This window comes from Notolabrus celidotus, chromosome 2 (assembly GCF_009762535.1).
Source record: "Notolabrus celidotus isolate fNotCel1 chromosome 2, fNotCel1.pri, whole genome shotgun sequence".
Lineage (NCBI taxonomy): Eukaryota > Metazoa > Chordata > Actinopteri > Labriformes > Labridae > Notolabrus > Notolabrus celidotus.
Genome location: NC_048273.1, coordinates 15,310,935 through 15,371,882, shown reverse-complemented (window position 1 = coordinate 15,371,882; position 60,948 = coordinate 15,310,935). Strand labels below are relative to the sequence as shown.

Below are 60,948 nucleotides of genomic sequence, written 5' to 3'. Positions count from 1 at the left end.
GCATTTAAGACTGATTAAACAAATATATAGCCCTTTAAAAAAAAGAAATCAGTGGGACTTTTTTTTCAAACATGGATTAAAATCAACATAAAAAACAGTTTCCACCTCACATTAGTCTAAAAAACGTGTGTCCAGGAAACTGCCTGTAGTGTCAGAGATGTGCAGAAATGTGCACACATGCATTTCATCTTTACACAGGAAAAGTGCCAATGGCTAAAATTAAAACCAAATGTGGGAAATAAATTCTTTACCTTTTTTTTTTTTTTAAGTAGCTAGGTTAGGTTTTGGTTGCTTTATTCATTTCAGTTCATGAACCTTTTTTTTTTTCCAAAGGCACTACAACAAAGATAGCAAGGACTTCTTTTTAGAAACCACTTTGATCCAGACAGTCCTTGAACTCAGCCCTGAACTTGATACAAGCATAGAAATGTATTATATCACAGATGTAAACATATTAGACAAGGACTGAACTCAGGAGTGGGGGAAGTGTTGGACAAACACAGATAGTGAGAGGGGAAATGCAATAGTAACTGTTTGATAAAGATTCATGTTTGGTAACAAAAGTTCTCCAATTCCAGTCAAGAAGCCAACATTTATTTTTCCCTTGATGTTTTCCCTTTCAATCCAGGTCTGTCCCTCTCAATCCAGGTCTTTCCCTCATTCTGTACAGTGTATATTGGATCAGACTTCATCTGTGGTTAAATCCAGAACAAGGAACCAGCCTTGTTTAAAGAGATTATATTAAAAGGAAGAGGCTTTATGAATCGTTAGAAGGTCAGGAGAAGTTTCAAAGCAGGGATGAGTTTCACATTATCAGAGACTACAGGGCAGACAGACACAGCGGGACAGTTAGTGATGAGGAGATTGAGTCGCTGCCTGCAGCGTTATCTATTCAGGCACTGCATAATAACACGCGCCTAAAACCGGGTTTTAAAAAGAAAACCTACTCGTACAAACAGACCCAACACGTGATGTCAAATATGGCTGTGGTACGGAGTAGTTAGCAGGATAACAATCATGTCTCTATTGCATTTTATAAAGACTTTTTGGCTCTGTTTCCTACATTGAACAGACTAACGGACGACCACTAAAAAACGTATCATTCTGCATCTCTTGACAACAAACACGCCTGCTAAGGGACACGAAGGTGCAACGTCTGCATTTAACTTTGGGTCTGTGTGTAAAGGTGGAGTAAGTCTGCCAAACACATACATCAATCTCATTATAGGACCAAGGTGCAATTACGCTTTCTCACATATTCAGCAAGAACGTGTGAAACTACTGTAGTAGGCTGAGACTGACATACATCAAATACTGAAACAATAAAAGGAAACTGATGTATGAGGCCATTTGTTCTCTTAGGCTGTCGTACACAGTTTGGACACACATCTTTAAAAAGGGCATCAGAAAAGGCCAAACCTGAAAACTGTCATCATAAAACTAACACAAACTTTGTCTTGTTTGTCTCACAATAAAATGTGATTGCAGTGTTTTTCTTTTTCAGTACACGCGTCTAGTTGTGTGCAGTTCCATTTTAGAAATGTAATCATTACTTCTGCCAGCAGGAGGCACTAAGGATATGAGTTCAAGTCCTAACGGGGCAAAGAGAAATATTTTCAGTTTTGAAATGACATCTACGGAGGTGTGTGTGGACCTCTGCAGTCTGACTGTTGAACTAGTGACCAACCTGAGTTTGAAGACTTCAGTCACACAAAAAGACTGACATAAAAGTGTCATTCAGTCGTTCAAATCACCAGATTTAATACAAATCGTCTTCACTCTATCAGTGATTCATGGTTAAAGAAAATATTGCTCAGAAATGTATCAATAGTTAGCCCTCAAGAAATGTTTTTGACTGCCAGATAATGTCGTCTGGCATTCTGTGTCCATGAAACCCTTTAACCTCGGGGTGAACAGGTTAATACTCTGGTCTGGACTTTGAAATGTGACCAGAAATCCTGATGACAAAAAGTGCTCGTCTGTGAAAATGTTGTTGGAGCTGAAGGTGAAAATGAATATTCTGCGGACCATCCCTTGGCTTCACTTCCTCCCTCTCTATGAATCCTACTTGCTCTCTCCTCCTCCTCCTCCTCCCCTTCAGTCTCCTCTTTGCTCTCTTGCTCTCTGCATTAGTGTGGCAACGGGACAAGGACCTCCACGTAGTTAAGAGGGAAGAATCCGGACAGGCCGTTTAGCATTCCCTCGTACCAGTTCTCGTCGATCTGATTGGTCAGGGTAATGATGTCGCCCTCGCGGAAGCCCAGCTCTCCCTCGTTTTCTGGCTCAAAGTCGTACAGCGCCTTACAGCTTGGCTGCTCTGGGGCTGACAAGACACAAACAAGAGGAGGAAGAGTGAGGAACTTGGGGCAGAAAAAGAGGGAAACTTGTGGATGCTTTTAGACATGATGAAGGGCAAAGCAAGCTGTCACACTGCACACCGTATTAAACATTTAGAGAGGGTTACAACTTCAACACAATGCTGCAAAAAAGCTCAAGATTGCTGACAAGTTTAAAAATACCCACAAAATTCCATGACTTCAGGGTCCTGTATGTGAGTAGGGATGTTGGGATTAACCGGTTTCACTATTAACCGCGCTTGAAAGTGTCACAGTTACAAACTGCTGTTATTGGCTAGAAAATGTATTTTGATAAACTGGATTAAAGATAAACTGCCAACCGTTACGCTGTGGTACCAAGAGTTATTTAGGGTCCTTCCTCACGAAAGGATCAGTGCGGTTCTGAGGGGTAATGAGAGGCACTTTATTGACTCAACTTCTGATAAGGGGACAAAATGACATAAAATGGCCGAACCTGCAAAGAGCTGATCAATAAGCATCCTCCTTTTTCTTTTTCTTATCGAGTCTCTAATGTCGGTAAAGCTTAGCTAGCTTTGCCTTTTGTTATCAGGTATTATATCTGCTTGTACTTGGTATGTGAAAACGTATTATAATGGCAATATGCGTGACATCAACCTGTGGGGGGAGTGCTCTGGCGGCTGGGTTTTCCTTGTTTGGAATATATAGTATGATATGGTGGCAGTATGTTATTTTGTTTTATTAATTTATGTATTTTATTCTTTTTTTTTCTCTCTCTCTCTCTCTCTCTCTCTCTCTCTTCGTCCTTCTCTTCTCTTTCTAATGTAAATGTCTTTATATAATCCACTCTTAATATTTTATTTTAAATGTGTAATGTTGTTTAAAGGCAAGATGGATGACTGGATTTCATTCTCTTCTGTTTGTGGAAAAACAAAAAACATTAAAACTCTGTTTAAAAAAAAAAGAAAGTGTCACAGTTAATCTAATCATGAAGGCTCCGCTACACTGAGTTCTCTATTGTCTCTGTCAAAAAGGAGCCGGCTCTTTATGTTCGGCGCAACTTGCACATGAAAAATGAGTGACACCTTTGTGGAGTTTCTCCGTCATTTAAAAGTATGAGGCAGCGTCCTCCACCCATTTCCGTACCGCCCCAGTCCCCGTCAGAGTCAGATGTGTTTTCATGAAGAACACTGTTTTCATTTTTAACTGCTACATTACAACAAAAGGGGACAAAATAAACATTCAGCGGAGTGCGTCTCTTTTATTCTCTACAGACGAGGTCGTCCTGATGACACCTGTGTCCAAAAATAAAACACAACACGCTGATCTCTGAGTGCGCGTTCAACCTGTGGAGGGATCAATGATACGAGCCAGCTGTCACTGTCTGTGTCTGCTGACAGAGACTTCAGACTGAAATTTATTTCAAACACTGATGGTGTTAGTTATAAAGTTATACATAGTTTTACAGAGCAACACCTGACTCCGTGATCTACTGTCTTGTTTTCGTTTTACGTCTTCAATCCATATTCAGCATGTTATCAAAAAGCCCAGACACGCAGCAGTATTGTACAGAATTACATATTGATCATATAAGAATAAAAATACAATAATTTGCTATTACCCAAATATTGACTGAGGCAGAGACACAGAGGTGAGAGGTCATAATAACCTGACATGCTTCAGTCAGGTCATGTAAACAGCTTGTCATATTAATAACTGATTCAGAATTGTGAATGGTATTGAAATCGACAAATGTCTATGATGAATAAAATCACAAATCTTTCCAACTGGAATAGACTATTTTTTTATATATATTTTTTTTAAAGTTATATTTTTTGGCCTTTATTTATAGGACAGCTGAAGACAGACAGGAAATGTGGAGGAGTAGAGAGTGGGGGAAGACATGCAGGAAATGGTCGACCGGCTGTGAATCGAACTGGCGCCCCCTGCTACGAGGACTGTAGCCTCTGTATGTGGGGCGCTTAGACTGCTAGGCCACCAGCGCCCCTTAAATTGACTATTATGTTAAAATCTGATGATTCATCATTCTGTAAAATGAGAGAACAGTTTAGCTGAACATCAAGCTTCCCTTTGTCTTTATGAGTATCAGACTAACATGTGAATAATGACACTTAAAATCGACTAGAATATGAAATTTGACATTCATCCAGGAAGTAGCAGACAGTAAACTTTAAAATAAATAATTCCCACTTTAGACAGTTTCATGACAAACTGGTACATCAGAATACTCTAGAACACAAATAACGTGTTTGTCACTCTAAATGTTCTGAGGAAGGACCCTCAAAACCTGTTGGTGAATTAAACGCATAATAATAGGGATTATCGTGAAACTGGGATTATTTCTCTCACAATAATCGTACCACCAAAATCTTTAATCGTTGCATCCCTATATGTGAGTTCTCCTCCATTTCTTTGCCTGTTTCCTCATCTATCCTTTTCTGTGACCTCACACAGATCAGCAGCAGAGAGCAGGGCTTCACACACAGACAAACTAGGCTTTTTAGTCCCCAAACAATTTTCTCATTGTGTCAAGTTTACCCACAGACTGCAGGGCAGGCCGGAGATGAGGAAGGCTTTGGTCACTCATTCTGTGTTTTTACTCCATACTGTCTTGGCTTACAGGAGCAGGATCACCTATTCTAACACTTATTTGAATAGCACAAAATCTGAAGCAACTTCATGAGAATTACAAGCTGACACTTTCTTTTAGCTTATCTTTACAGTCAATATTTGCTCAACAGGATTAAGGACTCCCTTGAAAGAAGTCTGCAGAGCACTGGGACAAGCTAACACATACTAATAATGCTTATTAGCTTATTAGCTATTATTTGTTGTTTTGCTAAGCTAATCCGATGCTTATTTTGTTGGGATATGTTATGTTTTTTTGTCCTAATCGATTCTGCAAAAACAAGTAGTAATCTACGGTGGCTAGGAAGTGCAAGGCAAATTTACAAAGGATGAAACACTTTTAGAAAGTTGAAGGCAAATTAAAATTTTGGAAAACATTTTTACGTTTTCTAAAAAAGCTGAAATTAGCAACACTAACCAAGGCCAAAAATAATTTACAGTTAAGAAAACAAATGTACAAAACACTTTTACAAGCGCTGGACTCCAGCAGCAACAGCTACTATTACTACTACTACTCGTCTCAACACTATCATCTCTCTCTCTATTCTCCTCTATCCCTCTTTCTAACCTCAACTCGGTTGAAGCAGATGGCTGTCTAACACAAGTTTTGTTCTGCTCAAGGTTTCTGCCTGTTAAAAGAAGTTTTTCCTCACCGCTGTAACTAGCTAAATACTGCGAGGTGCAATGCCCATGGTGGATTAAGATGAGATAAGGCTGGATCATATCCTGTCTTGGAGGTGGGTCGTTGTTAATAATTGAACATAGAGTGGCCTAGACTTGCTATGTTGTAAAAGTGTCTTGAGATAATATTTTTCTTGATTTGGCGCTATACAAATTAAGACTGATTGATTGATTGAAGTGGTGAGACAATAGTGGACTAATGACTGATATTTTAAATTTACACATCAGATCAAGTATTATGAGGTTGTCTACTATTAGTCTGAACTAATATGATTTGGTGGAGATTTGTTCATTATCTCTGATTGAAAATATCCAGAATCATCACTATTTTTTTCAACTTTCTTTAGACTTTTATTTTAAAAGCACACACCAGAACGACCTGTGATTGACAGGACAGTCCGTTTCTCTCTGCTAAAAAGAAATTGCTCGCTCGATTACTTCCGGATCACTTTAGATATTCGGTAGATTCCTTTTCCTCCGTCAGAATCTGATGCTTGTAAAACTGTTTCTGATTTTGTACATTTATTTTCTTAAATATAAATTATTTTTGGCCTTGGTAAAAGTATTCTGCTAATGTAATTTTGTTTCACAAAATGTACAAATGTTTTCAAAAATCTAAATTTGCATTGCACTTCCCAGCCACTGTAGTAATCAATACTATAAGTAATAAGTAAACATTATTACCACCCTTTACACTGACATGGAAACAGCTGCTCATAACAGCAATGATATAAAGTCATTGCTTTGACCACCTGAAGCATGCAAGTAGCTTTTTGGCCGCTAACTGATCCACTGGTTGTATTTCGGCCAACTGATTGCTAACTGTGTCTGTCTGATGTTGAATGAGCAATCAAAATCTTCTTTTCTAAAAACAGAGAGTTGAGGACAAAGATACGGGAATGAAAGCAGAGAGAGAATCAAAGCAGTGAAGTTGGTGTTGGACAGCCGAACAATGAGCTGGAATTTGCTATAAATCTGTGTAAAACAAAGAGAGACAACAGATTCCAGTGATTACGCTGTAACTTTAGGTAAACACACGATTAATCAGTGTCATTTCAAGAAAGCTAGTTCCTATTTCATATGTGCAACATGGAGCTTGCTACTTCTGAGTCATGACAGTTTGATTCTCTATGGCTTCCAACTTTACGGCCCCAATTGTTTACACAGGAGCCAGTAAACAGAAATGATGTTCCCTGTAAAGTAGAACATGGAGGCGGCATCACAAGGGAAAATAACCCTGACGCAGGGCCGAGACTGATTCAAATGTTAAATCAATAATTTAGCTAAGAGCTATGCTGTTGTTTTCCTTGAAACAATAGCTCCTTATTTAATTTTGTTGTTGTTGTTGTGGTTGTTAATTCCCCCAATAGATCCTCATTATAAAACAAACTGATGAATACTGTTTAAGTCATTCAGGCCTTCACAACACTACACTTCGTAACAATTGGTAATAAAAGAAAGGAGAATGTCAACATGACTTTACAACATTAAAACAAATAAAAGGTTAATAAATTACTTTATTACCTGGCTTTCTTACTGATCTTCCAATTGTGTAATATGCTTGATTCTGATAGGTCATTGACAACCCCTTAACAACGGTTGTTAACTTTCACTAATGTGAGCAACACCTGAGGCAAACTGATCACACGTCATGTCAAATCAATCAGCGGTAAAGTGTTCTGACACATTTTGCTTCTGCTTGTTGACACCATATAAAGGTGAGGTGCAACTGTTAGTTTCCATTCGCATCAAAACAATGTGGCTAAAACGCTTCATGCTGATAGTTACATCTTGGATCCTGTCTAGCATTCCTAGCAACGAGCAGAGCAGGTGAGAGCAACTTTGGGTTACCAATCGCCACAAAGAAATTTAAATCATGAGTGGTGATGATAGCAGCAGGGTAAAAAGTTGAATTTTGCCTTTTTTAATTTTTTAAAAGGCGTGTGAAACGCAGAGCTCCGAGAAGGAGAGCTGAATGAGGACAGTTTCATGTTAAATCGACCGCAACAGAGGGATAAGAATCCATCACCATGGAACGCTAACCGCTGTGGAATCACTGGAACTATTTTTCAATCAATTTAAATATTTAAAAAATATCTTGTAATCAAGGATTTTTGCCAGCGTGTTTGTATTTGAAGTTAGTAACCGGGTAATAAGCCCTTACGGCAGGGGCGTCAAACTCATTTCAGTTCAGGGGCCACATACAGCCCAATTTGATCTGAAGTGTGCCGGACCAGTAAAATCATAACATAATAACCTATAAATAATGAAAACTCTGAATGTTTCCCTTTGTTTTAGTGCAAAAAAAGTAAAAGTACATTCTGAAAATGTTCACATTTCATTAACTATATTTTTACATAAACAGCTGTTGTATTTTTTTCATAGTGGGGCCGAATATTTTACTCTTTAAGCACTGAAACCTGTTGCGAACACACCGAGCACACAGGTTTCCCATTCACCTGACACACAGTGTAATGTTTACTGCAAAAGAACAGAGATTATAATAATGAAGAAGGTAAAGTTGACTATTATGGACCCCTCAGCTCCAGCATGAACAGTTTGCTTGCTGGACAGTGTTGTATGCAGGGGTGTAGTGCTACTGCTAGTGTTAGTAGTTAGTGGATCATCTTATAGTGCTCAAAAAAGTCTTTACGAATCCCAACCGGATTATGCAAACAGCAAGTCATCTATTTTCTCACTTTGAGAAAAAAAGTCAGTGAAAATAAGAGCCATTGCGGTGCGCTCCGTTAGCACTATGATTTTATTCGACCCCTCAAGGATCAATTTGAAATTGTAGTTACTTTTATTGAAAAATTGCAGTTAAAGTCTTCTCTGTCATTTTTTCACTTTGCAAAATCGTTCTGTGGGCCTGATTGGAACCTCTGGCGGGCCAGTTTTGGCCCACGGGCCACATGTTTGATTCTATTTCCAATAACTACCTGCTTACCATACATTATCTCTTACTTAATTTCTGCATTAAAAAACCCAGTTTTAAATTATATTTAGAGTCATTTTAAAAGACATACCATTTTTAATCAAGTATTTTGTAACAAAGATTGTAGTCTGGAAGTTTCTGTCCTTGTAAAATAGAGATGTTGATTGTTCTTTGAAGATGTGTGGAATGACCATGTGTTTAAACCATCTGGACTGAACCAGTAGCTTCAGAGGTGTTAAGATATCTAATGAGTAAAGCTGCACGACAAAATGTTGGTTACAAACAAAACCATGCTGTTACACTGTACATGCAACATAAGCTACGAGTAATGTAAGAAACCTGTGTGAGCACACGGCAGCATTCACACACCACAGTAAAATGTCACTTTGAAAAGCGGCCCACACAGTCTGTGACTCACACAATCTTGGTTTTCGAAAGGACAATCTGGCCGAGGGAAAAGACGGCTCTGATGATGACGTCAGAGGAGAGAGAGGGACAAGGTCAGTTGGAGAAAGGCCGGCCAGATGACAGGGCAGGACGCACACTTGCTCACACATTCACACACTCACTCTAACATGCGGAAACAGACGTCCATTTTCTCATGGCCAAACAGAATCTGCCACCATTAACAGAGCACAGAAAAAGATTTGTCTGACATGTTTTCTGCTCAGTGGTACTGATTAGCTGCAGGTCTTGAGCAATCATGTTGGCACTTTAGAGAGTTTGTTTGAAGGGATCTTTGCTTCTTGGCTTAGTGAGTCTTATGAGTGTGTAGAGACAGCTGGGTGTCTTGTTGTTGTTGGAATCTGTTCTGTAGCAGCTCTTCTCCACATATTTTATGCTGCCCTCTTGTGTGGCTTTGACAGTGATGTAATTGTAAGAAAGAATTCCAAACGCCACAGAGAGTGTTTGTTTTGCCTGTTCTACTTCCTCATTTTGACACCGTTAGTGAGTGGAAATTTATTTTAAGAGCTTGGGGGTAAGGTACAAAACCGTTGACCAGATATCAGACTGTTAACGGATACTCAATACTCCCTTGAGCTGTTTCTTACCTGAGTTGCGTGACGGTGGCATGGCCATCGAGGTTGGGTAACTGCCATTTGAATGGTTGTCATCTCCAAAGTCATAGATAGGTTTGGGTTTAGGTGTGTATTCGCGTCTTGGTCGATTCTGGGCCTCGTTCATCCTTTTCAAAGAAATAAAGCAATAAAGTTTTATATTTCTAAACCTCCACACTGATTAAAAAAGTGATGTATCATGATCCTACAACTAAACTAGAATCAGCAGAGCAGCTCAAAACAGAGAGCTGCACACTGTATGTTGGTGTTTGTGTGTGAGGGCTTTCATGCTGCACCTGTCTCGGAGTTTATCAGAAAGCTCTTCCAGCACCTGTACAGCCTGTCTGTGGTACTGCAGCTGGGACTCCACCAGAGAGGAGAGCTGGCTCACCTGCTCTATCTACAAAGAGACAAATAAAAACACAACTTAATACAACCCATGTACTAGACAGTCAGCGTAACTTTTACTTAAAAAGCTGAGTTTGATAAACAAATGCATATTCCACAAAATAAAGAAGAATTAATGGATGCCTTGGTCTTGCAAATATTTGATGACAAGATCCTACAACATTGTCCTTATCTGAAGCATGTAGATATTTTGTCAGTATCATTGTGTGCACCATGTTTAAAAAGGAAACGATTTGGACAGGATCTCTCACGCTCAAATTTACCAATAACTAGTATCCGTACAGTCATCGTGAACAAAATGAAATAAAGCTGACACAAAGGAACTTACAGGAAATATGAAACACACATACTTCCTCTACATAGCACCGTTCATAATCACATCATCAGCCCTCCACATATTAACCCCCCCCCCCCCCCCCCCCCCCCCCCCTCTAGACTGCTGAGTTTTAACATATCCATACACACTAATTATGGTAATGCTAAATGTCCTCACACTCAGTCCTTGTCTGTAAGCCATATTTTGTTTTTAACAGAGGAAACATTTGTTCTAATTACTGAACCCAAATAGTGATTAAATGTTATCTAACTGTTAAACTGTGTCTATTTTAAGACCTGTTTATCTTTTATTAGAGTGTTATTGTGATAGCTGGGTGTGTCTCATTACTCTTTAAAGGGTAACTATTGGAACTGTTTGTTCTATGGGTGTGTGTTTGAAAGTAGGACACAGTAGTGGCAATACATGTGCACAAACACAAACAGGCTGAAAGTGAGCGCCCTGACTGATGTGAGATTTGTAAGTTGGATTCCGATTAAGGTAAAAACAGTCAGCTGTTACTGTGTTAACGATATAGTGGCTTTTTAGAATGAGCTTAACTTTTCTAAGTAGACTGTGCTTGGATTTTTCACTTTTGTAAACATATAAAAAGATTTCTCCTGCATCCTCTGAGTCGCTGCCGGGGACGTCCTGCTGCTGTGGATGCTCCAGACTCCAGCAGATGCAGACGTGCTGGACTCCAGCAGCAACAGCTACTACTACTACTACTATCCGGCTCATCACTATCATCTCTCTCTCTCTTATTCTCCTTTATCCCTCTTTCCAACCCCAACTCATCGTAGCAGATGTCTGTCTAACATGAGTCTGGTTCTGCTCGAGGTTTCTGCCTGTTAAAGGAAGTTTTTCCTCGCCACTGTAACTAAGTACTGCGAGGTGCAATGCTCAAGATGATGATGAGATAAGATCAAGTCCTGTCAGTAAGAGGGGACTGGATCTTATCCTGTCTTAATGTTGGGTCTTTGTTAATAATTTAACATAGAGTACGGTCTAGACCTGCTAAGTTTGTAAAAACGTCTTGAGATAACGTTTGTTGTGATTTGGCACTATACAAACTAAGATTGATTGATTATATGTTCTTTCACAACCTTTTTTTCATTATTATGTCAGAGATGTGTTTCCTCTATTGGAATGTCATACTTGGTAAAGGACCTCTAAAACAGAATTTTTTGGGCTTTAAACTGTGTTCAAAGCAGGTTATACAACAAATACTGTCATGCTGCTGCATTAAACCAGCATCTGAAATTTGGTTTATATCTGAAGACAGGGGTGGCAGGGGGCAGAGGGCAGGGAAAGCCTTCCCTTTAGGATGCAATAACCTCCTAAACTCTAACTCTACACACTGAGTACAGCTAAACTGGTCCTTACATCAGTCTCCAGCAGGTTGTACATGCTCGTCTCAGCCACTTCCTTTGACTCATGAAACTTCTCCAGGGCCTGTCGAACCTCCTCGTCTGGGATCTTGCCCTGACGCTTTTTCTTGTAATCGTAGTCCAAGCGGCGGCCTTCCAGCTTTTTCAGATGGTGCTGAGGTAGTGATAGCCAAGGTGAACAGAGGAGAGAGTTAAGGAATAACTACTACCTTGCACTGAATGAAATCAGAAGATTTGAAGAATTGATGTCAGGCAGTTTTACTGATGGGTGTTATGCTGTAGCCGCGTACCTGTATCTCTCTAAGGTCCTTGTCACACAGCCCTTGCAATGGATCAATGAAGTTCTGTTTGACATCAATATCTAGAGAGTCTTTGACTTCTGCCATTCTCCTCATGGCTTCTCCTACATCTACTAATGCTCCACCTACGACACAGAGACAGAGATTTATAGCTTAGTGACACTGGTAAATGTATAGTGCAGCACTACAGAGTCAGATCACATTCAGTATCTTAAGTATCTAAAAACACCCTCCACACACAGACACTAATAGAGATACATTACTTCAAATAGTTTTTAAAAAGTCTCATAAGTGACTCAAACAGTTGGGTTCAATTCATCAACAAGTATTTTCAGCATACAACAGAAAACCTCAAAAGCACAACCATTCACACCCAAAAACCCATAATAACAAACCTCCACATTCCTTCTCCAGGAGTTTACTATGCAAAAATACCCCAACACACACAAACACACAAACATTTCTTACCAAAGTTAGTGTCCTCTCCGAGTTCCCGTCCATACTTGCCCATACACTCTCCCAGCAGCCCCTCGGCCTGAGGGTAGCCTGGGTTCTTCACCTGACCACGAATCTTGGACATGGTGTTCAACATGGACAGTTTGGCCCGCGATGCTGAGAGAGTAGAAACTGGTTTCATCCGAGTGTTCGGTGAAATTAGTTCATAAATACATCAAAACAGGGCTTTTTCTTACCTGGGTTGGGCTGAAGGTACTCTGATGTTTTAGAGATTACCTCCACTACGGCTTTACTGGTCACATCTACTTTCTAAAAATCATAGCAAACACATGGACGTCACAAGTGTACAGACACGCCACTATATTCACACAAGTATGTCACATTTAAGAAATGTGTCTTGGGACTCCATGCTTTACAGTGCTCTCAGCTTTTTCAATGACTTGTTGAGTTTTACATGTGCATTATGGGTAATAAGCAATATGTTGTTTGTGTTTTCTGATGGTATGTGCTTCTCTGTTTACATGTAAATTGTTTGTTTTTGTTTTTATTCAATAATGCCATTTTGGAGGCGGACAAATGTGCAGCACTGGAGTCAAAGGCACATTTTCCTAGGTAGACGATCAAGTGAATGGTATGGTATTTAAGGTTGATCATAGCATAGCATAGCATAGCATAGAATGTCATATACCTTTCTTTTAAAAAAAATCTTATTGCACTGTATCTAATCCTTTAGTGTGATCTGGTTTAGAATACTGTCATGTCATGTCATACTGTATCATATTGTATGGTATCTTTTGCTATTGTATTGTATCAAATCGTGTCATGGGGAATTGCATGGTACTGCCTTGCATCATATCATATGACAATGTAATGTGTGGTATGGTATTGGAGGAGATGGTAATAGCTGGCGAGGGGGGGGTGCACGTTTTTTTTAACCAATTAAATGCATGCTTGTTTGTACAGGAAGTTCTTACACATATTTATTTATTTTTTTTACCATTTTTCATATCCGTTGATATCTATAACTATTGGGATAAATATTAAATTATTATTTCATATGGATTTAAAGGGAGATTTTTGGTCCTGAGTAAAAGTTGAAGGAACCAGACAGATTGTTAGCTTGTATCTGGAATTTAGTACTCAGATAAGCTTCTTGAATTCCTCATTTTTGACAGTGCTAAGAAAAGAAGGTGTCTTGTGTAAAATGAGATTTTTGTGAAGTTTTAGTTTGTAGAGTGTAACTTTTCTCAGGTTGAGATAATCTACATAATCTGTTTTAAATTTACAAAAAATAAATATCAAATTGTATACTATGTATCAGTTTAGTAGAGTATTGTTTTGAGTAGTGCACCCCCCTTGGGATAAGTAGGAGTTACAGGTGGAGTGATATATTTTTTCCCACGGTGCATTGAAAGCATCACAGTTATTCAGTGTTCAGTTATACTACGGTCACTGTGGACATTAAATGTGTTCGAAATGCACAGCAGAAGTTGTCTTCTCGTCTTCCTGTACCCACATCAAGAAAGTATATTAAATTAAGTGTACTAAGTAAGAATGTCACCCTTACAGGTGGTTGGGGGTGTAATTACAGGTTTAAGTATATCAAATATTTATTGAACACTTGTTATATTTATATTGAGAAAAATTATATAACGATAATTATCGTTACTGCATCTACCTGCAGCAGATGACAAACAAATGCTATTGTGAATGTTTAGTCCATAATATGCCAAAAAAAGGAGACAATTGTGAAACCTTTTTAAAGCATGATGCAACGTTGCTTGTTTTGTTTCAAAGACATTTAACTCAGTATCATTTTAGACGACTATGAAACAAAGAAAATAAAGTTTTAATGTTGAAAAACATGACTTTTGGCTTTTTGGCTAACCATTAACATGGCAGCTAATTTTCAAACAGTGTCTAATTGAAGGAACCAAACCTTATCATTTAAGGTTGTGTAAAATGTCAGCAGCCTAATGATATTGACTTTTTGATCTCCTCCACACAGCTTTTAACTATTCTATCAACAGAGGATGAGGTAATGCTTTAAACGAGGTGTGAACATTAACAGCAGAAGACTCCCAGAGGGCGTTTGTGCATTGTGCACTGTGCTACACCAATAAGGCCTACACATTTGGCAAAAAGATGTTTCTTTTTTTAAGACCACTTAAAGACGCCTCTCTCTCTCACCCGTTCCAAGTCTCTGAAGTCATCGTCGAGTTTAGTTCCTTCAGCACCACCGACTTTCTCACTAACCATCTAGAGAGAGAAAGAGAAAGAGAAAGAGAGAGAGAGAAGAAAAAAAAGGCAGAGTGCAAATGAATTAATGCTGCTCATAAGGTTTTGATTTGAGTGGTGAGTCTTTACATTCTCACATGCCTGCTCTGCATAGTAAACACAATGAAGAACCTTTCTCTAAGAAAACGGACGTGTGGATTCTGATTTAGTTCAAATCCTAACTTTCACCTAATGCCTCAGGTGACATGATCATTGGAATGTAGAGTGATAGATAACAGGGGAGCGAAACAGCACTGACAGTGTTATGTAATCGCTCATGGTTACACTTAACAGGGTGAAAAAATGTTGAACAATCTAACTAAATGACTTTTACAACAATAAAGACGACCAGAAACAACTTCAGTAGATTAGAACATGTTGATTGAAAGCATGTGTGATTCTACGTAAGATCTCTCAGCATGTTTTTTAAGCCACACTAAAAAAAAAAAAAGTCCCAGAAAGGAAAAGAGATCAGTTCTCGTAAATTTACAGCAGAAAAAGTATTCTGGAACATCCTTTTTGGCTTATTAATTCAGTTGTGAGCAGAATTTGTGTTTTTTCAGAAGCAGACATTAAATTACTTTAACTGCCACGACTTCAAGATACTTAAAGTCTGAACCCAAGTGTCCGTGAATAACAAGGTTTTATGTCTTAGTGATTCCAACAGGAAGACTAGAAAACAGCTCACTTCTACCACCAGTAAAAGGTCACGCAACAGTCCTTTGATGCACAGTAACTTTGAGACCTATTATTCTGCAGAAACCGAGGCTAACCACAACAACCACTCTGTCTGTTTCTTTGTTTCAGGGCCATGATTCACCTGAAAATTACTCACAATTCTTTGGCAGTGATACAACTTGTGCAAAAGCAGGATGTAATGGATGTGTCTTTCCCTGGAGGTTGTAAGGGAAGTTTGTAACAGCACAGATTAATCTTTAATCTCTACGCAATGCTCTACAGTACACACAGAGCAAGCATTTCAAACTGTTACTGTTAGAGAGTTAATGCTAGAGACACTGCTGGAGAGTCCCTGAAAAGAAGGTGACATTTAAAAGTCAAATAAAGACCCATCTGTTCAGTCTTTTTGTAGGGTTTTTATAACTTATTGTAATTTATCATTCATATTTATTGTTATATTCTATTGTTTTTTTTTTTTTTTCAACTTTACTTTTTAACTCTTTTGTTGCTATTTGAGTGCTTTTATTTATATTCACCTTTTATCTTTGCTTATCTATGCTTTAACAAAAACAATTTTCAGAAGGGGGCCCAAATTCAACTGTAGGATCAGAACTGATATGAACATATGATATCTTAAAGCTACTGTTGGTAGGAAAGGTGTAAAAAACATTACTTTTTTCTGCTGGGTTTGGAGAAAAGGTCATAATGCCCATCAGTACTCATCAGTAAGTGGAGTAAAAGTGAGACTATTGGGAAATCTCTGCATTTTCCAATACCTTTGCATCAAGCAATGTTATTATTCCCCTCGTTCCCGTTATGACGGACCAATCATAGCTAATCTCCAATCCTCTGTCCTGATTTGTTAAACTGCAGCACCTACTACATCCTCTGATTGGTTATGAGTCCGGCACTATCATGACTGCGCACGCCGATCTGTGTTTGGGGGGCTAAGAGGAAATCTGGTTTGGAGGGGCAGTATTGACATTCGAAGTCTTTCTCTCTGAACAGATGTTTACTCTGTGACTACCAACAGCAGCTTTAATTGATCAGGGATCAGCATTTGAGCCGATTATCTCACCCGAATATTTCTTACATCAACTGTCACTGAGCACAATTTACGGCAAAGGCCTACACAGGACTTACTTGGTGCAACAAAGCAATCTGGGTTTGTCTAACTGTATACTCAATTAGAAAATAATTAACTGAGCATCCATGTGGGACTCCAGGCTAAAATGTACTGCACAATCACACGTGCACAGCCAGCCAGATAACGGCAGCAGCGACCGCTTTACAACAGCCTACGGTACCTCTCCAGTAGCATGTGGGTGGAAACATACGTATATCAAACACATGACAGTCTGTTACATAAGAATTAGCAACCCCATGGCTTAAATGTCAAGAGTTAAATGTCAGCGTGGACATACTTTACACTAGAAAGTGAAAAACGGTCCAACAGCCACTTTCAACATATTTAGCATGATTGTTTTTCATAAGTATGCAACATAGTAGTTTCGTGAGGTGGCAGCTGTAGAGCTACATTCAATACTACTAAATTGATATGAAATGTTAAAACTAAACATGCATCAGAATACACTAAGGCAACAGAGGAAAGGCTGCTTTGTCAAAGAAATTAACTCTGGACTAAAAGGAGGGATAAATATCAGGGGGGGGGGGGGGGGGGAGAGAGAGAGAGAGAGAGAGAGAGAGAAAGAGAGAGAGAGAAGAACAAAAAGATTACAGAGAAGTGAATTCATCAATTTTTTAAAACCAGCCAATCTCTTTGGGAGAGAATCATAGACTGTATAAATAGTGGACGTCGTATTCGTGACGTCACCCATCTGTTCCTGAGCGCTGTTTTGAAGCCAATCGACGGTGGCAGCCATATTGGAAATGCGGAACTCAACCAGGCATATTGTGATGTATAGAAGCGGATTTTGAGCCTCCTAGCCAACATCTATGTGTTCCCATCCGGGAGTCAGGTCAGTCATGTCCTATTTTGGGCAAAACTCGTAATCTTAATTTCTTCTGAACGGTCACGTTAGAAAAAAATTCACCCCCCGTACAGTGTGTGCCGATAAAGGAATTAGCTATGTAGAGCCATTTTTGAACCAGGCTGTAAACATGTTTATTAATGCTGCAAAGATCATCTTTTTTGAATTGGTGTCTATGTGGTTTCCAGTGTTTCTGCAGCCAGCCTCAAGTGGATTCTCGATGAATTGCAGTTTATAACACTTCCACATGGGCTTCATATTTTGAGACCGGAGGTTGCTGCTTGGTCGGCACACACAGGACAGGGTCAATTTTTTTTAGAACTGTGTATTTTTAAAGACATTAAACTTACGAGTTTTGACCAAAGAAGGGCATGGCTGACTTGATTGACGGGCATGAACTGTGTAGCTGTGCATAGCTGTAGCTTTACCTCACACTAGCTTGGATGAAGTTAGGTTGTGTTCAACATTTCCAATCTGGCTCCTGCTGACGATTGGCTTCAAAACAACGCTCAGGAATAGATGGGTGATGTCACGGATACTACGTTCGTTATATATCCAGTATGTGGGTGCTGCGCGCCAAAAAATCTGATCAGGATGGATGGACAAAAAAGCGGATTAGGACATCATTAGTTTTTGGACTAACTTTTTACAGATAGGCCAAATAATCCTTTAGCATGCTGTGATACTCTGAAATATATTATTGAACATAACAAATTATTTGTGTCCTAGATGTGGATTGTTTTCCTGAAGAAAATGTAGTGGACTGTGAAAGAGTAACAGATGTTTCACTCATTTACAACACAAATAAAATGAAAGACATTGGAGTAAATAAGTCTCTAAAGAACATGTACTTTTAATTCAGAGCTTTCAGAATGCAGATTTAGTAGGATCTTTCTCCTCAGCAGCAGCTCACAGATTCTGTCGCAGTGGGATCTTCAAGATGAACTGCAGATTCTTTGCAGTATGAGGAAAGCACATGACAGGGGGCCTTGGGGGAATCAGGTCACAAGTAAAGATACAGACTCAACTATGAGCCGATTCAGCATTTGACTCTTTGCCTCTGAGGAGTGACTGCAGTGTGCTGTATTACATTTTTGCTATCTTATCTTTTTCTGCAAGCTTGTCTGCCTCACTAGACTTTCTGGGAGGTGATTTGACTCTAACTCACTAAGACGACACACTTGAGATCTTAGTCTTATCAGATTTTGGAGGCAGGAAAGTCACTTGTTTGATTAATAAATTACATCAAGCTCTCGTGTCGGTGTATCATAACTGTTTACATGCACACAGGCTCAAAGAACTGGAGCCCAAAAACATCCACAAAAGGTTAGCATCTAGGAGTTTTGGTATAAACATGCAAAGAGCTACACTGAGGGATGAGTCAATACAAGGTATTCTTATCATCAGAATGACTGGGTATTAAAGCAACGGGTGGTTAGTTAAAAGCCAGTGCATTATAACAAAGCCTCAAGATCCTGATCTTGTTTGTCTTTGGATGACTGGAAGATTGTAAGGCCCTGAAAGTTGACTTATACAGAGGCCTTAACACCACAAATAGAGGCAGAGTAGAGAAAAGATACAGCCTAATATGGACTACTCTTGTGTACTAATGTGGCATGGGAAATGTAGCTAGAAAACATCCATATATGAAGAGAAAATTAACATTTTTTTTTTGGACTTCACTAGCCTACTAGCCACTAGGTACAACTATATAATTAATGGATGTAGTATCCGTGATGTCACCCACCTGTTTCTGAAGCGCTGTTTTGAAGCCAATCATCAACGGGAGCCATATTGGAAATGGTGTACTCAACCTAACATCTGTTGAGCTAGTGTGAGGTAAGGAGGCCTCTCATAATGGAAAACTTGTAATCTTAATATCTTCAGAATTGCTGCATTCTGAAAAAATTCACCCCCTGTACAGTGTGCCGATAGAGAAATGGGCTATCCTGACCACACTCGTCTTTGTACCAGGCTGTAAACGTGTTTATGTCTGCTGTAAAGATCGGCTTTTTGGAATATTTTGGGTACGGTACTTCTGGAGCCAGCCTCAAGCAGACACTCGAGAAACTGCAGTTTTTAAAACTTCCTCATCAGACGGAGGTTGCTGCTTGCAACAGACATGAAAAATAGGTCAGTGCAGGTCAAGATCAAAGCTAGGGATAAAAGAGCTCTTCCGCCACAGTAACTAGATGAACCACATCACAGGAGGAAATTCTGTGACTGTGATTGGACATGAAAAGTGAAGGTGGGACAGAGATTGGATGGCCATTTTTGGCAATACATCAGAAGCTTTCTGACATTCTCAGTACATCAATAGAGCTTGGCAGGTTTAATCAGAAATATTATCTAATAACAAAAAAACAATCATACATTTTTAAATGTGGTCTGTTAAATGCTTTTGTTCTATATTTCCATGTTGCTGCCAAGCGGCAAACTCCAGTCTCAAAACACAAAACCCATGTGGAAGTGTTATAAAATGCAGTTCAATGTGCGTCCACTTGAGGCTGGCTGCAGAAACACTGAAAACCCATAAATATACATGTTTACAGCCTGGTTAAAAAAAAGGCATAGGTCTGAATAGCTAATTTCTCTATCGCACACACTGTACGGGGATGATTTTTTTTCTAACCCGACAGTTCAGAAGATATTAAGATTACAAGTTTTTTGCCTCTTTACCTCACACTAGCTTGACAGTAGTTAGGTTGCATTCAGGATTTCCAATATGGCTCCCACCGACGATTGGCTTCAAAACAGCGCTTAAGAAACAAGCATCTAAATCAAAGCCAATTCAAGGGGTAAAATTATAATTTACTATATTGAAATTTTACAGCGGTCTGAAAACTACTCCTACAAGTGGTGGTTTATCATTAAGAAGTCAGTTTCGAACCTTTAATCTACTTTTGAATACATTGATACATAACTTAATATCTCCTGGTTAATTTGTTTCTTATCACCCAAAGTAATGAACATGCCACTCTACTTCTTCTGCAGTGCTATGTATAATGCATCAAGCAAGGTGCTGTGATGCCCAGTCATATACACGAAGGAAAACCCTCTGATGTAAGACTTTGTAACGTTAACTTTGTATTTCTGCTGTTACATAATTGTAGTTTGTAATTTAAAAAAAAAAGGAGAAGTTGAAATTGAACCGCCATCTGTCAGTGTCAGTGCAAGCCCAACAAACACAGCCGCTGCCAAGTGTGATACTTGCCAAGTGTGATACTTGCCAAGTGTGTTTGTTTTCAGAAAGTGATTGGTGGTTTGCTTGATTTTGTCATTTTAAATAACAAAGCAGTGGAAGTGCACACCTCTACTAAGATGCTTATTTGCACTCAACTAAAAATGGAGTGTAATTTGCATATCCTATAAACAATTGATATAAATAAATATATTTTATTTGATATTTTTTTATTTCCAGATATTTCTTGGACAACTCTGCAACTAAAAGTCAACTTCCTGATATTATCCCTTCTTTAAATGAGTCTGACATTTCACGTGTTTAAGTTAAGAGTTAATCTACATAGAAAAACAAACAACAGGGATGGTTACACTGCAAAAGAGAAAACTAAGGATGTGTGAGCTACAGGGAACAAATTTCTTTTCCACAGCCAACTTCCTGCATGCCTCCAGTGTAGAAAATCTGAGCTATGTTGAGAGTTATTTACTCGCATTGAGTTTTGGCAAGAAAAGCTGCTGCATTGCAGTGAAATAAAGGGAAAACACGCTCTATTCCCACCTCTCCTCTGCATCCCTCCTTTGGTCTCTTTCTAATGCTCTCAACTTATTCTGCTGCAAACACCTTGATTATTCATTTGCATAAGCAACTAAACTGTCCTAAAATGACAACTGTGTTCTTTATCTTCACAACTAACCCTCCAGGGATCTGAGCGTGTTCCTGACAGGAAGCTGGGCCAGAAACCAAATGTCTTTCCTGCTTAGATCAGCAGGGGTAGGAAGAAAAAGAGACTCCAAAAAAATCTTTTTAAGCGTCCCCGCCCATGGCTAAGCGAGCTGGCACAAATTAAAAACATTCATGTAGCGGTTTAGTCATAGAAAGAAACACAGTCTTATATGTATTCATGCACAATATCTGTGTTTCTAACTCAACTGGTTGTTTGTGTATTCTTTACGTCAGTATTGCTACTTAACAAAGACTCCTAAGAACAGCTGGAAACAGGTAACTGGGTCTTCACTTCAAAGAAATACAAGTGAAACAAAGATCAGCTATCACTGCCTCAGATAGGAAAAGATCTGTGAATAGCACCACAGACTTCATAAAGACTTGCTCTCATGGTTTATTGCACAACTTTTTCTAGGATTGTTTTAGTTTTGAATCCTGAGTCCCTCGGAGAGTCCCTCTAGCAAACAGGGATAGTGTTATATTTACCACAGGATGAAGACTTGCTGAATCTGACTTGGTGCAGTGTTCAGTAAGAAGCACAAAATGTGAACTTAGGCAAAAGACGCAGGGACTTTGCTGCGACCTGGGGTCCCTTTACAGACTACAGTGAAGGTTCCCCCTTACATTAAGTGCCCTGCTCATTAAGCAGTATTTGCCCTTTTGTTATTTTGTGTGTGTACAGTCCTATCACATTTAAAAGTAGACACAGAATGGTAGTAGGAAGACCCTGGACTTTCTTCTTGTTAGTTTGTTGTTGTTGTTTTTAATGTATTTGTTTATTTTCTGTCTTTTTTTTAGCCTCAGGGAAGGGGGTGGGGAGTTGATACGTGTATTTGTATTGTTTTTGTATTGTACTGTGGTTGTTTGTATGTTGTCTGTTTAAAATATGAAAAGCAGAAAATAAAGTACCTAAAAAAAGAAAAGAAAAGTGAACTTACTATAAACAGTTAGCATAATAACGTTACTTAGCATTAGCTGAAGTTAGTTGATCCAAACATGCTTGTAAACTTTAACGTTAAACTAGCTTTAAAATAACACACACATGCAACTGAAAGCCATAGTTGTTTCGAAGTGTTTCTATCATTATCCAGCTTCTGTCACCACATTAAACCTTATTATTAACATTAGCCAACTAAGCTAACCGATCATGCTAGGCTAGCAGCTACATGACAGTTGTTAGCTAGGAGAGAAAAAGTTTCACAAACCTGGCTGGCTTTGTAAAACTGCTTCTTGAAGCCCGCTACAGACATCTTCAACCCCGTCCGTCTTCTACTTCCAGCAAAGGTGTAAATAGGTCACGATATAACTTAAAGTTAGCAGTATAGTGAGTTAGTAAAGGGGCCAGAGCAGAAATGTTTAGGAGGAATCATAGGACTGCTCAGCCGTCACTCCAAGTCGGGACACGCCAACTGACCACGTCCACCACGTCAAGGAGGGAGATTCTTCTCTCTGTCCGAGCAGATAACTCAGCGAAAATACACAAAATCTACTAACAACATCAATATGACCCACAGAATATAACACGCGAGGAAACTAGGGCACAGTTATTCGCTGAAGAGGGCACCAAATCAGCACCATCCACTTTGAAGAAATCAGTTTCCTGAGTTTCCATAGTCAACGTAGGAGGAGGGTTGTATGAGTGCACACTGCTCTCTGCTGGAGGGGGCAGGTACATGCTGTCCCTGCAAGACTTTTACAGGGCCAGATGTTCCCTGTGTGTGAGGATTAGAAACACAGCTGGATCACCTTGCCAGAGTGCCCAAAGGCAAAACTGAGCATCTGCCTGCTGGTTCCCTAAATTAAGCTCCCTTCCCCCCATGCCCAGTACAGTTTTCCCTGTTTTGATGTAGGCTATTGTCCGTATTTTAACTTATTTCGTGTCTTTAAAAGATTCAAGATTCAAGATTCAAGATTCAAGAAAGCTTTATTGCCAAGTGAGCTCACACACACAAGGCATTTGACGTGGTGAATGGAACACTGGTACTTAAACCTTAGAGGTCTCTGCCTATTTTGACAGGTTTTGAGTAATTTAGCTTTTGCTTTTGTAAACAATATACATTTTTTTAACATGCCCATGCTTTGTATTCAGAACAATATCAGCTATATGATCTGACTTTTAGTTATTCATTTTGACCTACTGTTTCCACATACTGGGCAAAAAAACCCAAACAAAATCCAAAAATTCCGATTTGAAAACATTTCTAATTATTTCAATGAATAAAACAAACATGGCCAATGAAACAATTTAAAATTTGAAAATGTACAACTAGGTAGCAAATATGAATAAATTATGGTAAAATTGAGATTAAAGCAAACTATTGACAAATAATTACAGCATATAGCATGTGTTTTTTTAGGCGTTTTTTTCCCCTTCTATTTAGCAGCCACTCTTCAAAACAGACCACATTTAAAATTATACAGAGGGCTAGATCACATGATTTGTACTCCTATTGCTCCAAATAGTACAAAGGTAATATTTAGAAGGCAAAATTGAGATAAAATCAAACTATAAACAAACATTTACAACAAAAAGCATGTACCCCTATAGGCGTTTTTTTCCTTTTTAGCTACTATTCAAAACTGACCCAGTAAAAAAATATACAGAGAGCTATATTATGTGCTTAGCATTTCTAAAGTTCCAAACTGACTCCTCCTCCCATGCTCTCTCTGTAAAGACCTCCTTGCTGTATGGGCTGCAGAAGGTCCAGGCTGCTCATGATCCCTGTGCATACAAATGAAAATAACACATCTAAAAAGGTTAGACATTATTTAGGGTCTTCTCATGTGCACAAGATGGACAGCGAATCAGCTGATTGCAATACAAGACAGTATGTACACAACAAGACATTAAGGACACAACAAGACAGTTAGGACACAACAAGACAGTAAGGACACAACAAAACAGTAAAGGCAATACATATATAAACCTAAACACAAATCCAAAAGTTCTAAATAAAAATAAAATGACTATCTGTACAAAGAAAGGTATAGAAGTACTTTTAAGGACATGAAATAAGTTAACTTAGCCTAAGCCAGAGTGCACATTTAGTAGATGAATATAATAATAAAAACATGTTATGCCATAAATTACAATATTACACATGGTTATGATGTATTGCACTTGAAATCATAGTATTGCACATATATGTGCTCTGTCTTAAAAGCACTTCTATACCTTTCTTTGTACAGATAGTATTTTAATTCAGAATTTTGGTCACATAGGTCATGTAACTCTATTCTAATATAGGCAGCCTCCTGAGGATTAGGCCTGTAGACCAGGTAATGAACCCGAGCAAGCTTAAAGCTCATTTTATGACAGTTTATATTGCTTTTTATGGTTCATATCCTGAAACAAATTTTCAATTAAAACAGCAAAATCTACTCGACAAACAGCTAGCCTGGAGCTTCTGAGGGATTTTAAAGGTTTTTTTCAATTGCTTTAACACGATTTTGAAAACAGGGCCCATTTTGTCAGAACACTACACACACTTCACACAACCACACAACAGAACACCTCAGATCCTTTGCAAAATGGAACACTCTTGTAAAAACTTTACACTAGTTTATCAAAACCATATTTTGCTACCATATGAAACACACACATTTCATATTGCTGAATTCTGTTTGAACCAGCTACACACTGCTGCTGCTAACCTAAAACACTTTTAGCAATTCTACTTCTCAGTGATAAGAGTACTGTAAGTGAAGCACACTGAGAAAGTGCAAATATACAATAAATTCACCAAACACTACACAAGACCAATGCTGCAGAATGATGAAAATATCATTTATTTTTCTCTATATACCTAAATCAGTCAACATGTCAACATGTCAACATGGAGAATCACAACAAAACATGTCACAGTTTTCATGCTACTACAGTAGTGTTCATAAAACTGTAAGCTCAGCAAATATCAGACAAACATAAAATACTGTATCCAGTTGAAGACAGGTGAACACACCTGCTGCATTTTTGTAGTGCTTAAACCTGATTGTTGTGTCTACAATTAAGCAATCATGTGTTTGCGCACCTGATGGCTGTTTAACCAATTGGCTCATAGGTGTTGTCATTTGACAGTAAGTGCTTTGGAATTGAAGGAAGTGACATTATGATACACTTCTGTGTCTAATGTATACAAGTGTGTTTACTGTTTTGTAAATCACCATGTGTATTGTTTTAAAAGAAGTGTGAGGCTGACCTTGTGCTTACAGTGGTGCAGATCTGGGCTGATGTTTTGCTCCTTCAGTGTAAGGTTTTGATAATTGTGTAATACTTTTAATTTTAGTGTTTATTCAGTCGGAAAATTCCCCCCATGCTCAGTACAGTTTTTCCCTGTTTGGATGTATTGTCCATATTTTTTTCTACAATGGTTATGTAACTCTATTCTAATATAGGCAGCCTCATGAGGATTAGGCCTGTAGACCAGGTAATGAATCTGAGCAAACTTAAAGCTCATTTTATGACAGTTTATATTGCTTTTTATGGTTCATATCCTGAAACAAATTTCAATCAAACAGCAAAAATTACTATACAAACAGCAAGCCTGGAGCTTCTGATGGATTTTAACACAGGGCCCCTGGTCAGTAAAGTGCTGTTAAAGGTATAACTTTATTGCTATTGGCATCAATATTTTTTTTTAAAGAAAAGGCTACCTGTGTAGAAACACATGACAACTGTACTAATCTTAATGTCTTCATATATAAAGCACACAAACTTGTTGTTTTAAAAGTCATCTTTTTCTTTGGGTGTCAAATTTCCCTCAAACTGCAGATACGTTTTTCCCAATTATACTGGATGACATCTAACCAGATGGGAATTGTCATGGAATTCAACTAAACCAGCAAAGATCATATAAAGGTAACTACTTTTTTATAGGAATGTATTATTTATTTTGGAAAATGTATAAGAAACAAGTTAATTTGTGTGTGTGTGTGTGTGTCATTTTGGTTGGAATAGGAAAAAGAATACAAGACACAAAAAGATACTTTTAACTGTAAAAAGAACTTTTATTACATTCTTAAATCCACATATTGTATCACCATTGTGCAATAACACCGTACAGTGTTAAAACCTCTCGGGCTTTATATCCATAACATATCATAAATTATTTTTTATTAAAATCTATATTGATTCATTAATAATAATCTTAAAATAGCTTGAACATATCATAAAACAGAAGGATCATGACAAAAGAGAAACTTTTAGGGAGACATTGTTAAAAACGCTCTTTAAAAAAATAGAATTACATCTCTCCAAGACAAAAAGGACACTAAACTGATGAGAAAATAAACAGTACATAGAAGGATAAAAATTAAGAAACAAAAGATCACAACAAAACCAACACAAGATTCAGAGATTATAATCCATCTTTTAAATTTATTTAACTAAACTTACTTTTTTAATATCCTATTTTAATCTATGACTCAAACTCCATAAAGTTTTGAAATAATGATATTAGACAGGGGTAAAATCTTTGATACTTCTGAAATCAAACATTCACAAGAACATGAACTGTACACAGTGATCAAGGTTTTAAGGTCTTCTATGTTGGTGCAAGGTGTCTTGCTAGCTAGACTAACTGCAGACACTATAGGACAGAGAGCCCAGCTATCTCCCTGAGTAACTCTAGACGGAAATGTTTGTGCAGATCTTCAGCGCTGCCCCCTGGACAGCTTTAGACCAGCAAAAACTTTAAACAAAGCTGATTCTTTCCAAATCAGCGTGTCTAACATTCGAGGACTCAACACACAAAGTATTGCACTTTGTTACAATCTCCAAAAGTCATCTGGCTGTGTCAGCTGATTGCTGACCTGTGTAGTGGTTGGCTGTTTATTTGGTACATTATACTTTCAATTAAATCATCAGTTGTGCTGCGAGGTGAACTGTGCTGGAGTGCTTGTGAAATATTATCTGTAATACATGGCAACAAAGGCCCAACATACTGAGAACAATGGGAAAGACATTATTGCACAATCCCATCATGCCACTGTCTTGCGTACCCAATAAAGGGTAATAACCCTTCATACTATGTGAGATAATATATTGTATGGCAAACAGCACCGTTCCAGCAGTGCAAACCTGGCTGACATATTAAATAGACATATACATCAAACATAAGCCATGTGATTGTCTTAAAATGAAAAAGCAATGTTTTCTTTTCTTTTTTCTCCTCTCAGATAACAGCAAAAAATAATTTTGTTTGAGGCAGAAATCCAATATTTCCCCTTACTTCGAAGAGAAAGGTTTCATCTGGACACACCCTCTTGCCCTCATGTGTCTCCAGAGACCTCACTTTACAAAGATCTGTATCTAAGTAGGTCATTCAGGACCTCAAGGTATGGACTGCTCTCGAGTGACAGAAAAGCAGTCTAGAAGGAAAAGTAGTAAAGTTAGATCCAGCAGCTAAGCATGCTTTAGTCATCATAATCATGTATATTTGAATGTTATCACTGGCCTTCAAATATTACCAATAATTGTTTTTTAAGAAACTCTCCAGCATGGATGCATAAACACTAACTCAGGGGGGTAGCTGTTGGCTCTGTCAACATTTTGCTGTGCCGTGTAGTGTTTGAAGAGGGTGAGGTAGTAAGGGAGCAGGGGGAAAGGAACAGAGGATTTAACACTCCAATCAGAACACCAAGGCCGCCTGTGGCAGCACAGCCTGCTTGACCCTGAAGCAGTGAGAGTTGGCGCAGACAGTAAATCCCCTCTAACTGATGTCTAAGGAGCTTAAACAACACCGGCACCCACCTGTCCACTCTGTATTCTTTGCCCCTCATCCAACAACATAGGTGTTAAAGTTTCAACCTTAACATTTCTGTGTATCTCTTGTTTTACTTCAAAAGTCAATTGTAATTGTTGGTTGAGAAGCTGCTGGATGGTTTGGGCAATGGCACTATTCTGTGGAGGGGGCTGAGGTGCACATAAGTACTGTTACCCAATAGGGGTCAGCTTGCCTACAAGCACCTTGGTTATGCAGCTGATTTACAGTGAGAAGGTGCATATAGCCTTTATGACTGGATTGAAATATGTTTCTTAGATGGCAGTTTAAGTGCAAACCCGTAAAATATTGTGCTAAGAGTTCATTTTGGATTCTATTATGAATATAAGTGCTAATTATCTGCTATTCCCCCCCCCTAAATACAATCTTCCAATCCCATAGTCCCAAAGTTTGGGCAGGCAGTGTCTGTTAAAGAGACCTGAGCACAAGCAAAACATTTCTCTCCCCCTAACTCAGAATGAATTCACGACTGTTCTCATCTGACATAATATATGTTTTTTTTATACTGTATACATAGGACAGGAACTTCTGAGAATACTCCTGCTTCCACTCTTTAAGTGGCATTTGTAAAGGGAGAGGGAAGAAGGACTGAGGTCACTGATTGCATTAGAAAAATAAAGAGCCCACCTACATCGGTGTGCGAGGGTGTGCCAGTAGAAAAACCGACAAAGATCAGGATAAGTGCCATATTTTGTGCACTGTGTGCAAGAGTTTGTAGGTGCATGGTGGCAGACACTCAGGGGTGTTTCCCACATGATTCACATAGTTTGAAAACCCTGTCTGTTTGAGAGTTTGATCATGGTCCCTTTACACAGTTTGTTCATTCATTACAAAACTGCAAAATATGGGCGCTACCAAAGAGACTGAATGAAACAAGAAAGTGTTACAAGACTGACAACTGAAACAGGCATCATTACTGCAAATCTCCACAACGTGGCTGAGGATTTAAAGTATGTACATTCTATAACAAGCCTAGGGCTGCGCTGAGCGGTTAAAGGAAAAAGGGTTACATTCAACAATAGCTTACAGGAACTGTGAGAACGGTGTCAAATTTATAAAAGAAAGGAATTCAACTTAATGAGAGGTTAATGTCTCCTCGTAGAAAAATATTTTTTGAGAATAAAAATTATGCAGGCTACTCGAGTAATTTCTGTTAAAAAGAGGTAACATGCACTGAGTAGCCAGCAGCAGTTCCTGTGATGTTACGTTGAAGCTGAATGAACTAGCTTGCAGGGCAGGAGGTGAGAGGAGTGTGTCCTAAAGTGTAGCGTGCAGGATTGTCATTGAGCTGCTGGTTGGTTTTGTCTCAGCTGGTTGCCACATTTCTGCCTCCACCTCCCTACACCTCAGTGTCACTATTCAAATCACACTAATTAGCTCAACAGTTTTAGCCCTCTGTGGAGTCTGGGAAGGTGATTTCACTTCCAAAAACTTCTCTGTACAGAGGAGGAAAGGTGTACGCTGTCTCGGGGTGAACCAGGCGGAAAAACTCCAGTTTGTCGATGTGAAGATTGCAGATGGACTTCATTATGGGGAGCTTGGACACCATCTAGAGGGGGGGGTGACAGAAGAGCAGGAAAAGTTTAATGAATGTAAATAATCAACACATGGCCAAAGAAAATAACCATTTTACATGTCATTAAATAAGCACAGAAATTTTCTTTTACCTTTGCTAGCTTCTCTTCAGACGCTCCATCTTTCTGTAGACAGCGCTGCAGAGCCACGTAGACTTTCTCCTGCAACTTCTGGATCTTCTGAACATCTGTAAGCCAGGGTCGGTCTGAGAGAAATTAAAGTGACAAGATGTTTCCATTAATGTTGTTAGTGGTGTCATGTTAAAACTCTAATGGTAAGTTTACACTGTTCCAAGCAGAACACAGCTGGACTGAGCATTATGTGTCTTATCATCAAACATTAGCATTTCAAACTAGTCACTGGCTTCATAAGTGGGCGGAAGTATTTTCATAACTTGTTCTGGTTCGAGATTTACTATCCTTCTTTGTGCTATTTTAAAAAAGGCTGCCAATTAACCGGTCCTTGGTTGTGTAAGCTCATTTTCATACTCTACTGCAATAAAACGCAATCAATGCCCGGGTGCAAAGCAGCAACTGTGCTTTGTGACTATCAGTTGAGTAAATAATGCAAACAGTACTTCTATTGCACTACAATATGCAAAAGCAGGGGTATGATCCACTACTAGGTTTTACATTGGTACCAAGGCGTTATCATGACCCAGGCGTACCATCACTATTCTGTCAAAATGGGTGCAGCAATGCTGATATGGGTGTGTTATAATTTTGCTACTGGCAACATGCAAATCTGAAGTGCAGTAACATCAGAATACATGTCCTCTGTTTTGTAAAATCTGAAGTGAATTTTAAAGAACAAAATATAGACTATCGTTATTCTCTAAAACTGTCCTCTTTAAGTATTCAGTATAGATGGATACAAATGAATGGATTATAAAATGTGAATAATGTAGCACAGTTCAACAGGTTAAAATTATGAAACAAAAAAGTTTCCTAAATCTCTGTTTGGAGAAAGATTATCTCACCTGGTGAGAGCAGCACTGCAGCACTGAAGAGAGCCATCTCCTCCTCTGACATCTGTATACGGCTTAGGCTTTTGGCTAGATCGAAAACTGCATTCACAAGGTCGTCACAGCCTGGGTGGAGAGAGAAAAATAACAATAAATGGATGACTGTGATGATCTCAATACAGAAGAAAACAAGAAAAATAGACCTAGAAATCCCTTGATCTTTCTTTATCAGGTTTCGTGAAAGAGAGAGATTGGAATGATTGACTCACCGAGAGCTTTGAACAGCTGAGCGATAGCAAACTTCCCATCAAAGAGCAAAGTGTTGTTGATGGGGTTATAGGCCCGACACATACGGATCAGAAGGACATCCATGCAGCCTGAAGACACACAAGAATAAAAAAACACATTGAAAAAGTGTAACGTAAATATCCAAAAACATTATGGTCAAATGTTTTATCTCTGATACGAAAATAATGGACTGTGATCCAGGCAGACAGTACACATTATTATATCTTACTGTTAAAAGAAAATATTTGCATATGTATCTGCGCAGCTTTCTTTTGAAGGTGCTATTGTATTTTTAAGGGTGATGGTGTGTTGTTCTGGTTTTGATTGTGTTACGTTAACAGGGATGGCACTTGTAAGAATGTGTTACTGTTTTATGTTGTCTTCTTAGCCTACCACCACAAACATGTAACCTTCCCGAATGTTGATTGTTTGGCATACTTTAGATATTAGGTAAGGGTGTGGACATTTCTCAAACCTTATTCACATTTAATTAGTCTAATTAAATGCTTCGTGTCAAACATTTGTGAACATGCCCTTTAACTGAGGAAGAAAAAACACCTTGGGTGCCATTCAAAGCCATAAATCTACTTTTTCACTTTCGGTTTTGGTTGTCACTGACAAACCATACATCATTTTCAAATATATGAAGATGCAGATCACACTTAGGCTTCTGCTATCTATAAGTTCTGACACTTTACAGTATGTTGACCACATAACGTAGCCCTGAGGGAACAGTGTTGTAAAATCAGGCCAGCCTTTCTATAGAAGCAGAACAACTGTGCGGTTTTTCAGGTCATATGATTTTTCTGTGGAGTCAGCAACCATATGAGGGTCATATACTGTTCATATGACAACAATTATCTTTGTCACACATGAACGTTCGCTAAGTAATAAGTAAGTAATAAACATCACACAGCAGTTGCTTTGCTGGAGGCACATCTGTTGTAAAAAAAACCAAAAAAAAACTCCTGACCTGTTACGTGGCATAACACAGTGCGAACAACTGATTTAGGATTGCAGTGTGTGTGTGTGTGTACCCGTGTCATGTACTGACCTGCTTTGAGGAGGATAATCTGATCGTTTTGACAGAGATCCATGAAGCCAGAGATGCGCTTGGCAAACTCTACCACATACTGGATTGCGTTGGTGATGTGAATGGCACATTGTTGCCACATCACCTCAGCTGACTGTGAGAAAAAAACAACAGACAAGGAGGCTTTGATGAGAATTGCAACATTTGACACTTGGTTGTGTGATTTCAATGAAAGATTTCCTGTTTGTATTAAAAAACCCTGGTGTGAAAATCAATTCTCCCATGATGAACTTTTAGATCCCTCCAAAATCAACACAATAAAGAAGGTCTTAAATAAAAGTATTTTTTAACAGTCAAAAATATCACTTTGTTGTGGAAAAGTAAAAAAAACAGTCTATTCCTTCAGTGTGTAGTTAATCACTGTACAATTATTTTTTTGCTTTTTGGATTGTATCATTGCATCAATATCAATTTCAACCTGTTTCAAAAACTAAAAACTAAAAGGGTTAAGCTAAAAACTCCTCACAGGAGCTTTAACGATAAGAAACAGAAACCTGTATTTGTTTAAGGCAAGTTTTTCTCTCTTAAGAGTTTACCTATTGATTATGGAACCAGGCAAACATTTCTTTTGAACCGTGTAAAGCAGAATGTCCTTGGGTGAGGTGTCAAATCAAAGTGATATGAAAGAAACTTTCTTCCTGTGTGACTTCCTGAGTTAACTGTTCATAGTTTTAAGCTGTACAGAGTAGTATACAAGGCAGTTTATTTGCGTTACACTTGTTTCACATGTACCTTGGTCTGGTGTGAGCGTGTCTCTTCTGGGCTATACAAGGTCCATGCCATTCTCTTCAGCTCCTCTGTGCTGTACTGGCTCGTCTCAATATGGGACTTCACCACGTTCTGGGTTATGCGCTCTGGAAAAAGGGAAAGATTGATTGAGTTTTTCTCCTTCTTTACAGGTTGCACACTGGCTTGTGATATTTTAGAGAAAGACTTGTGATCTATACCTATTTCAAGCAGTGAGCAGCCTTCAGGCAGTGGGTTGAAGATAGCATGAGAGAAGAGTCCAGAGTCATGCAACAACTGGTATTCATGCTTGATGCTGTGGCTGCCATCTACAAAGTCCAAGTTGGTCTGTTCTGGTGAACTCTGAGAGGATGAGCCGCTGCCTGCGCTGCCACCCAGCATGTCCAGGCTGCAGTACTCTCCTCCAGCGTCCTCTGGGGTCAGCGGAAGGTCGAAAAGGAGTCCTTCTGGCAGCGTGGTGATGTCATCGAGATCACTGAGCGCTGTGCTGGAGCCTCTTCTGTAGGTGCGGCCGAGGTCGACCATGTCACTGTTGTCCTTCTGGGTACCGGCCCCCGCGCACTCCAGGGACTGTTGGTGCTTCTGGACTTCTGCGTACAAGCTGTCACGCTGCTTTTTGGACATTCGGCCAAACTTGACCGCTGCAACAGGAGAATTAAGACAAAAATTAAACATTAAAGAAGGTATAGTCTCGGCCAAGCAAGGATTAAATTACCTATTCAATGTGATAAGAAAAAAATGGGAGGTGGAAACTTGGAGTTAATTAAACATAGATTGAGTGGCTGAACTCACCATCACGGCTCATGCCCAGAGCGAGACACTTCTGCAGCCTGCAGTGTTGACAGCGGTTGCGGTTGGTCCGGTCAATAAGACAGTTCCTTTGTCGTGAGCAGGAGTACATAGCGTTATTCTGCTGGCTGCGGCGAAAGAAACCCTGCAGAGACAGAGGCAAACACACAATGTGAGTCGCTGTTCCAAAATATGACCATTTACATGTTTGTAGGTAAACATCACAAAGACCTTTCACTAAACATTTGTGAGGGAAATGGAAGGTAGCTCACCTTGCACCCTTCACAGGTGATGACACCATAATGAATCCCTGATGATTTGTCCCCACAGATTTTACAGGGAATAACTTCTATTTGAGCTGCAACGAGAGATAAAAGAAGAAAGATGAGTTAAATAGAAGAAAAGCTGCATTAGATGTAAATGTAAGTGCATGTAGTTAGAAACCTGGGAGATTGTCTTTATTTCTGACATTGAGACTGATGACTTTGAGGCTTTAACCATTTCATCTGTTACACAATTTCCATCTGCATAAGCATATATAGAAAACCCAGCCCTCAGCTATGTAACATGCAAACATACATCTGGCAACAATCCAGTAGGATTGCAAATACAGGCTTCTAGGAACTTTTGACATTTGCTTTTAAGGCTCACTGCAAATATTGTCAATAACACACCTTTGTGATATCAAATTAAGTGGGTAGTCTAAAACAGATCAAAACAGTCCCTGCCATGCATGCAACATTTCCTGCTTAAGCTGAAAGTCACTCACAAGAAATTAAGGTTTCCATGACATTGCAATCTGTTATCTGTTCACACCAAGGTTTGAAACGTAACTTATCATGCTGAAGATGTGATAACTCTTTAGGATTGAGAAGACACAACAAAGTGTCAAAAACACAGTGGATCCTGTGAGTGACACAGCGAACTGTATACACCTTGTTTTCATTGTGGAAGCCTGAGCCGTCTTACCCAGGAACAGTCTGTTCTTTTCATTATGTTGTTTATCTAAGTAGCTGGGCCTCCTCAAGCCCAGAATAGCAGGTCAATTGCATTAGCTGAGGCCCGGGGTTATAAAGTTTCACTTCTCTAACTCTCTCTGCCTCTCCTTCTCCAGGATGAACAAAATGTCAGCAGGCATTCAAAGGCATACTGTTGTGCTTGTTTTCCATGAAACGGCTGCCTGTTACTGTGTCGATTGTGTGCAAGATTTGATTTGGCTCAGGCTGCAGGGTGCGCCAAACATTCCCTAAACCACTTTTGTTAAGTCATACAGGGTGTTATTAGGTAACCTGCGCACCGCAGCGATGGCTTCAACTGGCAATCAAGGCCCTTCAGAAAACTGCTCTTTTGCAAAGGCTCTTTTAGAAAGCACTTACAACTAACCAATCACATGAGTCACTCTGTGGGGGGACTGACATGCGTCACACACCGAGGCAAAGCAAAGTGGGCAGTGTCTGACATTTCCCTTAAAGTACTTCATCACCTTCCTTCTACAAAGACTGTCTGTGCAGAGCAGGTGACACGTTGAGTGTTTTAGTTTTGGGAGAATTCCTGCTGGCCAACGCAACACAACTGAGGGATATAAATAAATAAAGGGCAGTGGAAAAAAAAATCCCTTTCTCCATTGCTCCCTTTATCGCTCCCCCTCCAGAGCCTCCACCCCGCCCGTCGGCTTGTTATATAACCGCCGTCTGGCCGCATTCCATGAACACACTCATTCAAAGGTGGTTGTCTAGGCAACAGTGTGACGATCCTCCCTCACTCCCTTGCGCTCCCATTGGCCGCTGAGTGGGCGGCTTTGTCTCTGACTTGCTGCCTCACCTGCCAGTCAGCTGAGCAGCACAGTCAGGCCAAGAGAGCAAGAGCTGCTCCACTGACACAGTTTCCCATTCAGCAAAGGGGTGGCGCTTGAGGTGCCAGTCACACAAGGAAGGAACTAAACCTATAGTCCCTTGCCTGTTTTTTGTTTGTTTTGTTTTTTAAGGTGGAACCAAATTTGGCTTAATCAAAGGGAAGGTGGAACCCTTCTTTTTGTTTTGGAAGGGAAACAATGTATGGTTTGATTACTGTAAGATGGAGTCGAAACTGGCAGGGCCAAACGGCTCCACTGGAGATTTTACAACTTGTGCAACATCTGGAAACCCTTTCAGAAACATTCAGTACTGTAAACTGCAGCAGAGGGAACAGACGTGGCTAATAGTAGCCTAGTGCTCAACTTGTTGTAGCATGTCAAGTATTTGAGTGAAATTTCAGCTGCATATGTGCTTCACCATAACTCTATTTATACTCGGCTGCAATGTGCTGCCCAGAGATTCCTTTGGCTCTTCTTATCTACTGAGTAATAAATGTTGCACAATATTTATTTGCACAGAAGTCTACACTTCTATGCTCGAGTGAGTATTATCAGAGTGGTCTCAGATAGAAAAAAAAATCTATTCAGTTTTGGTATGTTGTTTTGCTGCTGGGCCTCACCAACAGCATCTTAAATCACATGGACAGGAGAAAGTACACCTGTATTTACAGCTTTCCAGTGAGTCTCTTTTCTAAGTAAAATGCCCTAACAGAAACACACAAAAAAAACAATGACAACATAATTAGACTGCTATCATAACTATTATTATATAACTCAGCTAGGCTAGGTGAATACTAGCTTTGAAGCAGACATGGAGCTTAAACGTCTACAAAAAGACTGAAAAAAGTGGTACCTCTAAAGGAACTGTTGAAATATATTATCATAAGAAGTATTACAATATTTTTTTCTAACTTGTGTGATAACTTCAAGTCCTCTGTGTGTCACTCAGTCAGTGTGTCAGTCCCTGGTGGTCAGCACTTTTCCCAGCGCCACAGTAAATCCTCATCAAGGGGGACTTTGCCCTCTCGTCCCAGCTAATCAAACACAGTCCAAGGTCCTATTTACCCTGCACTTTACTTTTACCTCACATACTGTATACTTAACCTACATATAAAGGGGCTTCTACCTTACGGTGGAGTTAACAACTGAAAGGCTTAACACAGTCAGGGTTGGCCATTAATTTGATAAATATCCAGATTTGTCCTGTCATTCTTTCTCTTCATCTACAGCACTTAGACATCTTCTTTCTCTACACCTCTCCTCTATGTGAACAGCACAGACTGCTTTTTTTTCTCTCTTCTTCGCCCCCAACCTAGAATACACAGATGGTGTAATATGGTCTGACACTCACCTCATGCTCTTTAAAAATGCAATGCAAGTGTAGGCAATTACTCAGCAGATGCAATGTTAGTGCAATGTGAGGTAAGAGGCCTCCATCATGCATCGCAATCAACTGGAGCTATAGCTGAAGTGCATTTTGAGTGGTAGAGTGTATTATTTAGAAATGTGAGAAATCGGAGTGAGACATTTTTCAGTTAATGGAAGAAGGGATAACAAGTACAACCTATAATTGGAAACACACAATGTAATGATGTAAAGCTGCAAAAAGACACACATGGATACATAAATTGTAAATATTTTCTAATTTTTGAGATATTCCCTCTCCTTATTGCTGAAACTCTACATTTTTAATTGCTCTGAGTTACAATTAACTTAATGTAGTATATGCACATGTTGGAACAACACTTTCCTGCTAGTGTGGAGGAAAACAAATGTATATTCTTCCTATTTTCACTAAAAAAGTGTAAGTAGGAAAGCTTTAGCTAATAAAATCTTAATTATTTTAATAAAATGATGGATCTTTAACCACAAACTATTTGGAAACGCCGCTTTGTCTGTATTTGCACGCAGAACAACAGTGCTATTACACCGCTTCCAAGAAACCAGGATTCACACCCGGTGCCTCAGTAATCTCTCACCATTGATTAGAGGAGATGAAGTGCTTTTACTTCATCATGCTGTGTATGCAGCACTCAGCCAGAACCCAAGTGGGCCTCTGCAGCACAAGCAAATCCAGACTTAGGAATTCAGTTCACAGCAAAACAGTCATTTCGAATGCTCCTCCAGACCACAGGAACAAATTTTGGAGTATGCCGCAGCAATCACAGTAACCTTGAATTAAAATCTCGTTCAGTCCATGTATTTAGTTGTGCATACTTTGGCAACAGATACAAGCCTATCAAAAAGGACTTAGCCTTTAGATACAAAGCCTAAAGAGAGATATGATTTTTATGTTGTCATTGTGAAGTACTCAAGGGACCCAAAAGGGCACAGATCCATGCTGACAATTTGACATTCATCTTTTGTATTAACACACAGGCAAGGAAGAGTTGACGCTGTAGATAAGAGGAATGGAATCTTAGCGTGCAGTTGTCAGAGAGAAAGGGCACCTTGACACATACTGTAGCTCGCTGTGAACTTCCCAGAGGCTGCAAAATCCTCAGATAGAGTCTGAGCACAGCATTGGCCTTGGGAAGCAAAGAGAGCAGCCTTCCCTCTTTACTGCTGCTGTACCTTTGATCCCAGACTAACCGAGCTCCAGCAGTCTTATGAGGCCTCAGCTCTGCACACTGAGGAATAAAATCTAAGGGTGTTTTAATAAAGTTTGTTTATTAGATCATGTTGCATCTCACCTGTCTAACCTGTTTGTGAAACAGGTGACGAGAATAACTCTGATGAAAAAGTGCAACAGGTTTGGCACTTGTTATGTATTAAGATGACTCAGGATGATTACAAATTCAGTGGGGAATTTACACTCTGGTTTTCAAATGTGTATTTCCTATAAAAGGTGTTGTCTGAAATCTGTCCATGACATTTTAAATGATTTGCGTGTTGCTGTTTTTCTTCCTTGAGAAAAACGTACAGATAAGTCGTGTTTATCTGGCATGAAACACACTTGTTCTGATGTAAGTAACCTTAGCTGGCAGAGGAAACTGAGCTTAACTGAACCCTGCTGTGTTTCATGGTTACGTGTTGGCTTACTGTGCCCATATCCTGCTTGTCACAGCGGTGCATGGCTCTGACAACAAAACAACAAAACAACAAAAACACATTTTCTGCTGTTCAGACTTGGAAAAAACAACAACATACAAAAAATCTAAATATGTTCATGACTGCTTTGTGGGAAAAAAATAAGATGAATAAAAGTGTGATAAAATACACTTACACTTAGCATAGTGCTTTAAAATCATCTGGCAGGGCTGATCATATCTACAGGCGCATTCTGCCCTTCCAACTGATTTAAATTATCAACAATGTCTCATCAGTAATGACGACAAACCATGCCCTCCCACCCCCAGGCAAGCGCGCACACACACACGCACACAAGTGCTGTAATCCTCAATGACAGAACTAGGTCAATGGAGCACCTCATCTCGCTCTCTCTCTCCCTGCCATACTGCTGACGGTGAAAACAAAAACATACTGACTGCACATTAACTACCTGTCAAATTAAAACACCTCAAACGAATCATCAGTGCCTGTAATCACATAAAAACAGCATGCGCAATGACGCACAACTCAACATGTGTCATCCGTAAAGGTGGTTGAATCACATATAAGTGATACTTGAGTGTACATATCCTATAACATGTTGAAAATGAAGACAAATCTGAGAAAATGAGGATTTAATTCAACGTAAACAATCGCTGCAAGTAGATGTTGGCGCGGGTTGACAGGCTCTGAATCACTCCGCTCACTCCCTCTCCCTCCCCCCTCTACTCTCTTACATAACCAGAGTCGCTCAGCAGTGGAATAAAGTATCACAGCCCCAATGCATTCCTCTTTCCACAGGCAAAAATAAAACAGTGTGCTAAATAATTACAGTTTATACGCCTTCAGAAATACTGAACACACTTGTGCATGTAACTTGCCTTTTGTGCAAATATAAATTAGGCAGTTTCTTTTAAAATATACTTAATGCTCATTCAAATAATGTAAAAAACGTTTTAGAGTCTTGAGGTAACACTATATACAGATACAAAGCATAATATTTAGAAAAAGGTTTGTATTTTCTCCATAGTCCAGTGTGGCGTTTGTTCATGCGCGCTCCTGCAGACTACGCACTTCGGACTCAGCCTGAAAGCAGTGCTCTCGCGAAGCTGTGCGCAACTCTAAAGTTATTTACAAACCACAGTAGATCAGAAATTCGAACAAATGAAACAACTTCATACAAAACTCACCTCTCATGTTGGCGGTGGTGTCTTCACAACTCTTCAAGTCATTCAACTCCAGTTGGAAATGAAGCAAAGAAACACTGAAAGCGACGCGCACGTATTCGCTCCGAAAAGGAGCAGCTGTGAATTGTCACAACAGCAAATCCTCATACGGATATTCTGCTTAAACTTAGATAAAAGCAATGCTAGGTTTTTAGTAAGCTTCTGTCAGTCGGCTCTGCGCAGTCTCAAAGGTCTTGTGGTGACAACACACTTGTGAGATAATAAAGAAGCAGCTCCTCGTCCTGTAGCTCTTCCCTGCTCTGACTGCGGCTCGCTGTAACCCAGTTTCGGCGCGTGGACTACACATGATCCTCACCCCGCGGTCCGCCCGCCTCGTGTCCCGTGAGCTGACGCGCGCGCGCCACCCTCCGCGCGCTTTAAGGAGGACTCGCGTGCGTGGGAAAGTGTGGCAGTGTGTCAGTTCAGACTGTCAGGCAAACGGCGTGGGAACTATGCAATAACAAGACCCGAGTTTTATGTAATTGTACTTCTTTTGGGGAGAGTAATGAGCGGCTGTGTTTGATTTTCCCCGACTGCTCCTCCGTGAAACGTAGACGTCTGAAGTCAGATTTAGTCATCAAAAAGCATTCGAAGATTCCCAATGAAAGCCCTTACTGGACATTTTAAAAAAGTATACAAGATGAAGAAGTAAAATGAAGATTGAGCTTTCAGACTTCAGATATTTCTCACTTTACATAATGACATTTAGAAGAAACAGAAAGCTCACAGCTTAAGTTTTCCTTTATTTTTTGTTACGCTCTGGTGAGTTATACTGGCAAAATACAGATCAAATAAAAGGCGACTATTAAACTTAATTATAATGCATCTTAACATGTTATTTGGCGTAGCCTTAAGCCAGATATTGCGTTTTTTCAGGGCTCTGAAATGTATGTCAACAAGTGGCCACATACAAAGCATGTAGTCCTACCTACTGTGTAACATATTATTATGACATGAGAGTTACATAAGTCATTGCAACTATAGAGTAGGATATATGGCCTTCCATGTTTATTCCATGAAAGAATAACACTGTTTCCCTTCTAGTATTTACACACTTCATCCAATACATATTAATTATTTTTAAAATGTTTTATTTATTTTATTCAATTTTATTTTCTGACAGCGTTTTATGTTCTGTGTGTTTTAACTCATTTTACCTCACTGTGCAGCACTTTACCAAACTTGATTGTTTTTTTTTAAATGTGCTATATAAATAAAGTGGATTGGATTGGATTGGATATATATCATAGATTTCCTTCATTTGTGAATAGTTGTTTTCATTATAACTTCTGTATATTCAGTCTTATTTAAATAGTCATGTCCATGCACAGAGAAGCAACCATGTCCTCTCCCTCAGCAGAACTCTTCACATATCACTAGATTTACAAACTCTTAATCTCTGCAGAGGAATTAAATGTGAACACTTAGTGTTCTGCGTTTTGTTTACCATATCCTGAAATCTTATAATCCAAGTCGCATCCAGAATTCTTTTTAAGCTCTTCAACCAAATAAAGAATGTTGAGAAACTAAATTAACAACAACTTTATAATAATGCTTAGAAAAATTCAGACCTTTCTAGATACTATACTTTATATTGTGTTTATGTATGTATGTAAGTATTTATGTATGTACTGTATGTATTAAAAGATTGATGGATGGATGAATATGCATGTACTTAACGTAATGTATCTCTGTATTTATTTCTTTATGTTTCGTTGCTGTAAAGCTTTTTTATTCTATCTTTAGTTAACTACATTGCAATCCTGTTGCTTTGAATTGTTGCCCTTTGAAAGACAAAGTGAGCATGCAGGCAACAGCCTCTGTCACAGAAACCAAAAGCATTAATGACAGTGCAGATGAAAATAATTGATTTGCAAGCGTGGTTGAGATGACGAATGTATCACGTAACTTAAGCACAGTTATGAAATGAGGAGAAGAGAGAGATTATGGAAAGTAGGTTAGTGGAGCAACACAGAGCATTCACACCCCTCCCTCTCTTGTCTCTCTGGTGTGCATGCGTGGTGAGTCTCCTCCGGTCTTTCACTCATTTTCCGCTTCCAGCGTGTTTTTCTGGAATCACGACAAAATCAAAGCTTGCACTCTTACACAACTTTTACAGTAGCAAGAATTCTGTTTCTACATCTCTCTATTGTTGCTACATGCTAACATTTCTTCATACAGTCTTTCATCTACACATTTCTATGGATCCTGCCTTGCCCAGCAATCAAACAAAAATATGTATGACTAAATGAATGTGAAATAACATTGTACTGCTTTTCTTTGGATGCACAGTCTATAAATACAATGTTGGGAAAAGTGCTGCAAGTGCATTGCTTTATTTAATTCTCTGGCTGTAAACTTCCACTTCCTTCTATTTATGTGGGTTTTGTCAGTCTGATGGTTTCCTTCCTGATCCTCATCTGCCATGTTTCTCGGGTTATATTATTTCCCTCAGCCTGTCCCTCTGCCGCCACGAAGCAGCCACACATCCATCCGGTGTTTGCCTGCAACGTCACTGACCTCCTGACCCTGAATCTTATGTAACCATGGCAATACCCAAATTAGAACATGGAGCATGGAAAGAGGGCGGGGTTAAAGCTTCACATTGAGGCACGTAGCATTGAACCAGCTTTCCAGATTAAGGCAGATGAAGTGAGCGCGCCTGTTGCTAAGTAAGCACAGTGTGTGTGTATGTGTGGCCAGAGATAGAAACCGAAGATTAAACCAAACACCTCCCCCTTTGAAACAGAGGCGGCGGTGTTGATAATCACACTTTCCTGAGTGTTTTCTGCATGTTCAATCTACAGTCTATGATTGCAATGACAATTTAATATCTCAAACTGGCCTCTTCCCCATGGAGCATAAAGCCCAGTATACTGAGAGGATTATTTTGGGATCCAGGCTCTGCCTTCCATAATCCTCTGTCCTCTCCTCTCCCTCATCCCGCTAAATCCCCTCCCTTCTCCCCTTTCAAATTCCCACTAATCTCTTGCACTCGGACTCTCTGCTTGTCTGTAATCTGGTTTGTACCCATCTTTCACCTGCACCAAGTTCACATCAATAGGTCAGTGTGCCAAACTACAAGGGGCTACTTCCTTTTTCTCTTCTCACACTTGGTCATAATAATTTGCTGCTCCTCCACAGCCTGAAGGATATCCCAGAAAAATGTCTGGCTAAAATCTGAATGGGATGAATGAAGGTTTGTCGAAGAATATTTATTCCCCACCTTTTAAACAACTAATTGACTTGACTAATTTATAATCCTTCCACAATGTCTTTCTAGCAGCTCTCCTGAAACTTTTAACCGTACCATATGTCCTCCAAAGTTGCCCACATTTCATATAATTGTGCTTGGGAAAAACACTTTTTAATCTAAATTGAATTTCATGACTTGACATGTGTTTTTTCTTCAATACACATGCATGTTCTACAGTTTTCTACTGTGTGATTTGGCAGAAATCTCCAGAGTAAGTTAGTAAGTGGACAGAGATTTTTCTTTTCTAAGATTAAGTAAGAACTGTCAGGCTGTTTGGTGCTTTATTTAGAAAGTACGCACAACCCCAATTACTGCTGATACTGTTTGTGTTGCAAGCTGGGAGATCTCCAATTACATGATTTGTAAGCTGAGTTAATGTCTAATTCATTTAGCTACAGGCCAGTTAAGGACTTGACTTTGTCTTCTACTGTCATTCATTCATTCATTCATTCATTCATTTAACTACTGACGACAAAAACATACAGACATATTAGATAGATAATTGTGACTAGTCTGATCTGAATAAGACTGAATAAAAAAATTGTCAGAAGGGAGGTTTGATTTGTCTAGTAGAGCAAATCAATTACTAGATGGCAGATTTTTCTGACACATCTGAAAGTCTACATTGCCATCAAAGTGCCTGAAAGATACAATTTTTCATATTGAGCGCATATCTGTCCCTGAACGCTGTTTTGAAGCCAATCGACGGCAGCAGCCATATTGGTAATGAGGAACTCAACCAGGCATAGTGTGACGTAAAGGGGTGGAGTTTGAGCCTCCTAGCCAACAGCTATGTGTTCCTGTCCAGGAGTCAAGTCAGTCATGTCCTTATTTGGGCAAAAAATTATAATCTTAATATCTTCTGAACCATTGCGTTAGAAAAAAAAAAATCACCCTCCGTACAGTGTGTGCCGATAAAGAAATGAGCTATCTAGACTACACTCGTCTTTTCAACCAGGCTGTAAACATGTTTATTAATGCTGCAAAGATCATCTTTTTTGAATTGGTGTTTATGTGGTTTCCGGTGTTTCCGCAGCCAGCCCCAAGCGGATGCTCGATGAATTGCAGTTTATAACACTTCCACATGGGCTTCATAGTTCGAGACCGGAGTTTGCTGCTTGGGTGCACCCCTGAATTCTGCCAAGCAGAGGATGCTTTTATTAAACACATGACAATAAACACTAGTCCCAATGTAAAACTAATAATAAAAATATTTGCAAACATTTCTCACAAAGTTAACATAACAAAGTAAAGGCAAATAATTGCATTTCATAACAAATGATGGCAAATAATGACAATAGATAGCAAGTGGAATCATTACCACTAATGCGTTTGCATAGTTTATTATCTTGTGCATACAGGATAATATACTTGTGCACAAGATAATCATTTTGTAAGATAGAAGTGTTCAACTTATGGGACTTCAGCAGCTGTAATGTTTAACATTGCTGCATTAAGCACTGCAAATTGAATCTACTACTTCATTAGTATTCTGCTGCTTACTTAGACGCTCACCACCTTGTTTGTAGCAAGGTGAACTTGATGTCACATGGGAAGCATGAGCTAATGAGCTAAACAAAGAATTAAGAAACAAACTGGAGTGCCCTTTAGTTCACTTTTGACTCGGTATTCGTCCTCCCTCAGCAGCTGTTGATACCAGAGATGCCTGAATGGCCCTCAGGTGCATGTTAGCTTCACATCCTGTCGTTGGAAGTCATGCTGTTTATTTGGTCTTGACGAGCAATAATTAAACGATCGGAATCCAATTAAAGTTGACATTTACCATGGTGAATCTGTCGGCGCTGCTTCCTCATGCAGTGTGTGTCTTGTTGTCTGTCGATAGCGCTCTGCATCCATCTAGATAATATGGCATCTGACAGCCATCACAGGAAGAAGCGACCAGAGGCATTTGCAGAACTGTGACTGTGGGTTTGATAAAAGGATAAAAGAATAAACATCAATTTAGTCAGCCTTATAGATAATACTGAGAATAGAACAGATTATGGCAGAGATTATGTCTGTGAGATAAAAAGTGAGTCTTAGAGAAATATTGAATAAGAATGGACGTGGACCAGGGAACCCACTGGGAACAGATGGATTTATTTTCTCTGAATAATGTCTCTGATCCAGGCTTAGATGAGATCATGTGTTCAGTGTGGTACAGAAGTAAAACTACTGCTAAATCAAACAATCTACTTTAGAACTCTTGGAACAATCGTATCTATTTTTGTCCAACTACAATATCACTCTAAATATAAAGAAGTGTTAATCCCTTCATTCCCACAGTCAGCTTTGACCAACCAGTCATCTGTAAAGATCCAAAGGCATTTGTGTGTCCTCTTTCTGCAAGGCCTGGAAGTTCATTACCTCATATCTCATTCCTGCCATCTGCTGTTATTTTTCCCTCCCTTCTTTTCATAGTTAATTAAGTGCTAATCTTGTCCTCATTTCTATGGTTACAATGCATGTTATTAAACTGATATCATCAGTCTGCACTCCTGTCGATGAATGATGAAATACGTTTACTAAAGACAGAGACTGCTCCAGCACATGACTGTACATGTCTGCACATGCCACTACGTCCTAGGCCAACACATACATTGGCATAGCATGACCTTTGATTGGGGTCAATAAATTGACAACAAAGAGATGGACTTGGAATACAAGGAGACCACGCGATGGATAACAAAGTGGTTCATTACAAAGCGGTGTGAAAAAACAACTACTAAAAGATAAATGACAACAAAGAGGCCCAGAATAACTAAAAAGGGAGACAATAGGATGAAAATAGATTAAGAAAAATAACTACATGTGAAGTAGCTTAGTTGTTTGTGTTTCTCTCAGTCTAAGTTGTTCATTGGATAGGTTGGGGCAGTTTATATTGAACGATACAAATTCAATTTTTTTTTCCTAAAAATATATTTTTACACATTGATCTGGCATTCATAAACACAAAAAAATTAAAATTAAAAATCTTTACACAAGCCTTCTTGATAACTCATCCTACCATTTTGTAATATTTTTCTTTTGAATAGCTTTGTGGAACATAGAGCTGATAATTAATGAACGTAATATCCGTGACGTCACCCATCTGTTTCTGAAGTGCTGTTTTGAAGCCAATTGTCGGCGGGAGCCATATTGGGAATGCTGAACACGACCTAATGTCTGTCGAGTAGGAGTGACGTAAAGAGGCAGGCTTTGAGACTCCTCGCCAACAGCTACAGTGTTCCTGCCTGTCAGTCAAAGCAGTCATGTCCTTAAACAGGCCAAACTCGCAATCTTAATATCTTCTGAACTGTTGCGTTAGAAAAAATTACGGCTGGTCTGAGGGAATTAGCTCTTCAGACCTAAGCCGTTTTTTGAACCAGGCTGTAAACATGTTTATTTATGCTGCAAAGTTTGTCTTTTTTGAATAGGTGTGTATGTGGTTTCTGGTGTTTCTGCAGCCAGCTTCAAGCAGATGCTTGAGAAATATATATATATATATATATATATATATGTACACATATATATATATACAGGGATATAACCCTGATAGTCCAGTAGGGGTGGGAATTGATAAGATTTTATCAATGTCAATGCCATTGTTGATTCTGCTTATCAATCCAATTCCTTATCAATTCTCCTAACGATTCCTGAGTATTTTTTTGAGGGGGAAAAAAGTAGTTCTACACAGTCTTCTGCACCAAAAGGAACCATTTTATTTTTTCCAAAATTATGTCTGCACAAGACTGAACATGAACATATTCAACTTGAACATATCCAACAATAGGTTGACCTCATTCTCAGCCGCTGAGTCTGGACGTGGCCTCTCGGGCCTGGATGAAAAGACTTTGAATTTGGAGGGGAAAAACGCTTTTCCTCCAGGGGTCATCGCGGAGGTATTTTACCAGCTCTCGGTGCCTCATTTTCGGCAGCATGAGTCTGAACGTGGCCCCTCGAGCCTGAGGGAAAGCGCCTCGGCTCCGAAAGGGAAAAAGTAGGCGGGGGTTCGCCTCCCCCACACGAATATGTTCACATGGAACCCTTCTCCACTTCGGCCCAACGCGAACCCCAAGCTTTGAGGCCGAGTTGACAAATGCTTCAGCATACTTGAGGTATTTGGACCTAGGAGTTCTGCGTCGCAGAGTGTGTGACGTAATGCAATGTACCGCAACGTGACGTGGCGTGATGTCATGCTGGGAAATTAATCGTTAAGAAGAATCGACAACATTTGAGGTGTACAATTCCGATGAAATTGATCAATTGGAACCGGTTCTAAGTCGGATCTGGTTTTCAATTCCCAACACTATAGTTCAGTGTATAGAAGTCAAAGGAATGCATAGTGGAAATGGAAAGAAAACAACCTAAGGAAATGCCATATGTGCACAACTTCTTCATGCCCTGCTTGGATCAGTCGTTCTCTCAGTTGGGCCAGCCCAGTTAAAAAGTATGGATCCACCTCTGTTCTGAACACCTTTAAAACTGCAGCACAGTTTGACCACAGTCTACTTCAAAGTTCCTAACCAAACTTTAGGGAGATACAGTACATAAAGTACATTTACATTCTAACAAAAAGACCCAAAACCTTTCACAATATCTGCAAATAACAATCAGTCACCCAAGTGTCTCTGCTGCTTAACACCTTTACTCTACTCCTCATCATGGTTACTTCAATACGACTTGTTTACCAAGGTCAGCCTGGGTTTAAAAAAAAACAAAAAACGTTATACTGGATGTAGATGAATAGTGAAAAAGAGATATATGGTAGCCATACATCGAGCTGGAACATGCTGTATCAGTGTATGTACTGTGAGTGAGTGTGCAAACTGCAGTGTGAAACTAATGACAGCTTCTCAGAGATAAAGAAGATATAAGCATGAAAGCATGGGTACAAGGGAGCCATTTTAACAGCCATATAGCACCTTGAACTGGAGTAGAAAAATAAAGATACAAAATAATCTGCTTCATTTTCCTTCTCTAAATGAAAAAAGAAATAATTTCAGAGTAAAGGTCTGATCATTAAAGAAAGAGACCGAAAAAAAGGGACAGAGAAAACAAAGGCGATGTCCCAAGAAGATGAAGATGATACTGAAAGGAGATCTGCCGTTTCCAGCACTCGCTTCCATGACAACAGCCGCTGACAGGGCCCCGACCTCATGGCTTGTCTGTAATGAATCATCTGCCCTGAAGCTGAGGTAACACCCACAAATGCACACATATGTGCAGGCAGAGACACACACAGACGCATAGAAAGGAACATATATATGAACGGACACACACACACATACACACACACGCACGCACACACGCACACACACACACACACACACACACACACACACACACACACACACACACACACACACACACACACACACACACACACACACACACACACACACACACACACACACAGAGCTGTGTTCTTCCTGTATACCGGATAAGCTTTCAGAGAACTCCTATTTACCTCTGACATAGGAGTAGTCATAAAAAATCCCACTACACTTGTTTACATCAAGATGATTGCTTTTCCACTGTGGCCTGTTGAACAACAAAGAGGAGGATTATATGTTAAAGTCATCTTATTATGATTGTGATTACCACATTATGAGTTTGAAGAAGCAACCACAGAAGTTAAGCAATCTGTTGCTCACTGTGTTTAATGTTAAAGTGTCTGCAAAGCAGCTGAAGAGTTGAGACACGAGGGGGGACATGAAACTCATGAAAATGTTCAGATTCAGATTCAGACAACCTTATTTACTCAAGAAGGGCAATCCCCTTTCAGTCTACCATGTTACATAAATAAAAAACAAAGCAAAGCCTGCAGACAAACAACCACAGCAGTGAGCAAACATGTCAGTGACAACAGATCTGTTGTGAGGCTGGAGTATCATGTGATAGTTTTTTCTGCTTGAGAACAACAATCTTGGTAGATGCACACGCTGTTCTGTCAAATATTACATCCAGCTTAAACATTTCTTCATTTTTTCATAGTTAAAGCAGTGCAACTGATCAAGTTTGCACTGTTTTGACTCATTTGTAACGATCGCACACACACACACACACACACACACACACACACACACACACACACACACACACACACACACACACACACACACGGTGCAGCACACTGTAATAACATGAATCTTCAATGCCACTTCAATTCCAAACATAAGGTTTCAGCACTTAGAGGCTATGATCAGTTCAGAAAATCATTACAGTTAAACGCAAGACATACTGAAAGATATTTTCCTGATAAATTGTTATGACTCACACCAAGTGTGTGTTTATTCTATTTTGGATCGCAGAACATGTCATTGCATAATGAGTGATTGGTAGAAATCCAAAGTTTCAAAGTCTATGTTTACAAAAAAAGGGGGGGAAAAAGGGTTAATTAACAAATTTTTAACTGCAACAGCTAGTTAGACACTTCACATAGTGTGCTGCACAGTTATAGTTACAGAAATGTGACATTTTTATGGGCAAGAAAATGTAGCACAAACATAGAGGGAAAGGTAAACAGTTGTGCTCTAAATTGAACCTTGATTTAAACTGATTTGTAGATGTGCATTTTGTCATAGTTAAAAATAAATTCATTGCATGGCTTCCCACCAGCACTCCACCTTTTTTCCCTCAAAGTCAGGTCATGCTTATGGCAATCAGCTGTAAGATACATCTTGAATGGATAAGCCCTTTATGTCATCTGACTTAAAAAATCTCAAACATTCTTTAAAGAGACAAACTCTGATTACAGGTTTGAAGAGACACCTGGAATCTGTGTCTGTATGTACAGTATGTATGCATGTACATGTGTGTTTGTATGTCAAGCTGTAATCCTGCAACACACAGACGGCGTGCCTCTATGTGTCTTGGAGAAAGAAAGCTCCCACAGCTGCTCTGACTTTGAACTTAAATGATGACAGTCGGTTACTCTTTTCAAGAAGAGTGCCGATCATCTGCTAATGTTACACGTGGAAAAAGCAGACCTCTGCAAATTTAATGGATGACACGTGTTTGGGTTGGGGCCCTCAAAAGGAGGAAAGTATTACATTTCACACATGCTTGAAAGATCCTAAATCATCTTCTTGGTTGGCACTGGCCTCTTGGCCTGCAGCAATCAGAGTGTTTGACAAACCATCTATCACTCAAGTGCTGTTGGGGGCCAAGATGGGGCCCCAACTTTCTCTCTCTCTCGTTAGATAACAGCCTTTCTATCTCTACGCTTTCTTCTGTTGCTAAATACGAATACACACCACCCACTACTTTAATGCTCTTCTGAGGAGTATTCAGCTGGTTATGAAGCCGGCGGAAATCATTACTGATGCCTCTTTATGACCTTAAAATCCATCAACAGACTCCATCAAGACTGATCTCGTCTCTCATTATTTGTGATACTGCTGAAGGATTATGTCAGATGAGGAGATGAACAGTCAGCTGCCAAAACAGCCTTTTTACATTTCTCTTAGCAAAGATTCACAATGAGAAAATATATTTGACTCATAAAAGACACAATGATCAAATTTCTGGACACCTGCACAGGAGAAGATCAGAAAAGAGATTATGGGCACAGTGCACAAGGGAAGACAAAATCAGTACAAAAGGTTACTCATGAGCGCTTAAGTGTCGGTAATCCAATGCACCAAGCTCCAGTATGAAAAAGCACACAGTAATTAGCAGATGTCCTTGTAAAAGCTCAAATCATCTCATGATCCCCTGATTCTGAATATGAGACACTGAGTGACTGTTCTGCAGAAGAAGAGACTCATGAGTATTAAATGTTGCATATTAATATCATTAAATTGTAATCCTTATGATTGCAGGCTTGTTGGGTGTGGGTTTACAACACTCTGCTTGTGCAGTCACTATGTTGGAGACACAATGGAAGACATCTGTTGTTTCACTTTATCACCGTGCTGTTGTTTACAGTGCAGCCAAACAAACCCCCATTATTTGCCATGGAGGAAGACAAAATGAATTGCTGAACTGATTTCAAGCTACACAAAGTGCTGTTAGTTTTAAAGACTGCTGTGTTTTTTTTTAATCTAATTTTGTTTTAAAGGTGACAACATCACTGACAAACAGGGGGCACCCTATGAGGGATAAAAGATGAGAACATTTTAAGAGTCCATGACTGACAGAGACCCTAAAAATTGTCAGAGCATTTATACAAGCGAAGCGTTGGGGCCCTGTGTGACATTGAATGGTCTGTTTTGTGGTTTTTCCAGGGCGCTGGTTTGGTCTTGTGGTTAAACTTGCCCGCCCAATGTACAAAGGTTATAGTCTTTTAAGTAGGCGGCAGGGTTCGATTGAAACATGCAGACCTTTGACTCATTCCCTTCTCGCTCTCTGACTTTCCTTCTATATCCACTGTCCTTTCCTCTCTGAATAAAGCAAAAAAAGCCCCAAAATAAACTTTAAAAAAAAAGCATTAATATGGAAAGCGGGCAAATTAGGATCCAATATTGGGATGGCTGACCCTACAAGGGACAACAAAAAATACTCAAAAAAAACCAATTTAACTATTGCCAAGGCTAGGCTAAAGCAATCCAACAATCATCTTTTTATATATGGAGTCAAAGTTAAACCTGCAGTCAGGTGGTCAGCTGTGTCCCCAATTTCTATCTTATTGTGAAAAGGTAAATTAAGATGAGAGAGCTGTTTGTATATGGGCCACCGCCATGCTGTTAAGGATTTACTTATCCTTGATGAATCAACATGATATGCCATGTGTTTCTGACCTACTTACCAAAGCATGACCCATGTATACATGAACCCACAAGCAGGTATGAGCCGCATGCACGAGTCAAACAAAGCGAACCAGAGCCCCGGCACACCCTTGCAGCTGACTCACAATGTATCAGTTTGAAATCTCAGTCCAGCTGCTGCTATTGGCACATGTAAAAAAAACACTCCCCACTCCGTCTGTCATTTTTCTTCCTCTTCCCTGTTGGTAGCATTCATAAAAATAAAAAATTCCTAACACCAGCCAAAGAAAAGACTTGAAATATTGTTTAAACAGCTTTTTTAAACTTTCATGAATTCCCCTGGTTTGTCTTTCGCTGACTTGTTTTCAGTGTGCTCTTTATTTTCCTCTAACACAGTGGCCTACTTTCTCTAACTACCATCATCTCCATCCATCAGACACTTCTTCTCTATCCGCAAGCCTTCAGGCGCTTTGGGGTCAACTCAGCTAAAGTGAAGTCATCCACTTATTTTCATCCCTTCAGCTTTTTCTCTATTACAAATTAGCCTCTATTGTTGAGCTGTTCAAAATATTGTTTCTCTTCATCAGTCTCAACTCAACTCAACTCAACTCAACTCAACTCAACTCAACTCAACTCAACTCAACTTTATTTATAAAGCACTTTAAAACGACCACAGCCGGAACAAAGTGCTGTGCATAAATAGACAAACAACGCAGGCATAAAAACAATTAAAACACAGGATAATAAAACAATAAAAACAATAAAACAATAAATAAAAACAAGCCATAAAACACTAAAACAGGAGCAGAGTCTTGGGTTTTAAGATGAGTTTTAAAAATGGACAGTGAGGAGGCTTGTCTAATGTGGAGGGGAAGCTCATTCCATAATTTTGGAGCAGCAACAGAAAAAGCTCTATCCCCTCTCAGCTTCTGTTTTGCCCTCGGTACCTCCAGGAGCAGCAGATCAGCTGACCTAAGGCACCGAGCAGGAGCGTAGGGGTGAAGGAGCTCAGAGAGGTAAGGCGGGGCCAGACCATTTAAAGATTTAAATACAAATAACAGAATCTTAAAATGGACTCTGAAGTGCACAGGTAGCCAGTGGAGGGAGGCCAGGATCGGAGTAATGTGCTCCCTCTTACGTACTCCAGTTAAGAGGCGGGCAGCTGCATTTTGCACCAACTGGAGACGTGCGAGGGAGGACTGACTAACTCCAATATAAAGTGCGTTACAGTAATCCAGCCGAGAAGTAATACAAGCATGGATTACTGTCTCAAAGTGCTGCTGTGCAAGAAAAGGCTTCACCTTTGCCAGCTGCCTAAGCTGAAAAAAGCTGGACTTCACTACAGAGCTAATTTGACGATCCAATTTAAAATCACTGTCCATCTTAAAACCCAAGTTTGAGACTGTTGGCCTCAAATAATCTGCCAAAGGGCCCAAGTCAACAGGAGGTTCACATGGGCCACTGGGACCATAACTTCAGCAATACCGCTAGTTGATCTCTACTGCACAGATATCACTAGGGCAAGGTGGCAGCTATATTTTAGCCTTACTTTACTCCACTCAGATGAAGTAGAGATGTGTCATCCATTTGTACACGCTGTCCCGATGGCAATCAATACATAATGTGTTCTTTAAAAAGAGTGAAAAAAAAGCCGCTATCTACAGCCGGAGTAAACCTGGGAAAACACCAACCAATCCCTGCCATCAGGAGCCAAATTATCAAACCAATCAAATCCCGTCCTGCCGTTCTGCCCGCCTCCTGCGCGTACATTTCATGTTTGTTTGTGTTTTTAACTTTCACTATGAGAATGTTTTGGTGTTTTCTTACCACTGAGTGAGGCATGAGTTGACGTAGTGCAAAACACAAACAATGTGCTGAGGACCGGTTTTGAATCAGTCACGATTATATGGTTGCGAAGCAGTGGTGCTCATGCATTTGAGTGGGGGCGTCGTTTTTGCAGAGCTCTGAGGGGTGGGGAGGGTTTAGATGGAGTCCTGAGGAAATGCTACATTCAAATTCATGCTAGTTTTCCGTGACTACCAACCCTAGCTTTAATGTGAACAGTTTCTGTGGTTCTGATGTCATTGGGGAGCTCACCCCTTTATTGCAGAGTCAAGATAACAGACAGCAGAGAATTAATACATAGCTAAGTGACCCTAGCAGAGTGTAGTAAACTTGCTAGTGTGTGTAGTTTTTCCATCTCCTTGATTTTGGATTAGCCTGTGCAAGTCATAGCATTATACGCATGTGTGTTAAGTCACTGTCAGGCAGCGTGTTGTGTGTGAGTATCTTTTTGGCACATTCAGGCACTTCATTTGCTGGGCATCAACAAGTTGCAGTATTTAGGCCTGAGATGACCAGAGTCTGAACCTGAGCTTCAGAAACCTTCCAGGAGAGACAACTCCCCTGATGTTAAGAAGAGTGACCTGCTTGTGATAGGGATATTGGTCACCCAATATCATACCTAGGTTTAAAATGGTCTGTGATTGGGACTCCACAATTTGCAATGGTAACTGGGCAGGCAGAAATAACTTTTTTGGAGGTTGATCTTAAAGCTGCTGTTGGTAGTCGTGATATAAACATCAGTTCGGAGAGAGATTTCGGATGTCAACACTACCCCTCCCCACCAGATTTCCCCTACTTCTCATGTACGTTCTATGAGGAAGTAGTGCTGGCTTCCCAACCAATCATCGACCTAGTAGGGGCCACCACTCAACCAATCAGGACAGAGGGTCGGAGAATAGCTCTGATTGGTCCGTGATCACGGGAACGAGGGGAATAATAACATTGCTTGATACAAAGGCATTGGAAAACAGAGATTTTGCCATCATCTCAAATTACTTCAATTACTGATGAGTAATTTTTTTCTAAACCCAGCAGAAAAAAAGTAAAGTTTTTTTTTTTACACCATTCCTACCAACTGCACCTTTAAGCTGATGGGTTCATTCACTGGGCAACAGATTTGTTCATCCACCAAGTAAAAAACAGAACTATGTCAGTGTCATCTGCATGACTGTGGTGAGATAAACCAGCTGTGTGAACAACAGAGCCAAATGCGAAAAGACAGAAGAGGACGGGACTGAGAATAGAATCCTGAGGAACCCCAGCATTTCAACTGAAAAGCTAGAACACAGATTCCCTCCAAGTTACCCTCACAGTTTGGCCCCCTTATGATGATGAATGATGCATGTGAGAGAGAGAACAAGAATGGTGAAGAGGAGCATTTGTTGTCCATGTTTTTAGCAAATAATGAACAAAGATGCTTGGTAAAGAGGAGGAAGACAAGTTGAGATTAAATTCATTTGGTGAGCCTTTCAGGAGGGAGAGTGGATTTTAGATTGAAAGAAAGAGGTTGTTGTTGTTGCGGATAAAAGAAAATAAAGAGGAGTGAAGACACTGATTTGCATGAAGTGTCTTTGAGTCTTGGTTTTTGGAGCAGCTGGTGGTGAGATAGGTCTGTAAGCACGGTCTGAGGCAAACTACCAGGAGCTTGAAGGGTTGTATTGGGCATTAAGTGCTTCAGTTGTCTAGACTTGTCTAGTCCAGTCGAGTATTTTACAGTCTTTTCTCTCAGCAGTGAAGACCCCTCTTGTTTTTGTGTGTCACATCACTCCCTGTTTGTTTTAATTAGGCGTCATGTGGCGAGGGTTGTTTGGAATAATAAATCACTGTAGTGAAACTACGACCCCTGGTGCTAGTAGTGTGAAGGCCCGTTACATAATAGACATAAGCCCAGCAGCTTTTGCATCAGATGGAAATGAGTGCTCATGAAGCGCAATGATTATAATGAGAGCATTACAATTCTGCTCGTGTGTTTGGGAACTTAGGCATTAATATTCTCTCTGAGCTGAATGAATCAGTTCAGCACACACAGAATGAAAGGCGTACCTCTTATGAAACTGCTGGGGGAGAGGTTCTGCACAGGGCTGTACAGGTTGTTTTGTGCTGTTAAGCTTTTACGAACTTTAAACATGAATACATGATTTGACGTGACATTTGCAGTCATTGAAGTAGGTCTTAGTCCCCAACCTTCAAACTGCTAAACCAGTTAATCAGTGAATCTAGCAGCTCTGTGTTGTCTTCTGTCCTCCGGCAAAAAGAAAGGGGATGAAAGCAGGAGTGAGAGAGCTTATGGCAAACCTTACAGGCAAAATCAGCAACTTCAATCATTTTTAAATCATAAAATAGGTTGCCTGTCAGTTTTCATGTTTAATCCTTTAGATAATTTATAAACCGTTTCAATGTTCCAAATTAATATTTATGCTCTTAGCTTCAGTAAAAGCCTTCATGATGATATGTGGGCCACTAAATATGAACTTCAAACTTACTAAGCCTTTAGTTTATCAAATATTTGTTTGTACTTTTAATTTTTTAATAAATTTTTATCTAGTGGGCTTTTTGTTGCCTCATTTTAATAAAGATTCATGTCTTAACCACTAGGAATAATTTGCAATAGTTTCTATGTGTTTCTCAAGTTGTTTCAAGTGCACGAGAATAAGATTGTCTGCCCTTGTGATGTACCATAAAGTAAAAAACAATATAATAATGCTTTACTTAAAGTTCATTTAATAATAATAATAATAATAATAATAATAATAATAATAATAATAATAATAATACATTTTATTTAAAAGTGCCTCTCTCAACACTCAAGGTCACTTTACAGAAAGATTAAAACACAATAAATAAAACAATGCGATAAAATAAAAAACAACAAGCAGAGTAATACAAAGTTAAAATGAAGCAGATAAATTGGACAGAAAATGCAGTTTGGAAGAGATGGGTTTATCTATTTATCAAGAAAGAATTTTCTCATAATAAACTCAAGTCTTAGTCATGCTAAGAAAGTGCGATTAGCGTTCAAAACAAACTCATAACGTTTTTTATTGCATGCTATTTTGTCCCTTTCAGAACACTGTAGTTAATCTGCAGCATCTTCCTACTTCCTACTGCCACTGGGATGAAATATGAAAAACACCATTGTGCTTTAGAAAGGCACATTTGACTTTACAAAACCTCGCAGCTCAGTTGTAAGGCATAAAAAAGGTGCACTTGGTCCAACCACTTGCTAAGCGTACAGGTGCAGCTTATTAGACTGATGTCAGCAGGCAGCCACTTCACAAAACCCCACCATGTTAGAGTGTGCAAATCAATATGTATTAATTTGATTCCCAAATCAAGACTCTGTTAGGATTGCTCTGTATTGTTAATTTGGAATTAAAACTGTTCAGAAATGCTAAATAAAAGGAATTTAAAACATACAATTAAAAATGTGAGTATTTGCAATTTTGAAATTCAGTGATCAATCACAAATAAGAAAATAATATTCTGACGGCCCTAGTTTTTAGTTTTGATTCATATTCCAGTCCTTTTAAGGTTTTGGTTTGTTTGTTTGTTTGTTTGTGGACTCCTTGAGGCACTTATGGCACAGTGACAACAGACAAGAGATATCTGTTGCCAGATCTTGCGAGAGGAGAAATCTGTGTTGCCAGATTGAAAAGAAAAATCTTTTTTTTTTTCAGACAGAGAAAGGTCTCAATAAACTTGAGTCCTTAAAAACAAACTAGAGCCTGATTTCAAGGTTGAAATTTGATTTGTAAGAACTGGGTACACTATTAACTTCACTAGCCAAAGAGTAAAAGAACCTGTTACTTCAATTTCTTTTTTGGTCAAGTTTCACATTTGACATTTGGAAACAGATAATTTGATTTATGGTTTCACTTGACCTCTTTCAGATTTATGTAATTTTATGTTACTGGTGTCCTGCTTTGAAATTGAGATGAGGAAAAGAAAGGAGAGAAGCTGAAAGTAGGAGAAAGGAAAGAGAAAGACAACAGAGAGGGATGGAGACCTACTTACAGCTCAGGGCTGGGGGGGAAATAACCGCATAGCACCACCACCCAGGCCCCCTCCACTACCCCCCTTTCTCATCCTGTACAGATACACTTTGAATTGTCATTCTTTCACTAAGTCACAGTGACCACACCTTCTATCACTTCATTAAACTGCATCATCGGTGGGTTTTTTCTCGAGTGATAGGGAGCATAGCTGTGTGCATTTCACTAAGTTTGAGAGATCATTTAAGACACTTAAAGCTTGCTCAACTGTGACTTTTCAGTGGTTGATATTAATTATGCTACTACACTAACTATTTTAGTACTATTGTAAGAAGTGCAGCAATGAAAAGCTTCCTAGTTAAATCATTTGTGGAAGAATATTAAAACAATATACAGTATCTCTAGATTTTTTAAAGCAAATAGTGTGTTGTTTAAATTGAATTGCTGGAGGACTTAAGTCATGGATTTATTATTTCCTGCTCAGTAATATTCAGAGACTTCCCCAGGAGCTTTAATCTAATCTCTGTCTCGATTCAATATAGAGAGACACTGTGAGATGAGATTACTGCTACACTTTATTGTTTCTCCTCATGAGAGCTTCAAGGTTACCCGAGAAAAAGCAACCGTGTTTTAATATTTTTGCCTGAACACAAACTCAGTCTACGGTTTTAATAAACCCTAAAATAATACACATGGGCTTTTAAGACTACAGCCCTGACTCAAAATATTGACTTCTGCAGTACTTTTAGTGAATCATTATGAGAGATTTGAGTGAAATACTGATTTTGTAAATGAATTGGAACATTTTCAAGTTCATTTACGAATTCTTCAAAGAAAAGTTTATTAGTGAACATGTAATACACTTCCAGCTCTCCTGCTGTGTAAAACTATGTAACAAACTCAATTAGCTTCAACTTCTGCCTGCTATAATTTAATTATAGGTTCCTGGCTAGGTATAACCAGTACAATATGTCTTCTTCAGCACTAGTGTACCATAATCTAACGCAGGCCTTACTTACTTCTCTTAGTGTGTAGAATTTCTCATTACATAACAAAGTGTCAGTAAACAAACACTAATTATTCTGACCTGATGCCAAATATGCCAGAAGTTGTGAATAATAGATTCAACGTTGTCCCAGAACTGTTCAACTGACCCAGATCAGGATTGCCTTAATTTGTTGATGGAACTCCGTCGTCTTTTTTTTAGTTTCCATGTGTCCAGACGTAAAAGACAAGAAAGTCCCATTTGTTTCAACTTTTCCAGAGAACAAATTGAATTTAAAAACTGTGGTGCAGCACATCAGCTCCAGAAATTAGGACACAAACAAGGCAACAAAGGTATTCCTGTTTTCCCATCCTGTTCCACAGACTTTGCGATTGTTCCACATCTTGTGATTGCAGCTTGTGATCAGTTGTGCAATCTGTGTTGAAAAAAAAGTGGTAAATGGATTACGGACAGTCTTAGGAAAGAAGACACAGGAGAAAAGAGAATAAGAGAGCTTTTGAGGCACATGATAGTCTTGCTCAACATTAAAAGTCAAAAGTCACATTTTTATACGTAAATTAACACTTTTAGGAAGACAAAGAAAGAAGAATATTGTGTTTCTGCATTTTGTACCCTTTTTTCATTGTAAAATGATTTCTCTTTATATTTAATGAGTTATAAAAGGCAAGAGGTAACATTTTAATTCCTTTCATGTTACTCTACTACCATCCCATATGAAAGAGAAATTGAAATGCTTTTATTTATTTATTTATTTTTTAACTGAATACAGAAAGTTATATCATTGAACACAAAGCTCCAGGGGAAAATACACCCACACCCACACATGCACACAAACACACATAGCTGCTAATCTTTGGTCATGGAGACCAATTGTTCTCATGCAGGGTGTTATGGGTGTGGTGACAGGAAAAAGTGGGTCTCCCTTAGTGTACATGAACAAAAGCAGCAGAAAATAGATGATGTTTTGGTGTGTGCATGAGCTGAGGCAATCAGAGAAAAAATGTAAAATGACACCTGTAGCTAATCAAATTACAGTAAACTGTAATCAGGTAATTGAGTCTCAGCAGTAAAAAGATGTTTAATATTCTGCAGGGGACTGAATTTGCTACATTTTGGAGTTAAAGGTGGCTTAGAATAAAATTTGGAACATCAGTTCTCTCAGTTCCCACTACGAGATAATAAGTCTGCTCTTACATGAGCTTTTATGCTGTTTTCAATGATAATAATGGTGCATTAAGAGCTGCAGGTATTGTGTGACTATAGTGCAGGATGCAAACAAAGAGAGGAAGCCTGCTCAAACAATGTTTTGTGTCAGTGAGACACTATGTTGTCCTCTACATCTTACATAAGGTGTCATGATCTTTCCCATCCTTTGTGTTGTATAGTACAGAACAGTGATTAATGGAAGGGTGAATAGGATGGTAATGAAATATGATAAGGCAGATGTAACAACTTGTGCCTACATATTGCACACATGCGGGTGTGCACAACCAGAGAACTGCACACTGAATGAAAGTGAAAAATAGGAAGAGGCACAAACACACGTTGTTTGAATTACAATACTTTCAAGGACATGTGACTTTAAGTGTTGCCTCTGTGTTTTTTAAGCTTTTAGAGGCCCCTTAAAATGAAGAAACATGTAACCTCTGACCTGAACAGGCAATAGCTTCTCTGTGGACATGTGTTTTGAGGAAAGAATGGTTGTCCTCTGTTATGAGATAGGAGGTTGGTTCTTTATGTTACCCAGTTTTAATTTGGAACCAACATTATACTGTGTGCTTACTATGTAGCTAACATCAGCAGTCATTTGTTTATAGTGCAAGTTCAAGTGGAAACATCCAGCCCAGCTAGCTTAAGAGCTATGAAAATAACAAACTCATTGCTCTGTCCTCCAAACACATTGAGAGATTATAAAATCTGGCGCACTGATACTATAAATTACTTGCCACTTAGATCTATTTAAAGAGCTTTCAAATTAAACAGGTTCTTAAATGTCTCCTGATTATATGACATCATTTTTACACAGTAAAAATCCATATTCAAACAAAAGTAGTGCCTGATATTTCTAACTAATCCTATTGCCAGCAGTCATTGGCTAAACTAAAGGACTAGATGTAAAGGGCAGCTACACAGCTAAGCAACCTCTAAAAAAGTTCGTTTTTTGGCATCTATCTATCTATCTATCTATCTATCTATCTATCTATCTATCTATCTATCTATCCAGTAGGGATGCACACAATTAATCAATTATCGATTAATTGATCGTTCAGACATTTCTCGAAACAAGCATTTTGGTTTTCAATTTTCCATAACGTGGAACAAACAACATGTGGTCTCATTACACTCAGCTATCAGGGATGTGTTTTAAGTTTAAAGCATGTTTCAATGTGAACCAGCTGTTAAAGGTGTTGCGCAAAGTGGAGACGCTCAGCTGGCG

At 39.3% G+C, this 60,948-nt stretch overlaps 2 protein-coding genes across 2 annotated transcripts; both read right to left on the bottom strand.

Moving 5' to 3' along the window:
- Positions 1-260: 260 nt before the first annotated feature.
- Positions 261-22,984, bottom strand: sh3gl1b (SH3-domain GRB2-like 1b). The gene is made up of 9 exons (XM_034709123.1): positions 22,561-22,984; positions 14,696-14,764; positions 12,742-12,814; positions 12,518-12,661; positions 12,041-12,174; positions 11,746-11,904; positions 9,935-10,038; positions 9,633-9,766; positions 261-2,323 (listed from the first exon to the last, which is right to left on the bottom strand). The coding sequence occupies exons 1-9, from the start codon at positions 22,603-22,605 to the stop codon at positions 2,130-2,132; spliced, it is 1,056 nt and encodes a 351-aa protein (XP_034565014.1). The 5' UTR covers positions 22,606-22,984; the 3' UTR covers positions 261-2,129.
- A 3,354-nt stretch (positions 22,985-26,338) lies between these two features.
- rorca (RAR-related orphan receptor C a) lies at positions 26,339-40,181 on the bottom strand. Its single transcript, XM_034710884.1, has 10 exons — positions 39,687-40,181; positions 33,866-33,951; positions 33,597-33,738; positions 33,005-33,445; positions 32,790-32,911; positions 32,019-32,151; positions 30,946-31,053; positions 30,692-30,802; positions 29,805-29,917; positions 26,339-29,686 (listed from the first exon to the last, which is right to left on the bottom strand). The coding sequence occupies exons 1-10, from the start codon at positions 39,691-39,693 to the stop codon at positions 29,525-29,527; spliced, it is 1,425 nt and encodes a 474-aa protein (XP_034566775.1). The 5' UTR covers positions 39,694-40,181; the 3' UTR covers positions 26,339-29,524.
- Between the last annotated feature and the right edge of the window lie 20,767 nt (positions 40,182-60,948).

What these genes read in the sequence shown, in the direction of transcription:
- sh3gl1b (XM_034709123.1), bottom strand. Translation starts at nt 22,605, where the DNA reads ATGTCTGTAGCGGGCTTCAAGAAGCAGTTTTACAAAGCCAGCCAG. An exon ending in ACTTCAGAGACTTGGAACGG is followed by an intron (nt 12,815 to 14,695) that starts GTGAGAGAGAGA and finishes TATGATTTTTAG; the next exon opens with AAAGTAGATGTGACCAGTAA. An exon ending in GCCACCGTCACGCAACTCAG is followed by an intron (nt 2,324 to 9,632) that starts GTAAGAAACAGC and finishes GTGTCTTGTCAG; the next exon opens with CCCCAGAGCAGCCAAGCTGT.
- rorca (XM_034710884.1), bottom strand. An exon ending in TCACCTGTGAAGGGTGCAAG is followed by an intron (nt 33,739 to 33,865) that starts GTGAGCTACCTT and finishes CTGTCTCTGCAG; the next exon opens with GGTTTCTTTCGCCGCAGCCA. An exon ending in TCAGCTGTTCAAAGCTCTCG is followed by an intron (nt 30,803 to 30,945) that starts GTGAGTCAATCA and finishes CTCTCCACCCAG; the next exon opens with GCTGTGACGACCTTGTGAAT.